Raw genomic sequence first — 72,089 nt, forward strand, 5'->3', positions numbered from 1 at the left:
GAAAACCCTAGCAGAACCCCAATCTACACTCCAGGCCAAGATGTCTTCCAAAAGAGGCGGAGCATCGCCGGCGGCGGACGCCGGAATCCTCTCCCGCGTTTCCTCCTCCTTTTCTCAGTCCCCAATCGTCTACCGTGGCAAGAAAGCGGCTTCCGACACCGCCTTCGTTGCAAAGAAACTCCTCAAGAGCACCGGAAAGGCCGCCTGGATCGCCGGAACCACCTTCCTCATCCTTGTCGTCCCTCTGATTATAGAAATGGACCGCGAGCAGCAGCTCAACGAGCTTGAGATGCAGCAGGCTAGCCTGCTTGGCGGCACCCCTGCCCCCAAGTAATTTTTCCTCTTAATTAAATCCGCCATCGTCGGTCAATTCTAGATTGATTTGAGGAACAGTCTGTTGCCTTTCCCTTTCAATACATTTATATTGTTACGAGTTTGAGCTATTGGTACCCTCTTGGCCGAATTGCTGAAGCGAAACTTTAGTAGAATTCAATTTGAATGTTTTGATTGTTCTAGCGTCGGAAATTTGGTTCTATGTGCTCTCTGATCGTTTTCTTCTCGCGCGATTCTGAAGTAGCGCGGGAAATGTTTCTTTAAATTTCTTTGATGTATTACCCTTCTGAAGATTTGATAATAAAGGTTAATATCTGATCAGCCTGCCATTAGATTGCTACACATTGCTCCCTTTAGCTTTCTCCATGGCTGTTTGATGGTACACAGATTATTGAAATAATGTTTTGGTTTAGTTATGCTAGTTTATATACGAACTATCTTTTGTTTCCCTCTTAATTGTTTGATTTTAGCTTTGAAGGCTCTTCGTGGTGAAAGCCATTTTCATGTGTCGATTATAGCAGATATTTTGAATTGAGGGCTTTATTATAATAGTGATAGTGTAATTGTGGTGTCATTGTTATGCCTTTGGATTCGTTTAGTATTTGCACCTCTCGAACTTGATATGAAATTCAATTTCTATTCTCTTTCTGCTTGAATCTTGATCATCTGTAACCTACTTGTGCCATTTTCACAATGCCATCTACCGCTCTGCTATCATTGTGTGTTTTCATATGTGAAATTATCGCCGATCTTTTGTATTGGGGGCCTTATTATAATAGTGATAGTGTAATTTTGGTGTCATTCTTATGTCTTTAGCTTCATTTAATATTTGCACCTCTTGAACTTGATATGAAATTCGAGTTCCATTCTCTTTGTGCTTGAATCTTGATCATCTGGAACCTGGCCATGCAATTTTCACCACACATCTATTACTTTGATATCATTGTATGTCTTCATATGGAAAATTATCGCAGGTCTTTTGAATTGGGGGCCTTATTATTTATAATAGTGATAGGGGAATTGTGGTGTCAATCTTATGCCTTTAGCTTCATTTAATGTTTGCACCTCTTGAACTTGATATGAAATTTGAGTTCCATTCACTTTGTGCTGAATCTTGATCATCCGTAACCTGCTTATGCAATTTCCATAATACCATCTACTGCTTTGCTATCATTGTATGTTGAGCCTGCACTCACATGTTTGGTTATTGGTTCTTGGTTTGTAAAACTGTTGTTGTTAGTGCTGCATACATAGATGAAGTAATGATGATGATTGATGCTCAATATGATTAGGTTCTTTCTTACTAACTAAAAAGGATTTTGTGTTTTGAATGGATAAATAGTTTGTGCTAAATTGCATAGCATGATTTGTCAGTGGGGCTGTGGATAGATGGCAACTTTAAATGGATGATGATGATTTCTGTTCAATATGATTAGTTTCTTTCTTACTAACTAAAAAATATAATGTGCTTTGAATGGATATGTAGTTTGTGCTAAATTGCATAATAATTTAATGATTAGTTAGTGGCTGTGTAAAAAGTATTTGGTTTAACCATAGCGAGTTCTAATATCTTACCATAATAATATCCAAAAGGTTCTGTTAAGGCCCGGTTTGCATCTTAGTACGTAGTATTGGAAGTGTAAACTCCTGCAACTGGAAGTTTGTTAAATACCTTTACGAATCATAACCTCGTGCGTGCTTAATGTGTACGCTTGTAAGGGTTCGTTTGAGATTGATGCTTGATATGATTAGGTTCTTTACTAACAAAAAAACGATGATGTGTTTTTAGTCGATAGATAGTTTGTGCTAAATTGCATAGTAAGTTTTTTTTATTAGTCTCTGGATGCGTAAAAAGCATTAGACTATTAGATTATACCCACAGAGAGTTTGAAAATCTTAGCATAACCACTATCAAAAGCTTGTGTTAAGACACACTTTATATCTTACTATGTGATCGAACTTATTTCTTCAGCACTATGTAGTGTGGTTCGTCGGAAGATTATACTCGTTTGCTCGTAAGTTTAATTTTTACCTTTGGGAATCTCATCCGTAATGTGTGTGCTTGAAAGGGTTCTCTTGAGATTTTGGTGTTTCGCGAACATGTCTGTTTTTTTTTTTATTGAAAAGGAGCTTAATAGGCATGTCTGAAGTAAACATTGGATGTTCATTCGTTCCTTCTCGGTTATCTACTTACATAATTCCGATTTTTATGTAAGATTTTGAGTTTTTCGCCTTTTCAACCTCAACAAGTTGCTACATTGTAGCATATATACTCGGGTCACCCTATCATTAAGTTAGGTGTGTTTGTTACTCCTGAAGGACTTGGGTTGCGGAGATACATTCTTTATTAGGGGTGTCCATTCGTGTTTTTGGGCTCTTCTTGATTAGGGGTGTGGCATTTTATATAGTCGTATTCGTGTTGTGTTAAGCTATTGTTATTTCAAAAAAAATTGCCAACTCGAACACAATCGGAATCCAATTTTCAATATGATATTTAAACCCGAATATGACATGAATTATTTTGTGTCTCATTCACGTCAATTTGGTTTTATTTCGGGTCACCTCGTAACACAAGCGAACCCCATCAACCCAAATATGAAATAGATCCGAAAGTACGAAAAAAAAAAAAAAATTGTTTGTAATAAATAATTTTATTATCTTATTTTAACAAATAATAATTAAATTTAATACTATTTTTCTACTCATTATATTACTTTGTATCAATTCTTTAATAAATTTTACTATATAATACTACATTCAATTTACTTTTAACTCAGCTGTATTTTTATATAAAAAATATATTATTATTTCTTAGTCTTTTATATCCAAACAAAATAACATAATTAACCCGGCGTTATAAATTAAAAAATATATATATATATATCACCAAGAAAAAGATGGAGATGAAAAAGAATATGACAATAGACAAGGAAATGGATACCATAAGTTTTAGTTCATATTTCTTTATTACAAAATTTAAATAACAATCTAATATTATATAAAAATTTTAATATTTTTATTAATATAATTTAATTTGAAATTAAGTAAAATTAATACTTATTATTATAAAATTAGATCGGGATCGGATCAATCATCTGATTTTTATATTTTAAGTTATTAAGTCAACTAAATATCCGAGATAATCCAATCCAATCTAATTTATTTTATTTTATTTTTTTCATTTCGAGAGTGCGGATCAATTTCTTAAAAAGCCAAAATATGCAAACTCAAGCCCGGAATTTTTTAGATAATCCAAAATACCAAACTCAAGCATAGAAATTTTCAAATTAAACAGATTCGTATCTTGAAAGCAGGTGTGTTCAATTTCAATACCCTTACTCATTAAGCAAATTTAGTATGAGAAGCAAGTGTTGATGAAGAAACTACGAGGGTTTTTGTTTGGTGAGATTGTTGAAAAAAAAATAAGAAAAAAGCCTATTTGTTTAAAGAGTCAAATATACACTTTTATATATAAATATTTTAAATTTTTTATTATTAATAATTTTTATAAAAATCACCGTTAAACACAGTTTTTAACATTAACTTTTAGTGTTTTTATTTTTATTTTTATTTTTAATTTCAATATTTTTGTTAAATAAAAATATTTCTATTTATTTATTTTGACACATGGACAAACTTTTTTCAACTATACTCTCTTGTCAAAATACTAGCAAAAGATTTTTTCTTGTTACAGACTGGTACATAGACAACAACTACATATTATAGACATATGTATGATTAAAGTGAGTCAAAATGTTGGCAAATTTACGGAGAAATATCCCATACCATTTTGGTACAATGAGTGAGTCTGCTTAACTAGCTTGATACAACATTGTGTATTACAATACACATTTGAGAGAGTGATTTTAGAGAGATAATTATTCGAGCTCTCAACTTTGTGACACTCATTCTTCATGTTATGAATTTGTTTCTATCATTCAAACTCGCGGGAGGAGTTATCGGAGAAAAGGATTTATGGGGATTCAATTGAAGTTGGCAACAAGCTCTTGAATTGCATTACTTTCGGCTAGTGGAAGACTGTTGATGTTGTTAAGATCTAATAACGACCAGCTATATGTACAGTGTTTGGTTTTAAATGCTATAATCAATATAGATTGTAGTGAATTTAGTCTTAGATTGATATCAGTGAACTTATTCTTAGATTGATATCCTCAAAATGTAAGTTGATTATAGTCGAATTTGGTCAATAAATTATTGTATAATTTATTGCTTTGGTGCGTTGACACTGTATTGCCATTACTACGAGTTTATCACGATATAACTGTCTTATTTTTTCAAATTTGGTTCATTACATTGTTGTCATTTGTTGTCATTTGACTCGGGAAATTAGCCACTCGAATAATTTTTCTACAATTTTTCTTTTAAAAAAATGTTATATTTATATGTAAATTATTATTCTCACAATCTATTTAGTCACAAGCGGGGTTACTATCAAATCCTTGGGTTTGTTTGCCAAATAATTTTTTTTAGGTAAACTATTTTATTAATCTCATAATTGGACCTCCTCAAACTAGTCCATAAGTGAAATTTTTTTGCTGTTTTAGTTCTTCGGCGCCGGAGACGCTCCCGTGGCTCGCCGGAGGCTACGTGTCCGCCAAGTTAGCGACACCCGGAAAACACGTAGATTTTATTATTATTTTTTTTCATTTTTTAAATAAATTTTATTTGTTTTTTTAATTTTTTTTTATTTGCTCCAATTGAAAAAAAAATTAAAAAAAATGTGTCCACCGGGTGTCGCTGACCTGGCGGGACACCGGGCGGACACGTGGCTTCCGACGAGCCACACAGGCGTCTCCGGCGCTAGAGAACTAAAACCACAAAAATTTCACTTATAAGACTAGTTTGCGACATATTCCACTTACAAGACTAAAATGATAAGGAGGTCTAGTTACGGGACTAAAAAAACAATTTATTTATTTATTTATTTTTTTTACTTGATTCTCAAAATATGTATAATAAATATTCTATGATTTCGTAAGAAGTTAATATTTAATATAAAATATTATTATTCTTAATTATCAATATGATTATCTATAACTCAAAAAAAAAAAATACCTCCAACCATAATATTAAACAAACAAACCTCTTGTTTAGAAAAATAAATTTAAAAATTCAACATTATTTATGACTTAAAAAAATTACATTATTGAAATCACTTTTTTTTTTTTAATAGTCGCGGATCACCACCCATCAGCCGGTGTTGATTCAATCTTAGTTGTACATCAAATTTTCATAGAGTAATTTTTACAACACCTTCATCTTGATCAACAAAGAATCTCTCTTGCAAACAAAGCTCGAACTAAATTCAAACAATGAAAAAGTTGCAAAAATCTTTAATAGCCTAAATGCCGTGGATGGATGGACAAAAGATTTTATGTTCTTTGAGCGATTGTTTGGGTATTTTAGAACTGCTTGCAAAAATTCTTTTTTCGGACCCACGATGGAATGCTGAATATTCAGTCGAGACACCTCTACATGTGAGATAACCGGGTATCCACAATTTTGTAGAATCTTTTCAATGTTTTACATGACAAATTAGCCTCTTGAGTTGAGTGAAAGTATATATAAACAATTTGACAAACATGAAATTTTTTTTATGAGTACAAGAAAACGTGTTGACGGACAGAGAAAAAATGAATTGTAATAGATTATTGAATGTAAATTGAATGTGAAATTTATATATATTTTCCTATTTGTACATTCAACAATTATTATCCTATTGTGTGTATATATATATACAAATTTTACTACAAAGAGTAAATTTGTTAATTTATAATTAAAAAATAATTAAAAAATATGTAAATATAATGATACAGAAAGTACGAAATTTATTGCGAATAGAATCGAAGTCAATAATGAATTGAATTATGTAAAATTATATTTAGATATTCTGTTACACTAATTATAACAAGTGAATATAATATCTTAGTATTGTAAATTATTAATTAAATATTTTATTTCATATATGTACATTTTAATTATAAAAGGTTAATATGCTAATGATAATAATAATAATATATTGTTGTTGATAAAAATAAATAATAACGGTATACACTATTATTGATATTTTGATATTTAAATATAAATATTTTTATTATAATTAAAATAAATATTTTTGAATAAAAAAGATGAATATAATTAAAAAGAAATTATAAATTGAATGGGAGGAATGATAGAAGTATTATTTTATACACTCAGCTCCCCCGACACTACTTTTATTGGATTTTCTAACCCAAAGGACGAACTCGATCAAATCGCCAAACTCTTCGTCTCTGCAGTGGACACCAATTTCTGTACCGTTTTTTATGGCGTTTCTGTTTAAAAAGTTTCAAGAGGTAATTCAATCTCTCTCTTGCTTGCTTACTATGAAAATAGGCTGTTGATTCCAAAGTTCTATCTGCCAGTATTCATTCAAGATTAGCGCCGCCATATATCTTTGGACTATATTTTCAATCAATGTTCGCGTATTTGCAATTTATTTGGACTATGTTGTGCATTTTAGGCGGTCCAAGTGCTTGCGAAAAGTCGTACATTTGCCAAGGATGGAAGGCACCTTCAGTTTGAAGCCGATATGAATCGTCTATTTCTTTTCACGAGGTAATTGCCATCGGTGTTTCGACGGGACATTTTAAGCCGTAGTTTGTTCTGCAATTTAGGTTGTGGAATTCCGTGATAATTTAGGTTTAAATTTCATTCCATGCTTGTGTATGAAGCTCTCTTGATTTGCTATCGATGGTTAGTAGGACTTTCTATCCGACGAAATTTGCCTAGTTTAGGGCTTCAAATCACTATTTTTCTAATTTTTGTATATATATATATTTTTTTGTCAATTATTCTATTTTCCAATCCTTAGTGTTTGTTTAGGCTTTGGATTTTGGATTTTGGGTTGGAGTTTTGAATACTTAAAAATTTGAATACAAATTTGATTCGATGCTTTTGGAGAAAAAAAAAGTTGTGAGTAGTTAAAGTTCTTTAGAAACCTTCAAACAAACACATGTATTAATATCGTTTTGTAAGTAGTTTTGGTTGAATAAAAAAAGACTTCGATCTTGATAGGAAATTACTCTCTTGTTCGACTATCTAGATTCGTGCATTAGGGTGGTGGCCAGGAATTTAAAGGACATAATTTGAATGAAAATGTGTCATTCATAAGCTGGTGTGGCCCTTATCCCCAGCGATCACAATGCTGTTTTCATGTTTATATTCCGAAAACATGCAATAAACAAAAGCTCAGTCTTAGACTCAAATATTTACATTACAATTCTTGAGTTTGTCTTGGATTATTCCAAGGTTAATTTTGTGTTGACTCAGAATAGAGGTGAATTATAACTTTTGGAAAGTGTTTATTGCTCGATCATTTAATTATCTGCTTTGTTCGTTTCGATCCTTTATACCTGTATTCCAAAATTCCCCACAATCTGTAACTGTGTCCCTACATAATATTGAAAGTTTGGAATTACTCTAGGTAAAAAATCTTGATGTGTGTACACTATGGTTCATTAATTAACAAAAACCATTGCTACTACTGTTATTGTTGTTGTTTATTTGCCTCGAGTATGTCTTTCCTAAGTTCACATTATCAGAATTGTAATATAATGCTTCATTGCTTGAATATAGATTCAGGTATGGATTTGTTAGATTTGAGAAATAAGTGAAATACACTTTGTGCCTTTCCTAGGTCCTTTACTTGTTTTCATTCTTTCGTTTGCCTTTTGATTCTCATCGCAGTATTGAGGTTCATTCCCTAAAACGCGCTCTGATTTCAGCTACTACCGTCTGGGAAAGAATGCTGATGAAGCAGATGCAGAGGAGATTATCGACATGGCTACTAAGGCCACTTTGGCGGAGCAGCAGAAGCAAGTTCAAGATAATATTCACGAACAAATAAATAACTTCTGTAAGCGTATGGATAGCATTCTTCTCCCAAATACAAAGACAGTTGATAGTGTCAACTCTTCTTCCGGGAAAATCAATGCTCCTCGGCATAGTGGTCTTGGTCTTGCTGTCGGAGGTCCTACTCATTTGCGCAATAGCCCTGGTCAGTAATAATTTTGATCAAGTGGTGCCTAATCAATATGCAAAATTGCGAACATTTATTAGAAGTATGCTGGAGATTCATGTTGTCTTATTTGATGGACACAATTCTTTGATGGGATTTTTATGAATCGATCTTATCTATGGTTTGATCTAGATTGTGTTCTAATTAGCATATACGTTCAGGCATATCTGTGGTGGAGACAAAGCCAGTGAAGCATTCGGAGGTGTCGCAGAAGCTGAAGGATCTCATTGGATACACTCTTGAAATTAAGCCATCTCAAATTCAGCACGAGGATGCTGGGAAAGGTTTATACTTGGATGGTGAAGCTAATGTTGGTGCTGTAATAGCCATATACCCTGGGGTGACATACTCTCCTGCATACTATCAATATATTCCTGGATATCCGAGAGTTGATTTGCAGAACCCTTACCTGATCACAAGATATGATGGAACCATAATAAATGCCAAGCCTTGGGGTTATGGAGGTGAGGCTCGTGAAATGTGGGACGGCTCAGGTGTTCGAGAATCTAGATTGAACAGTGAAGGCGAGCAAATCGGTTCAGATCGATTATGGAAGATGCTCAGCAAACCATTAGATGATAAACAAGTGAGGCGCCGTGGGGAACTCCTGGAATTGAGAAATCCGCTAGCTTTTGCTCATTTTGCAAACCATCCCGGGATAGATATGGCGCCAAATGTAATGGTTTGCTCCTATGATTTTCCTCTAACTGAGAAGGATATGCGAAGCTATATCCCGAATATCTCGTTTGGAAGTGAAGAAGTCGGGATGAAGAAATTCGGAAGCTTTTGGTTCAAGTCTTGGAGGTCTAGCAATGCAGCCATGGATGTTCCTCATCTCAAGAGCCTCGTTCTTGTGGCTACCAGGAATATCTGTAATGAAGAAGTTTTATTGAACTACAGATTGAGCAACCTGAAGCGCCGGCCCTCGTGGTATATTCCAGTCGACGAGGAAGAAGATAGAAGAAGATGGAGCTGAGCTAATTTAGCATCAATGGTCTATATCTAAATCCCTCATTTGGACATTTTGTTGTCGATTTTGACAATGGGAGCAGTAGTTTCTTCTCTCATTCTGAAATTTCCAAGAGTTTTTATGGTGGCTCCAAAGCAAGTCATTCTGAAGATGCCAACTGAATTCGAAGGCTAGTGTTGAATTATGATACATTTTCATTGAACTTTTGAAAATTCCATGGATGCCAGTTTGGGAAATGGATTTCTGTTGGTGGCTTCTTCTGCTAATTTCCTGATCTAGAAAAAATAGAAATATTATTCTTGTGCAGAACTGAAGAAGGCAGACATAATTGCACGTTTGTTCCTTACCCAAAGATGAAGGTACAAAACAGTTTCATATGATTGATTGAAAATATTGTTTTTTTTGGCTCATGTATGCAGAGAGGACTCGAAGACTATTATTAGGGTTAAGAAAGTTGAGCTGCAGCAGACTGGGACTGCCCATGCAGAAAAAGCATGCAACTGGTTCTCCCCATTGGTGTCTGCATCCAGTATACTTTCCCTATACTAGGCAGGAAAAAACAAATCGAATCGAACCGTCGAACTGTTAAATTGAATCGAATTTTTGGGTAATCGAGAAAATTCGATTCGAATACAAATACGTGCATATTTGATATTTGTTCGATTCAATTCGGTTTCGATTTTTGATATATTTTTTTTTTCATTTGATTAACCGAATCGAATATATTTATACGTTTATGTTATTATATTTTAAATTTTATATTAGTAATTATATTCGATTTAGTTTCGGTTCGGATATTTGAAATATTTGCAAATATTTTTATTTAATTAGTATTTAAATTATCTTTTAATGTATATGTATATTTTTTAATTTCGGTTCGGTTCGAATAATTTGCAAATATTGAAAATATTTTCGGGTAGAATACGGTTCACAATTTCGAATATTTGTTCGATTCGACTCGAATATTAAATATTTTTATATTTACAAACACCCGAACGGTGCCTACTTTAGGGATGACATACCGTATCATATCGAAAATATCATATCGATACCGTACCGAATTTTTCGGTATGACGAAAATATATATCGGTACTGTACTGAAAGTTTCAATATACTGAATTTCGGTATACCTAAATTTTCGGTACGGTACCGGTATATACTGTTTATACTGAAAATTTTAATTTCGGTACAATACCGGTATATACCGCTTATACAAAAAAAATTGAGTTCGGTAGATACTGGTATATACCGATTATACCGAAAATTTTGATTTCGGTAGATACTTGTATATACCGATTATACCGAAGATATAATTTTAAATTTCAAAATAATTTAAAAAATTAATAAATATCATTATTCTCCACCACAAAAATATTATGAAAAATCAATAAATTTTCTATAGTTTACATATTTTTTTTGTTATGATTTAAAAATATATTAATAATTATTATTTATATTAATAATTAAATTTTCTAATAAAATTAATATTAGTACGGTATCGTATCGAAATATCGAATTTTTCGAAAATTCATACCGATATTGTACCGAAATTTTTGATATTTTCGATACAATATGGTATGATAAGTCGGTATTTCGATATTTACGGTGAATTTATCTGTCCTGACCCACTTTACCAATCCCATCCCTATCCCTGTAGAGCTAATAAATTTCAAGAGAATCCATAGCCAGTACCAATTTGTGTGCAGCCCTTTTTCTGTTATTATATGGTTGATATGAATTCAATATTATTACCAATGCCTCATTTTGCAGGTGAAGGGTAAAAAAAAAGTTGAAAAAATTAGGGTTCTGCAAGGTGGTGCTGTAGCCATGGCAGCACAGCAGTAGCTATGTGTCCCAAATGATTGATTGATGGACAGTGCAACAATGGGGGCAGTAATAAAATGGCAGCTAGACCAAGACCTGTCTGTTGCTGTTCTGATTCTGCAACAAATCAATTCTGTACTGATTTCATCAGGGCACTAACACACACTTGTATGTCTCTACTGTCCCATTTTCTTTCTGATTTTGGTTATGTATATATGTGACATTTTTGGGACCAGTTTGGTTCTTACATTCGATGATGGCTAAAGATGAAGACTTTAAGCTCCTCAGAATCAAGGTACTGTTGTTTCCTTGCACAGCCCTCTACTTGTGTCCATGGTGTTTAGTTTTTGATTTTCTTGTTTTCTGCAGAAATATGTTCTGAGAGTGAACATACATTGTGATGGGTGCACTCATAAAGTGAAGAAACTTCTTCAGAGAATCGAAGGTACCCCCACCCCCCCCCCCCCCCTTTCATTATTTCTTGTAATTAAAAATTAAATTTGTAAAAATTCACAAAAACACTCTATCTTTTATTTATTGGGTGACATTCTTTGTGATAACTTAAAATTTGCACAAATTTGGTCTGTATTTTTTTTTATATATCCAATCAAATATTATTTTCATATTAAATTCAAACTAATTTTTTGTCAAATTCATCTAAAGAAACACACTATAAACAAAGACTTGAAGAACATAGACTTTACATGAGTTTTATACAAATAAAAGACAAATAAAATACGTAAAATATCTTAAATATTTTTTTTTACGAAATAAATAAATAACTGATCAATTATTTATTTTTATAATTTTTATAAAAATGGGACAATAATTTATCTTGAAAAACTATAAAATAAAATATTAATTAATATATATTTCTTTTATTCAAAAAAAAAATAATTATGATATTTTTATGTCTTTTGTTTATATAAAACTTAAATTATTGACTTCATATATTTTCTCCTTTTCATAACAAAATATTCAATTTTTTTATTTTAGTTCGTCCCATAATAAAATATCTATTTCTTTTTAGTATCTGTACTGTCTATCTAACATTACAAATACCTTTACAACTTACAATATATTACATAAATACCAGTACATTTATATCACATATAATACTAATATTTCTAAAACTACTTAAAAAAAATTAATGGATATTTACTTATGGGATAGAGGGAATATTTAATATCATCAAATATTAATTGTGGACGAAAAAGATGTCTTTGTGCAAGTTTTAAGTTGATACAGATTTTATGTATTAAATAAAACACGAAGTGCTTTATCATGTTTTTACTAGGGTGTGTTTGTTTGAAGGATTTTGGTGGATTTCCACTATTTATTCAATTTTTTCCCCCCAAAAATATCAAATCAAACACCTATTTTTCATTTTTTATATTATACTAAAAATCAATTTTACATTCAAAACATCACATCAAACCCTATTTATATCACATCATACAACTATTCAAATTCAAAATTTTTACTATTCCAATCCCAATTCAAAATCCAAACCCCCAAACAAACATGGGATGTTATATATCTTCTTCTTTTTTTTTTTTTTTTTTTTTTTTTTTTTTTTTTTTTCTGTAATTTGAACTCTAATGATGATAGGAGTGTTCCGAGTAAACATAGATTTGGAGCAGAAAAAGGTTGCTGTTTTAGCAAGTGTCGATTCTGAAACATTGATCGAGAGATTGATGAAGAATGGTAAGCACGCAGAGCTCTGGTCTGAAGAACCCAACCTCAAACAGAATCGAAAAGCCACTGGAAAGAACAAAAAGGGTTCGATCAAGTCCATCAATGGCGAGCAAAAATCAAGTTTAATTCCCGAGGAAGAAATCCAAGAATTGAATGGCGAGTGTGGTGACGAAGGGGAGGATATGCAGTTCATTAGGGATATGATTAATCAAATGGCTGTGATGGATCAAAGTGGAGACGAAGTGGCGTCCGCCATTAACGGGGGCAATAGCAGCAAGAACAGGAAGGACAAGAAGAAGAAGATGATGAGCAATGGCGGACAGAAAAAAGGGAATTTGAAGAAAGATGTTGATGATCTAATGGTGAATTGTGATGGAGAAAGATCATCAGACCTGAGTAGCATGATGAATCTTGCTGGTTTTAATGGGAATGGATTGAGCATACCTGATATGAACAATGTTCTTCTTCTTCATCACCATCACCATCATCAGCAGCAGCAGGGCTTCGATTCTGCGGCCCGACCCGTTAATCCTCCCGGGTACGGGTACGGGTATGGGTCTGCTCCTTATCGTCAAGTAGCTGGTGGTGGTAACTGATCATTTGTGTAACTATTTTAGGTCTAGAAAATTTTTGATATGCCATTGATTATCGTTTAGCGACGATTGGACTATCAATGTGGCATTGATTATCATTTAGCCAAGATTGGGCTATCAATATGACATTAATTATCGCTTAGCTAGGATTGGACTATTGATATGACATTAATTATTGTTTAGCCGAAATTGGGCTATTAATGTGGTATTGATTATCGTTTAGCCGGGATTGAACTATCGATACGGCATTGATTATCGTTTAGCTGATTTTGGACTATCATTGTAACGTTGATTATATGTTATAGCTGAGATTGAACTATGATTTTGAGATTGTTTATGTTATATATATATATATATATATGTGAATTGCTATGAATTAAGATGAGATGTATGGCTGAGAGTATTTCCCTGACTTTTGGGTTACGATTTGTTGCGCCTTTAGTTTACGTATTTATTTTCATACTCAACTAATGTTGCTGATGATATTATATTTTTTTTCTTACAGACTTCGTAACTGGATCCTCGGGTCAATGGTTGTCATAGCATTTGGGGAAAGTGTCTTTATGCATAACAACATACATGTTTTTGGCACTGTTTTGTAATATGTCCGTTTTACTGATTTGAAAAGTACTATGGACGCTGGTAATATATTTCTATGTTTTGAACTAAATGTTATTTGTGAAAAAAAAGAAAAAAAAAAGATGATTTGTGAAGTCTTAGTATTATAACATGGCTTGTTGGTATATGTTATTGATATATTTTTGGCATGTGACATACGCTAATTTTGGAGTGTAACACAAATAAGGTGAAAGAGAAAATAAAAATAGTGAACAAGTAAGGTGAGACGGATAGAGTATCATATTTGGGGACGAATGAGTTGGTATTCTCTATTTTTTTCTTTTTTAAAAAAAATTAGTTTTATGTGGGTCCACCCCAATATATATTATTATTATCAAATTTAATATAAATATTCATTATGTCTCAATTCAATTCAATGTGATCTCTTGGATTTTGTAGTAGATTGAAGAATAATAATAATATTTTATTTATTAGTGAAAATATGTAAGAATTTTTTGACATTTTTGTCCTTTGACTTTATAAATAAAATAATTGTATGTTTTTAATTTAAATAAAAGTTAAGAGTGTTTTTGTATTAATGTATAATTTTTTTTTTAAAATAAAAAATGAATACTTTGAAGTGAGATAGACAAAAATGATAAAAATATACTTTGAACAGGGACGAATGAACTATATATTTGTGTAATGGTTGGATAATTGCAAAATATATCACACACGTATACCCCCATTATCACTTTTGTCCTATATTTATCTCGCTGCAAAATATATCTCACATGTTTGCGAAAGTTGCTATTTTTATCCTTTGGCCACGCGTGGCTGCGCGTGATTGCGGCGTGTGGTGTGAATGTCACGTGCGGACAAATGACATAAATAGCGGCTTTTGTAAATATGTGGGATATATTTTGCCAGTGAAATAAATACAGGACAAAAGTGATAATGGAGTATATGTGTGGAATATTTTTTGCAATTTTATCTGTAATGTTTAAAAAAATTGAAAATTTAATTCAATATATTGAATGAGAGATGAGTCCTCTGAATAAACATATATATATAATTGGGTAAATTATATAATATCCCTTGTGTTTTAGTAAAATAGACAAACATCCTGTATTTTATTTATTGCATGAAACCCTTTGTGTTAATGCAGAGTTTGCATGAAATATCCTTCTTGTCCGAAACTGTTTGGTTCTAAATAAATACCTAAATTACGCAAGATTTATACAAATAAAAAGCGTAAAATATCTTAAATAAATTTTTTGAATAAAATAAATGAATAAATAATTGATCAAATCATTTATTTTTATATTTTTTTTATAAAAACTAGATAACAATTTATCTCTAAAAACTATAAAATGAAGAATTATCAATTATTTATTTACTTTATTAAAAAAAATTATTTAACATATTTTACATTTTTTATTTGTATAAAACTTACATAATTTAAGTCTTTATTTAGAACCAAATATCAGTTTTGGACAATGAGAGCATTTCATGCAAACTTTACATTAGCATAGAGGAATTTCACGCAATAATTAAAACACATGATTTTTTGTGCATTTTTACTAAAACACAAGGAGGCCTTATATAATTTACCCTATATAATTTAATATTGAAGAAAAAATATTATTGTATTTTAATTTATGAATAATTTGTAGTATAGTGAGACTGTAATCTATCATATGTATATATTTTTTCAAAATTAAAATTGTGAAAATATTAAAAATTTGAATAAAATAATAAAAATTATGAAGAGTCAATCAACCTAAATTTTAAAAATTATATTACACAATTACACATACTGTACATATTATAAAATTGGTTAATCCAATCAAAATCATGTTATGTACTTACCATGCATTATACTAGCTCCGTCCATTTGTGACGTATACAAATATTTAGATAGTATATATTAGTAAATTATTAATAATAATTTATAATATTATATTTTTATTTTTTTATATAATATTGTTGTTCATATTTTTAAAAAAAATGAATTAATATATATTATTAAAAAAAATTAGATTGTATTTAAATATTTATAGTATTATATCTTAATAAAAGATATAAAATATGAATATCAATTATAAAATAATAGAATTTTATATAATACAAATAAAAAATATTTATTTATTTATTTATAATTACAATAAACTAGTTTTATAAAAAAAAAAAAAGTAAGAGTTTTATTTATATAATAATATTTGTTTATATGAGAGAAATATAAATAAAAAATTTTTGAGTAAGTCAATGTGTAAAATCTTAAAAAGTTAATTAAATTAATATATATTTGTTAAGTATGTTTAAGATAAATATATTTAATAAAAATATAAATGGATCATTTGTATTGGGATGAACTAAAAAAAAAAATGAATTATTTGTCCTTAAAAGAGGTAGTATAAAATTTCCGGAAAAAATAATGGTCACCAAGAAATGAAAAGCAAATTATTACTCATATTTAAAAATAAAAAAAAAAAAAAACACTACAAGAAAAAATTATTTTTGTAACAAAATTTTTGTCTTTAAATCTACTTTTTCCATTACTAATGACATCATAGACGAAATTAGGAATGAAATTACGTTAGCTACGTGAACTTTAGGGACGGAATTCTGTTACAAATATATTATTATTATTATTATTATTTTTTTTTTGTAGCGGAAGAAGAAGAAGAAGAAGAAAAAATAGTAAAGCATTTGTAGAATATAAAATAATACTTCCTACATATAGAAAATTTACACTATAATTTTGATTGAACAAGGAGATTAAAAAATAATTATACTATAATATTGAAATGGACTATATGAAAATAAAGTAGGGTGTTACAAAAATTTTATTAATAAATATAGAAATAGAGACAAAATTATTAATATTTTTTAAAGTAGAAATAATAAAATAATGGGTGTGTTCATTTTGTGTTTTTATTTTTAATTTATTTTTTTATGTTAGGTATAATAAATTGCGCAAATAATTTTAAAATAATATTTTTTATTGAATTATTTACTTTTGACTTGATTAAATGTATATGTTATATATATTGTATTAATATGTATATAATGTATTTTTTAATACTCCTTTCGTTCTGTCAGAGATGAGTCATTTTGTTATGGACACCGTATTTAGATAGTTTAGATTAGTAAATTATTAATAATAAGTTATAATATTATTTTATTATTTTTTATGAATAGTGTTGTTGGTATTTTTAATATTTTTATGATTATATCTCAATAAAATATATGCGATATGGATATCATTTTATAAATAATAAAATTTTATATAATAAAATTAAATAAATATATATATTTATTTATAATTAACTTAAAATTAATTTTATAGAAAAATAAAAAGTTTTAAATATAGATAAAAGTATTTGTATATTAAGGAGAGAGATAAAAATAAAAAAAAAGGTTTAAGTAAGCCTTACCTGAAAGAAAAATTTAATTAAATTAATTTATATTTATTAAATAAGTTTAGAATAAATTTACTAAAAATAAAAATTGTCATTTTTATAGGACCAACAAAAACGAATAAGAGGTCATCGCAGAACAAAGTGAACAAACCCAATATTTACTATAAATAAAATGTTTATATGTTCAACTGGAAAAAAAAAAAAAAAAAAGACACCGACATAATTTTCACAGACGGATAAAATAATAATGTTTCTTTTATATAAAAAAAAAAAAAACAATAATTTTATGTGCGTGTTAAAAAAAAAAATTTATAGTGATTTTATTGGATTAGTATAACTTTATGATATTTCACACTGCATGCTAATTTATTAGAGATGTGTTTAATTTATATGTCAAACACAAATTAATGCTATTCAACACATATAGAGAAAACTATATTATTTTTTCTTATAAAATATTACATTAAAAGATAATTTAAATTAAAATAAAATTTAAAAAAAAATATACTCCTTCAATTCCTTAATAATTTATCCATTTTTTTTGGTTCGTCCCATAACAAAGTATTCATTTCTTTTTTTTTAAGTAATGGTACTATCTACCTAACATTACAAATACCTTTCCAATTTACAATATATTACACAAATGTCATTAATTTAGACTTTTTACCTTTATTTCTACTTTATCTCAATATAATACTAATATTTCTAAAACTCCGTGCAAACGCAAATAGATATATAAATATGGGACGGAAGGAGTATATATTTTTCCAATAAAAAACTAATAAACCAAAATCAAATTTAAAAAAGAAAAAAATTATTTTCAATCAAAATTAAACAAACCCTATTCTTAAAGGAAATAAAAGTAAATAATTGGGTGTGGTTGTTTGGAGTTTTGGATTTTGAGTTGGGATTTGAATAGTAAAAATTTTGAATTTAAATAGTTGTATGATGTGATATAAATAGGTGTTGATGTGATGTTTTGAATGTAATATTGATTTTTAGTATAATATAAAAAATGAAAAATAGGTGTTTGATTTGATGTTTGGGGGGGAATTGAATGAACAGTGGAAAAAAAATTCAATCCCTCAAACAAACACACCCTAAGATTAATTCTTTGATTTATTTTTTCAAATATAGTACATCAGGGCAAACTATTTTATCGATAAAATCTTAAAATGTAAAATCTCATTAAAATTGTGATTAATATAATTACTAAAAAGGTATGTCATTATTTACTTAAGATTAAAATCACGATTATTGTTGTTACTAAAAAAAATATAATTAATTACTTACGCACAAAATGAACCGACACCGCCTATATAAAGGTCGATGTTTCAATCATTCATACATCCACTAATACAATAATATATTTTTTTTTATGTTCATTACTTCGATTTTATTTTTCAAACAATGGATGCTGATAAGTTCTCGGCTACATTGTCATGCAATAGCAACTATGCCAAATGGTTCGATAATTGGTGAGTTATTTCAAATATCATGTATATTGTATAAATTTTTTTTTTCATTTATTAATTGTTTTTTATGCTATATATTTTCTCTCTTTTTTTTGTTTTTTTTTTAATAAATCTCAATTTTTTTGTAAAATAATGAGATTTTAGATTTTTATATCTCTACGAATATAAAAACTTCAAATTTTGTTTAAATTACTTAAAGAGTCATCGAAATTATCAAAATTTTGTGATCATAAGCCGTATTTTGTTAATTTCCGCACTAAATTAATTTTCGTTACTAATTAATAACTTGAAATCTAATTTAATTTTATTGTGATTGCAAATATTGTCCTTTTTTTTTTTTTTTTGTAAGAACATAATTTACAAAATCATTCCAAATATTAAAATTGTAAAAATTCACTTAATCAAATTTATTGTTAATATACTTTTTATAACTATAAATATATGTTCACCAAAACTCAATTACATCATCAAATTATATAAGTTTTGAATTTTTCTTACAACAATCCTCGTTTATTCATATTTTAAATTTTACTAGTTTTATTTTTTTTAATATTAAATGGCAGCCAGACGAACAAGAGGTCGTCAAATGATTCCCATCCAACAAATCGAGAACCAAAGCGATAGGTACGCTTCATTCTCGAAGCGTCGTCTGGGCCTTTACAATAAGGCGAGCGAGCTCAGCACCCTATGTGGTGCTGATATGGGGATAATGATCTTTTCCCCGACAGGACATCCATACTCATTCTTCAGCCCGAGTATAGATGTCCTAATGAGGAGATACAGATATCCCAACCAGCAGCCTGATCATATGACGCGGTACATTGAGAATCATCTCCGGAACCAAGTCCAGCAGCAGAATCAACAGCTGGACGAGGTTTTAGAGATGAAAGATGAAATAATAATAAGAGATAAAGAACTCAATGAGATCAAACAAACTCGAATAAAGGGATGGTGGGAACAGGTACCTGTTGAGAGCCTCAACCCAAGAGAGATCCTAGAGTGGATCGCCTGGTTCGAGACCCTTCAAGCCCGAGCCCACCGGATGATAGGGGAGATAAGGAACGGCGCCGGGACTAGTGGCGGTGCCGCTGTTGCAATTCAAGAACAACAAGTAATTTTGCAACAGCATACCATTCCGAATCTTCCCGCAAATCATGTCATTCCGACAACCTATAATCTGCGGGCAGGGCCATCGCTGTCTTCAAACCACTATAATGTCGTTCCACAGCCTTCGTCATCCATAACTCAACCTCAGCAAGAATCGATCATGGGAGATCAAAACACGGGCGGCGTTTCTAGTCCGTTTTATCATTTTTCAGGATCTTTTATTGATGAGGATTTATTTAGAATGGATGATGATATTGCGGCGTTGTCTGTCGGATCAAATTGGAGCTTCTTCCCGCTGGATCAAAACCCTGATGATGGCTCCAACAACGGCGGCGACAATAGTGGCAACAATGGTGGCGGCGACGAGGGTTCTAACTTGTGAACCTCTAATCAGAGGAAGGGGTTGCAATGGCAAAGGCGACGGCGGCTCTCTATTACTGGGTACCTGATCTTCCCATTAGTCCTTTGAGCGAGTTTGGTTGATCTCATCGAGTTCTTTATCTCTTTTTTTATTTCTATTTTTATTTAGTAAATTGTATATTTGGTTAGAATTTTGGTTAATTGTTTACCGAGTGATATCTAGATAAGGTAAAAAGGTTTGTTTGGTTGTATTTTGAAATATAAAAATTTGATTGTAATAAATATTTGATGTGATATAAATATATATTTTATTTAATATTTTGAATAAAAATAATTATATGTAACATATTAAATAAAATAAATATATAATATTATTTTGAAGAAAAAAAAAATTAAATTATTATATATGTATAGTATAAATACAAAAATAAAAATTCAACCAACTATCTCCAAAATACAGACAAATTACAAATAAAAAGTAAACTCTATTTCCCAAAGTATTTTTAAAAAAAATATATATATTAACTCAATTTATTTATTTATTTTTGCTATTATAGGTTTTAGAATATTTTCGAAGTAATATATGCGTTCAAACATATGCGTGAATGAAATATAAAATTTTCTATATTATATATTTTTCAAAAATTAAAAAAAAAATGCAATATAAATTTAATGATTAGTTAATTAATAAATTAAACACACCTTTTATAAAAACGTTAAGAACAACGTTATGTTACATTGAATTAAAAAAGTTAAATTGATTTAGACCGCCCGAAAGAAAAAAAATAAGTAAAGATATAAATAGGAGTGTGTGTACAAACCAATTAATTTTTGGACAAAATCAACAATCTATTCTTTTTAATTAATTTATTAAAATTAGAAATCAAATAATCCCTCGGTTGGTAAAAATAAAGGATAAATGATTTTTTTGCCCTTGTGAGTATATTAGTGTAAAAAGTAGTAGCAATTGTGTAATAATAATAAAAAGGTATGGATAAATTTACAGTGATATGATTATTTATAAAAATGAGACTATTGTTTTGGGACAGACAAAAATGGTAAACTATTGTAACGAGGGAGCATTTAATATTTAAAGATCCTTTCTTGATAGCCAATCAACAAGCACATATATATTAGGGCCGGCAAACATATTAGGTCGGATCGTGTTTGGGTTCGGGTCAGCTTAAACAGGTTACAAAATCCTTGACCTGAACCTGACCCATTTAATTAAATGGGTTGATATTTGCAACCTTAACCTGACCGTTTATTAATCGGGTCAACCTGAATCTAACTCGTATAACTCGTTTAATCTAAAAATTTTAAATTTTAATTTAAAATTAAAATTTATACTAACAAAATTTTTAAATGCATGATATATATACATATTAAAGCAAAAAATTATTTATTCATATCATGAAACCGATATTCAAGAATTGAATTAACAAACACTACGTAATAGTACACAACACAATCCTTTATTTTTTATTGTTTATTTTTATAAAATTGGCCATAAATATTGAATTGTATTGATAAAATTTTAAAAAAATATTTAAATTTAAAATAATAGTAATTAAACCAGTTAGACGGGTTATTTTCGGGTCGAACATGTAGACCTTAACCTGACCTATTTAATTAAATGGGTTAAACGAATTTGACCCAATTATTAATTTGGTCGAAAATCTCAACGCAAACCCAATTATTTCAGGTCAGGTTCGGGTCGAATTATCAGGTTGGATAAATTTTTGCCAGCCCTAATATATATGCTTAGAAGATGTAAACAGAAAATAATTATGTAGTTCAATATATAATACCTTCAAATTTATGTTATTAGTAGTCTTTTTATTTTAATAAATGCATATAAATATCTTTATTTATTTATTAAAAAAATTAAAATTAAACATAAGAAATTATAAATATAAAATTAATTTGAAATGAAATATTAGATTTGAGTTTTGTTTAGTTATTTGGATATAATATTTTATAAAAAAAAATAGCATATTTTTATTGAATATTTTGCTAAGTAAATAACATTTATTTGGATTATAGTGTTGGTTGCAATATTGTATAAGGGCATGTCCACCCATATCGAGTATTATTAATTTTATTCAAAAATATTATATATATACACAATATGCAATATACTCCTCTGTCCAGTTAGAAAGTATAGATATTTCTATTTTGGAACGTCCAATTACAAAGTAAACATTTCATTAAATATCTCACTTTTTTTTCACAAATACTCTTACTTTACATCACATCATTACTTTTACACAAAAAATAAAAGGCAAAAATGTCATTTTACTACTTTTAACTACACACTATAATTAAAATACTATTATTTTTTAAACGCCGCGTCAAAAGTAAATGTTTACTTTGTGTGTGGACGGAGGAAGTATATTATATACATTTATAAAATGTCATTTTACTACTTTTAACTACACACTATAATTAAAATACTATTATTTTTTAAACGCCGCGTCAAAAGTAAATGTTTACTTTGTGTGTGGACGGAGGAAGTATATTATATACATTTATAAAAAATTAATAATTTAATATAAAATATTATTTTATATTACCGATATATTTTATTTTTTTTTCATATTTCATGTAATAATCAATTTAACTAAAAATACCTAACAAATATATCTTAAAGTTTTGTCAAAATTCCGAAATTTGGGTTTGCTTGGTTTTTATTTGAAATTTAGGCGGTAATTTGAATCTTGGTTAAAATAGTATTTTAACGTAATATTTTGTGGACGAAAAATAAATTTTTTTCTTTAAAAAAGACACAATCATTATTGGAAATTTATATGCAGGATCTTTTAGGTTTATCGAATAATACCTCATTTAAAAAATATAAAATATTAATGGAAGCAAATTAGAATTATTTTATTTTTGGAGTACATAAATAAGAATTTGAGTCACATTACTCTTATATTTTCTTTGTATACTGAAATAATTTTGTAGTATATAAAATTGAAAATGACTATTAAAAAGTCAAAATGTAAATTAAATAAAAAGTAAGAAATGCAATGTTTTTTAAAATTAAAAATTGATTGAACTTTAATTATTTCTGGAATTAAATACCTCTAACTTAAAAAATAATACTTTTTATTATTACTATTATGCTTATATTATTTTCAATAATGTTCCCATATTTTATAATAAAATAGTATATTATATTCTCTATGTCCCTCTGTTTCTATTTTTTTTGTCCGTCCCACATAATTTGTCATTTAATTTTTTTAAAATATATTATAAATTTTAATTGCATTTTAAATTTTATAATTTTTTAATCTTAATTAAACTATTTAGTTATCTTAATTTATAATTATTTTTACTATACAATAATTATTGTTACTAATTTTTTAATTACTTACTAATTATACTTTATCTATATTCACATATCTACATTAACGCGTTTATATTACATAGAACGGATAAAGTAATTTTTAACAAAATATTAAAAATTACGATAATCAAACAAGATCATTAGTTTTCTAAAAAGAAATTACAATTTTTAATAACTTCATAACAAAAATTTAATAAATCATAAAAAAAAAAAAGAAAAAAACGAAACCCACTAAGCATTTTTTAAGTTTAATATTATATTTAATAGAAACAATATATTTTTTCTATAAATAATCACAGATATATTACATAATAAAAAATTAAAATCAAAATTAAAAAAAAAATACTTCCTCCGTCCCACCCACATACCATGTTCATGTTGCTGTTTCTGTCCGTCTCACATACCATATTATTTTATTTTTTGAAAAATAATTATATACTTTAATCTCATTTTAATTTTTTTAATTTTTTTTTAAATTTTAATTAAACTAATTAGTTATTTTAACTTTAATGATAATTATTTTTACTAATACATTCTTAATTATCTATTAATTACACTCCTTCTAAAATACTGTATAGCAGACACGGTACGTGGACGAGGGTACTAATAAAAAGAGGTCGACAGGCAATTTGTGGCCCAATTTGAAATGATATCATAGTACGCGGCCATATACGTAAGCATGCATGTAATGTGAATCGATGGATAAATGAAACACGTATTAATTAATTAATTAATTAATTAATTAATAGCTGGCATTATCGAAATCCAACCTGTAATCATTTGGTGTTACTAAAACAGAGTCGCGTCCCGTCACGCGCTTGCCTATTCCCATTCTCCAAATCCAGGCGGGATTATAACTAAATTTAATTTAATTACTTAATTAATTAATTAATTATTACATTAATTAACCGTATTATGTTGGCAGCCAACTCATCTTACAATTTTATTTTATTTATTTATTTATTTTATTTTCACGTTTTTAGACTATTGTTTTGAGATGAACAAAAATGGTAAATAGGACTATTGTATTGGGAATGAGGGAGTAGTATATTAGATTGTTGTTTAAAATTAATTTAAATGGAGTGTTTGTTTGAATTTTTGATTAAATATAGTATTATTTGTTAAAATATATTTAGAAGCAATATATTATATTTATGGTATTTGTTTTATTTAAAATATTATTTAAACGATTTGTATATCATTATAAATACGTGTTTATTGTTATTATTGCAATAGAAAATTTCAATTTCATATTCTAACACTATTTAATGTAACATTTTGTAAAATTAAATAATATGTTTTTATTGAAAATTGTATCAAATAAATAATGTTGATTTTTATTTAAAATGTAAACCAACTCTTAGTTTAGACAAAGATTTATGAAATTTAAAAAAAAAAAAAACATTAAAAATAGCAAAATTTTAATATAATATTTTATTAAAAAAATAAATATTTGATGTAATTTCTTTTTCTAAAAAAAAACAAAAAAAAAAAAAAAACTACTTAATGATCAATAATATCAAAATTTTTGAAAATAAATATATAAATATAACTTATTTTTCAAAAAATACTTATTCCATCTCACATTTCATATTTATATTGTCATTTTAGTCACTCTCACATCTCTTGTATAAATTTTTTTTTAAAAAAAAAATTATTTTAATCACATTTTAATCCATAATTTATAATTGTTTAATTTTAATTAAATTAATTTATTATATTAATTTTAATTAAACTAAATAATTATTTAAATAATAATATATTTTGAAATGAAAACAAAAATTGCATTATAAATTAAATTTCACGAAAAATCATAATTCAACACAGTTTTTTTTTTAAAATAAAAATAAAAATATTTATATATAATATATACTTCATTCTTCCTATTTTATTTTAAATAATATATTTGATTAGAGATACGATTTTTAAAGTGATGATATTTAATTAATTAATAATAATAATAATATATAATATTATATTTTTTATTTTTTTTATAACGAGTATATTTAATAATTTTAAAATAAACAATAACAATGCTTGGTTAAAAAAATTATAATAATGTGTATTTAAATATTTTTATAATTATATCTTAATAAATATATAAAATATAGATATTATTTTGTAAAGTATATAATTTTATATAATACAAATAAATTAAATATATTCATTTATTTATTTATAATTAATATAAATTAATTTTATAAAAAAATTAAATATAAATTAAAATATTTATTTATTGAGAACAAAAATTCAAATGAATCGAATACGAATAATATATTTTTATTTGTTCTTAAATTTGTTGGTATAAAAAAAAACAAATAATATAAAAAAAAGTATTGTAACATATAAGAATTAGTAAATTAAATAATAAATATCGCAGAAAAAATTGAGAAAAAGGCAAGCGTTCATAAAATACTTTGGTAATGAGAATAATACCGCCGTAGTTAGGGGTGAGCATTCAGATTTTCGGTTTTGCCAAATTCGAATCGATCCAAAAATCTAAATTTTTTTAAAAAAACAATCCGAACCGAACCGAAATAACCGAAATTCAAAATCCGAAAATCCTTAATCCTAACTAAAAAATTCGAATCAAACCGAAAAATCCGAAATTCTAAATATTTTTATTGTTATTTTTAAAATTTTTAAATTTCTTTTAAATTTTATTATTATTTTATAATATTAAATATATATAATATATAAAAATTAAATATATTAAAATATAATTAATAAATTTAAGTTTTTTATATTAAAATATAATATTTTCTAATAAAATATTAAATATATATAATAAAAAAATATATTAAAAGATTATATTTCGGATTTCGGATTGATTCGAATTTTAAGTATATCGATCCGATCCGATCCGAAAATCCAAAATTTGTTAAAATTTCAATCCGAATAATCCGAACCAAATTTTAAATTTCGATTAGATTCGAATTGAATTTTCGGATTTCGGATATTTTGGTCACCCTAGCCGTATAATAATAATAATAATAATAATAATAATAATAATAATAATAATATAATATATAATAATAGCAAATAAAAATAAACAATGTTAATAAGAAGAAACGCCCGTTGAAAAGCAGCGTAATACCTCTTTCTCCTCTTTTCATCATTCTTCTTCCTTCTCCGCTTCAATTACCGGCCGACTGCGCCATGGCCACGCCGGTAGACCTCTCCGCCGCCGCCCTAACGGTTATTGGAGATGTTTCTCGGATCTCCGCCGCCGGATTCTCTGGGTTTTTCAAAAAGGATTGCGCGGATTTGGCAAGGAAACTCTCTCTTTTGTCGCATTTGGTCGAAGAGATCAAAAACTCGGGTAAATTTTCAGTGGATTATGACTTCCGAACCGATTCATCTTCTCTATTGGCCTCTGGATTTTCTGATCTAAATCTAGTTCTTCACGCCGCCAAAGAACTCCTTTCCGCGGCTAATAACTTCGATGATTCCGAACTCTCTGGGGTAATAATGGTATGGCAATACATACCAATGCACTTGTTGTGTATCAATTTTCTTTGTGCCTAGGGTTAATTCTCAATTTATCTGTAATTGATAGTCCAAATGCTTTGTATTGTATGCTTTATTTTATAGATGAATTGTGCGAAATCTCTCTTTCAATCTGGTGCTCTTGAATTTGATTGATTCATTGTTATAGGGAAATATAGTTTGATATTTAGCAGTGCCTTTGTTTTCTTCACGTTCTGATATGTGAAACATTAAAATTCAGTATATATCTAAGAATTGCTTGTGTCCAATTTTGAGGATGAAGATGAAAATGCTTTATCTATGGGTTTTGAATCTCTCTTTGTGTAATGTTTGGAGGATCATCTTTTAGATCAAAATTTTATCTAGGAGATGCTTTAGCTTTCGACATTCTAACTGAATAATTTGGTAAAATATAGTATAAACTCACCATGGTTGTCCATTCCTCGGAATCTAAGTTTGGAAACAAAAAAGAAAAGTGCATTAGGTGAAAGGAATCTGTGAATGTTTGTCTTGATTACCTTCCCATAGATGCGGAGATGCTCGAATATTTGTTTCCGAATGTAGCCGCCAATAGTTATTACTATATATATATGTACACGTATATATATTTGACCACGCGCTAATATTTCGAGCGTGGGCGCGTGCGCTTCAAATACCTTTGGTGAGTATACATTACTCAAGTTAATTCTTTCGAATGTTATATCACTAATCCACCAAGAGTCACTGCTGTTCCTTTAGGAGTCGACTCTCAGAATACTGCAGGAAGAGTTTCGAGTTTCGTTCTTGAGATTTGGACATTTTAACTATTGAGCTTCGATCCACATTGTTGGTCTTTTAATGAACAAGGATAAACGATGTTTTTCTACACAAACATTTATTGGTATTTTTTTGATAATGTGATCCTTGATTTTGGGGAAATGGTGATGTGAATGATGTTTCCTCAGTAAATACGATCCGAGCTAATCTTTTTAGCTTTCGTTGTGTTCTTTGTTGGAAGGACGGGCGCACGAAGAAAATTTTCTTCCAGTTTCAATGTGTGACAGGGAATTTGGAGAAAGCTCTAGCGAACATACCTTACGACTGTTTTGGTATATCGGAAGAAGTTGTGGAACAGGTTAGTGTAAATCGTGGTCTTACTGTCGTTACTGATGCTAGATTCTTGACGTATTCCCTTTTCCAGGTTGATTTAATTCGGGCGCAGTTAAGGCGATCCGTTGAAAGATATGGAGGCGCTCTAGATTCGATTAGGGCTTCGGATCAGCTTCAAGACAAAGAGAATAATCCATCTCTGTCTGGTAAGAAGCTTTTTGAGAATTTACATCTGAGAAACATAGTCTATATAAATGCGATCATCTTGGCAGGGGGCTGTGGGATCACATTTCGTTCTTCGGACGAGGTTACGAATTTGGAAAAGCTGCAGAACTTGTCGACTTCATCTGATGTTAATGTCGCAAAGGATTCTCCTAGTAAGGATTCTCTTGTGATTCCTGATGAGTTTCGTTGCCCGATATCTCTCGAGATTATGAGGGATCCGGTTATCGTGGCGACAGGGCAGGTAAAATTTTCGAAGAAAATTCGACATTTTAACGATTTCTGCGAATTGGCTAGCTCTTATATCATTTCTTTTTTTTCGATTCAGACGTATGAGCGAGTTTATATACAGAGATGGGTCGACGGCGGGAACACAACATGCCCGAAAACGCAGCAGAAGCTTAAGAATCTAACCCTCACTCCGAATTTCGTCTTGAGAAACCTGATTTCGCAGTGGTGCGAGGAGCATAAAATCGAGCATCCGATGCCGTTAGTGAACGGGAGGATAAAACAGAGCGACGGGACGTTTCGGGACGTGACGGCGGATATAATAGCCATCGGCGATCTGGTTCGTAAGCTCTCGAGCTTATCGATCGAGGAACGTCGAGCTGCCGTCGCCGAAATCCGGTCACTCTCCAAACGAAGTACAGACAACCGGATCTTGCTCGCGGAGGCGGGCGCTGTCCCGATCCTCGTCAAGCTTCTTATGTTCAACGACAGGCAGATTCGAGACAACGCCGTAACGTGTCTCCTCAACCTCTCGATTTACGGCAACAACAAGGGGCTGATCATGCTCGCCGACGCCGTCCCGTCGCTCGTGGAAGTCGTCGCGTCGGGAAGCGCAGAGGCAAAAGCCAATGCCGCCGCTACACTCTTCAGCTTGTCATTGGTTGACGAAAACAAGATCATCATCGGCGGCGAATTGGGGGCGATACCCGCGTTGGTCGATTTGCTGCGGGACGGGAACCCGGAAGGGAAGCGGGACGCGGCGACGGCGCTGTTCAATCTGTGTATGTATCAGGGGAACAAAGGGAGGGCTGTTAGGGCTGGGATCATAGGTGCATTGATGAAGATGCTTACTGATTCCATGGAAGACGAAGCTCTGACGATTCTGTCGATTCTCGTCGGCCACCACGACGCGAAGGCAGCAATCGGGAAAACGAGCATGATTCCGGCGCTGGTCGATCGGTTACGGCGGGGAGGATTGCCGCGGAACCAAGAGAACGCGGCTGCGATTTTGCTGTCGTTGTGCAAACGGGATGAGGGGAATCGGGAGTTTCTGATTAGGCTCGGCGCAGTGGTGCCGCTGTCGGAGATTGCGGATTCGGGGACGGAGAGGGGGCGGCGGAAGGCGGCGGCGCTGTTGGAAGTTCTCCGGCAGGTACGGCGGCGTTAAGGTGGTTTGTTTTTTTACCGGGAAGTTTGAGGTTTGCACAAATTTTACAGTGTGCAAAATTCGGGAATGGAGGGAGGGAAGTTTTATATAGATAAGTTACCGTGGGTTTTTAGGTGTATTTATTTATTTATTTTCTTCATTCTTGGGTTACCGTGGTAAAGAAATTGGATTATGTCTTCTTTTTTTTTTTTTTTTTTAATATAGATATAGAGAGAAAAATAAATATTGGTTTTTTTTTTTGCCATAAGAAATTAAAGTAGAAAAGTTGGTCGGTTTGGGGCAATGGTTTGATTTGTGTTAAGTTTGTTTCGGACTGAATTTTTAAAATGGGTAGAATCATTTAATTTTAATTTGATATTATTATTGTATTGGGCTTATATTCATTCGTATATGTAATTGGATTGAAATAATAAATTTAAGGGGGTGTATTCAATATAAATTTTGTAGGATTTTATTGGACTTCAATCAGATTTTTAAAATTTTTTTAAAATCCTAAGATATTCAACTCAACAATTATTATTATTATTATTATTATTATTATTATTGTTGTATATATGATCAATAATATGATAATATTTATTACTATTATTATAATTTTTAATAAAAATAATAATTTAAAACTAAAATATATTAGCAAATTATTATGATTTTTTTTAAAAATATATATTTTTATATTATAAATATAATTTTAAAAAATATTACTCGCTCCGTCCCAAAAGATTTGTCTTGTTTTTTCATTTTCGTCCGTCCCAAAACAAATGTCTTGTTTTCTTATTTAGTAGTAGTGTGGTCTCCACTTTATAAAAAAAAATTTCTTACTTTTTCATACTACCCATAATTATTACTCTAACATACTCTTTAAACAAGGGCATTTTAGTCATTTACATTCTATTTTATACCAACTTTCAATTAAATACTATTATTCTTTAATTCATGTGCCAACTGTCATCTTTTCTTTTACATTATATTATCATTACCGATAACGGTGAAATAAATATTTAAATATATATTTTTTGTTGAACGGTTAATTTATTTTTATTTATTTATTTTAATATTTTTTTCAAAACTCATAAATTATTTATTTATTTATTTTAATATAACCATTTTACATAAAAAGTAAATACATATATATTATTTATTAATACTTATATATTATTTATTAATATTAAATATTTTCTTATTAATAATTATTTATTATATTTATAAAATTTCTTATTTGATATAAATTTATATAATTAATATATATGCAAAAAAAATTATTTTAAAATCCTACAAAATCCAATAAATGCATAAAGAATTCAATCAAATCCGTAGAAATATCTAAATCAATTAGTAAAATCCATCAAACTCAACGTATACTCTGTGGATTTTCTAAATCCATGTAAATCCATAAACTTTTTAAAAATTCAAAAAAATCCATTAAAATCCCAATTGAATACACTTCCCTAAAACTCAATTATTTTGCAATGAATTTGTATTGAATTATTGTATCATGTTAAGTTAAAATTATTTTATGTATAAAAATAAGTTAATTAATTAATATTAATAGTAATATATAACCAAGTTGTGTATCGAGTTCAAATTGAGGATCTCAACTCTAATCCGATATATTCTCAATTATTTTATATTGGATTCGTGTCGGATTAATTTTTATTAATTCTAGGCACTTAGGCAGAATATACAAAATTTATAATATTAGTGTGGCTTTGTTCTTTTTCACGATTTTTTCGCACGTTCTTCCAAAAAATTTAATACACTTTGATAAATTTATTATTTTTATATTTTTTACACAATTTTATATACTTTCACATAAAAAAATTTCTTTTTTCAATAATCTTACAAAACAAACACCCATAAAATTACATGCAGTTTCCAAACAATAAAATTATATCACTTAAAAAAATAAAACTAAAAAATTATATATCACTTTTTATAAAATAAAATTATACTCCCTCCGTCCTATAACAAAGTATCCATTTTTTCATTTTAGTCCGTCCATAACAAAGTATCTATTTTCTTTTTCAGTAACTGTACTTTATACCTAACGTTACAAATACCCTTACAACTTACAATATATTACACAAATGTCATTACCTTTATATCACACGTACTAATAAGGGTATTTTAGTCATTTCTACTTTATTCCTACTATATCTCAATATAATACTAATATTTATAAAACTACGTGTAAAAAGCAAATGAATACTTAGTTTCGGGACGAAGAGAGTATATTATTTTCCTAAAAACCAAAATCACATAAAATATCTCTTTCAAAAAATGGAGTGAGCTGCGGAATTGGGTTTAGCCCAACTCAAATTTAACACAATCCACTAGTGGGTTGAAGTTGCTCTAAATTTATTTAAAAATTATACTCTTTGTGTCCCGTAAGATAATTTTCTTTATTAGGAACATGGTATTTTAGATATGATATATTATGATTTTATTTTTTTATTTTTTTATGTTAAAATATTATTGATATTTTAAAAATATGAATTAATATATGATTAAAAAAATTAGAATATATTTTAAAATATTTTTAGCATTATATGTCACTAATAAATATACAATATGCATCTTATTTTATAATAATAAAATTTTATATAATATAAATAAAAATTATACTCCGTCCGTCCCATTGAAAGGTTACCATTTTTCATTTTCGTCCGTCCCAAAAAAAGTTACTATTTTCTAATTTAGTAATTGTATTACATACTTCACATAATAAATACCCTTTCAACTTACAATATATTACACAAATGTCATTACTTTTATATTACATCATACTAATATGGGTATTTTTTTTTTTTACTACAATCCAATATAATACTAATATTAAAAAATCTACGTGTAAAAAGCAAACATCGCCCTTGTTACGGGACGGAGGGAGTATATCTATTTATAATTAACTTAAAACTAATTCAATAAAAATAAATTTTTTAATATATAGATAAAAAAAAATATTTGTTTACTATGAAGAAATAAAAAATAATAAAAAAAAAAGTATTGAACAAATCCGTAAAAAATTAAAAATTTAATTAAATTAATTCATATTTATTAAATATATTTAAAATAAATAAATTTAATAAAAAAAATAAAAGTAGGACATCTTTCGTCCAACCAAACGTTAACAATAATAATAATAATAATAATAATTCGGAGAGAGTGCTTGTCAATATTGGAGCATTCTGTACAAATAATAATAATACTCCCTCCTACCACGGATAAAGTATACATTTATTTTTGGCGCGGAGTTTAAGAAATAATAGTATTTTAGTTATAGTGGGTAAGTAAAAGTAATGCAATGATATTTTTGTCCTTGTTTTTTGATATAAAAGTAATGATGTGATGTAAAGTAAGGGTATTTGTGGAAAAAAGTGAAGTATTTAATGAAATGATTACTTTGTAATTGGACGTCCCAAAATAGAAATATGTATACTTTGTAGCTGGACGGAGGGAGTAATAATAATCGGTGGTGTAGGGGTTGGACCTGTGATCGTGAGGTCATGGGTTTAAACCCCCGACACCTCAGGTTATCTAATATACATGGTTCGCATAGTGTGATTTTTCCGTCGGGCCTGATTTACAGAGTATTAGGTTCGATCGAGGATAGTACGCACTTTTAGGTAGCGGCTGCGGGTTCTTATGCGTCCAAAAATAATAATAATAATAATAATTGGTAGATAAACAGCAGCACAAAATTTAAATTAAATTAAGGAAAGTGTTGACTGGGCAAAGAACAGACAGAAGAATGGGTCATTTGACAACAAGCAAGCAGACCTGCCTACTAGCTATTTCATTTCTAAATGGATCGGATCCGCATTTAATTTGTCTATATTTTTTATTTTTATCCGTGATGCACAATTTGCTCTTTTTTTTTCTTTAGAAATATAATTATGCATTTTAATCGCATTTTAAATTTTATAATTTTAATTAAATTATTTAGTTATCTTAATTTTAATCATTAATTATTTTTATTATACAATAATTATTTTTACTTAATACACTTCTTAATTACTTATTAATTATACTTTACCTAAATTTATGTATCTACAATAATACATTTCAAATTACATAGAACGGACAGAGTAATAATTAGATTACATTTATTTCTACTTTATTACAATGTAATACTAATATTTCTAAAACTCCGTGCAAAAACAAATTGATATATAGATATGGGACGAAAGGAGTATATTATATCTTTATTTTTACATATATTTGTTAATATATTTACAAAATTATTTATTTAAAAATATATTTAACTTATTAAATTGGGCTGGCACGACCCAACTTTAAAAGGTTTAGACCCGGCCAAGTTCATTGTAGCGTCGAGCTGGCATGACCTAAAACATTTTCAAACTTATTTTTCTAGATCAAAGTACGATTTTTTTTTTTTGTGTCGAATTTGAATCTAATTTTTTAAGTGCGTCTATTTTTGTCGGCTCTAATTATATGAAATTGTATATTATGTGCAATTAGTGCATATATTGTATTTATATTATGTTAATATAAATAATAATTAGTACTATATATATTACATAAGCATTATGTTAATGAAAATCATATAGGAGTATTATTTGTTTTATAGCGAATTTAGTATATATTATGTAGGGTAAACTGTTTTTTTACTCCGGTAACTAGACCCCCTTATCATTTTAGTCCCGTAAGTGGAGCCTGTCGCAAACTAGTCTCATAAGTGAAATTTTTTCGATATTTTAGTCTTTCGGTGCTGGAGATGCCCGCGTAGCTCGTTGGACTTTGACCTGGCGGACACGTGAATTTTTTTTTTTCATTTTTTTTAAAACTTATTTTTAATTTATTTTAAATTTTATTTGTATTTTTTTAATTTTTTTTATTTGGTCCAATTAAAAATAAAAAATAAAAAAAATAAAAAAATGAAAAAAAAATAAATCCATGTGTCCGCCAGTTGTCGCTGACCTGGCGGGACACTTGGCGGACACGTCACCTCCGGCAAGCCACGCGGGCGTCTCCGGCATCGGAGGACTAAAACAACGAAAATTTTCACTTATGGAACTAGTTTGCGACAAGCTCCACTTACAGGATTAAAATGATAAAGGGATCCAGTTACGAGATTAATAAAACAGTTTACCCTATTATGTATATGACTAATGTACAAAACAATTAGTTTTTCGCCTCCAATAAAGTGCTCAAATTAGTAAATACAAGAATCTAAAAAGATTAAAATTAGTAAATACCCTCATTTAAGAATAATATTAGTAAATATTATTATAGTATAATATAAATAACTATAAATTAAAATTAAAATAAATAAATAATTTAACTAAGATTAAAAATTATAAATTATGAAATTGATTAAAAAGTATAAATATTATTTTTTAAAAAAATAAATAAATGATGTGAAATAGACCGAAATAAAAATAGTGAATATTTTACATAGGGCGAGTAGAATTTAAAAGAAGCAATTAGTTAATATAATAAAATTGATAAATTAAATGATATTTAAAAAAATAAAAATTGTTCAAAATTCTACTAAATTCCAAGCATATTTAGAATGTTGATTGAGTTTATCAAATCTATACTAATTAGTCCATATCAATACATAAAAATCATGCAAATGACATATAAAACTAAAAGAAACAATACATATTTTGTATAAAATATTATAATCTAATATATATATATATACAAAATATTATAATCTAATATATATATATATATATATATATTTAGGCTTGATTTTGTGTTGTCACGTGTCCTGACAAGAACTTTTTTATTATTTTTTAAAAATTTTATTTGTGGAGCCCACTTAAAATTAATAATAATAAAATAAAATAAAGATAGACCAGGTGCGACTGTTAAAGAATATTACTACTAATATACATTGTTAGTAAGTAATAAAAAATATATTAAAGAAAATAATTATAAATTAAAATAATTAAATAGATTAATTAAGATTAAAAAATTCTAAATTATGAAAAAAATTGTGGAATGAAAAGAGTATTATTTGTATAATTTTTACATAATAAATAAATAAATAATACTAAAAATTGATAGTGTAAAATAATTTAATTTATTCAAATAATTTTCATATTAAAAATAATTTAATTATTCTATAACAACAATTAATTTTAACAATTCAATAAAATTTATAACTATTCCATGCATAGCACGGGCTCCACTCTAGTACGCTTATATTCTATTTTATGTGTGTTGATACCAGAGTCGTCCTTGGTCCGGGCGAAAGGGCGCCCGCCTAGGGGCTCAATCTAAATTGGGGTTCATTATTTATTTATGTTATATATAAATTATATATATATAAATTATTTGACATTAATGTATTAATATAAGAGCATGACTTGCAGTTAAGTTCTATCTACATTATTTTTAAGGATTTGAGTTCAAAATCCAAGGACCTTCAAAATTTAAAAATATTTTTTTATACATTTAAAAAGAATTAGACAATGTTAATATTAATAGAATTATTGATATTTTGCTTATAAAAATATTAGAAAATTTATTTTATTTAATTATTTATATTTTATTATAGATAAAAAATATATTATTTATACATATTTAGGGGCTCCTAATTTTTGTTTTAAGATTGTTAATATTAATACTATTATTGATATTTTATCTAAAAATTCTAAAAAAAAACTATTTTATTTAATAATTTATATTCTATTATAGGTAAAAAAAAATCAGAGTAGATCATTTATATATATTTAGGGGTCTTTTATTTTTGTTTTAATTATTCTTTTTGCACTAAAAAGATATTAAATATTAGACAAAATTGTTATTATTATTATTAGACAAAATTATCAATAACTCTTTTATAATTTCGAAACTCAGTATAAATCCTCTATATATTTTAAAAATGATATGAACCTCCCTTATACTTTAAAAAACGTTCTATGAAACTCATTTTGATACTTTTTTTTTGTGATGAGAAAATGATTTTTCATCTATATTTTTTGCATGACGGGGGTTTCATGTACGTTTGTTAAAATATAAGGGAGTGTTACATAATTTTTAAAGTTTATGAAAAAAGTTTCGAAACAAAATTTATGCTAAAAAAAATATTTTTTTTTTATTTATATTTTATTATAGACAAAAAATATTATATATATATATATATATATTTAAGGGCCGCCTCGGGCCCTTCGAAAGTCAAGAACGACCTTCGTTGATACTAATTGTAACTTACTACTACTGTTATATGTTGTCAATACAATAACAACCACCACACTTTCGGATAGCGGCTACGGATTCCCGTCATAAAAAAAAAATAATAATAACAACCACCATATAGAGATATATATATATATATATCTACTCATTTTTGGGTTTTAAATTTAAATCTCATTATTTACTACTTTCTCCGTCCGGTTAGGAAGTACATATTTATTTTTGGCGTGAAATTTAAAAAATAATGATATTTTAGTTATAGTGTGTAGTTAAAAGTAATGTAATGATATTTTTGCTCTTTTTTTTTATATATAAAAATAATGATGTATGTAAAGTAATGATATTTGTGAAAAAAAATTTTTAGGTATTTAATAAAATTGTTAGTTTGTAATTAGATGTCTCAAAATATAAATATATAGACTTTGTAGCTGGACGAAAAAAAAAAAAGTATTTTTTATAAACATCAAATTAAATATTAATTTTATTTTTTTATATTATATTAAAAATTGGTTTTATATTTCATATATCCGTATCAATACTTATCTTTTTTATATATATATATTATCAAATTATTGTTCAAATTTAAAATTTTACAATTTAAAATCTGCAGTCACTTCGAAACGGCTGGTCAAAGTCCGATCCACGTCCACATGCATGCAATGTGAACGTAGAATTAACTCAGCTACCCTATTGAATTTTGGCATATTAATTTTAGTATTAATCCTATTAGCACCGTGATTAGCGAAACTCACTTTCATTCTATTATTATTATTATTATTATTATTATTATTATTATTATTATTATTGTTGCTGATGTCATGGTCATTGTGGAAGTAGCTTGTGGAATTGTCTAACCGGTTTCGATCTTTCATGATCACATTTCAATTTTAATATAATTCAAACCGCTACCAGAAAATAAATTCGGCATCGAAAATTATTTCGGAAGATTGTGAAAATATATATACTTCCTCCGTCCCACGTAATTTGTCTCTATTTTTTATTTTTGTCCGTCCCACATAACTTGTCCTTTCTATTTTTGGAAATATAATTATGCACTTTAATCGCATTTTAAATTTTATAATTTTTTTAATTTTAATTAAACTATTTACTTATTTTAATCTTAATCTATAATTATTTTTATTAAATAATAATTATTTTTACTAATACATTTTCGTGTCTACAGTAATACACCCATATTAAATGGGATGGAGGGAGTAATATATATATATATTAAATCAACTAATTGTTTTGGTCTCGAATAGTTAAAATAATTTCGAAATTTTCGAGGTCATATTATATATGTAAATATTTTATCATATTAAATAGTCTCGAAAATTTCGAGGTCACAGGAAATGAGCCTCTTCCTTCTCCGGCGGCCCCTCTTCTTATTTCTTCTTTTTTCCGGCAATGGCGGGAGACGGTAGAGCCTCCGATGCTCCTCCTCCTCTGTTTTCTTCTCTGGCCCTGGCGACGAATGTCCATCTTCTTTCTTCTTCTTCTTTTTCGGCGGCAGGGCGGCCGGTGTGGCACTCAATGTATATTTATTTTTTTAAAAGAAAAAATTAATAATTGCTTCAAAAATTTCGAGGCTATATGAAATAAATTATTTGCAAGTGGGCTACCTAATTCCAAATTTGCTTCGGTATTTTCTAACTTATTTTAAAAAGCTTTAAAATTTTCCGAAGTTTTTTTACTATCCTCGAACAGTCCGAAGTGCCTGAAATGACGACAACTTTTACTTTTCAGGAACCATTCCGATGCAACATCTAAGCTTAAAAAATTATTGTTTCGAAATCAGTTGAAAGTCCGAAAAAATTTCCGAGGTCTTTTCCAAAAATTCTGGTAGTGAACCGTAAATTATCGATTTTTTGTTCAAATCGGTAGTTAATTTTTTTTTTTGGTAAAAATTTAGAAGTTCGTAAAAAAAAGCAAGTCAATTTATTTATTTATTTTTTTTCTATACTACTTCAATCATATTTTTTCCCATTTCTCCATTTGGGTGATTAAAAAAAAAACAATAATAATAATAATACAAGACGACCCTTGTAATAGTATTAGAGGCTAGAGAGTGAAAAAATTGTAATTTTCATTTGTACAATAATATATAATAATAAGTATTATATATTGATATAAAAATTAAAATAAAAAATATTGTCAAAATATATAACAAATTTAAATTTGAAATTTGAGTAGGTGCAAAATAAGATATTCATATAAACTTTATTTAAAAATAAAAAATAAAAATAAAAATAAAAAAATTGTGGGGCTGGGGGGCCAATGTCCCTGCAAACCTCATATAGGTCCTTCGATGGTCATCATCGTCATTATTATCACAACCACACCATAATTATATTTAATAGAGAGAATATATAATAATAATAATAATAATAATAATAATAATAATAATAATAATATATTTCTTGCATTTGTTTTTAAGCTTTTCCACAATTTTATTTTGATTAATTTTTAGCTTTTCCGTGTGGTATATATGGTAATTTAATTTTGATTCCAATTTTTACTTATTTCTCTAATTTTTAATTGATTGATTAGAGTTGGCAAAAACTGATCCGATACGACAATTCGACACAAAATAATTGGGTTTGGGTCAAAGATTTTAACCCGATTATGTATACTGGTTGACACGAATCCGACACGATAGTAAACGGATTGGGTTAGGGTTGAGGCTCTCAACTCAAACCCGACACGACAATCCGATTATAATATATTAATAGTGATTAATATATTTATTATATATGTAAATAATCATAATTTAATAATTTTCTCGTAAATTAATTTAAACTAAGTTCAATTTTAAATAATTCAACCTAATTTCCGCTCAAACCAATAAAAACTAACATAACACGAGAAAACAAAAAAAAATATTTAATTTGAATCAAGAAATTCGACTTAATTATGTATACGGGTCAACACAAGTCAACCCAATCCCGACACGATAATAAACGGGTCAACACAAACCCGGCACGATAATAAACATATCGGGTTAGAATTGAGTAATTTAACCGTTTAAAGTATTCAACCCGACACGAATCGATCAATTGTCAGCTCTATAATTTATGCTGACTAATATATCTCGTGTCTTTCGTATTATTCAACCCATATGCATAGAAATTTACATTTTTGACATTTTGATTGACCCTAATCATGCTAACTGTCCGAAAGACAACTTTTTGTGATAAATTTCACTGTATTGTTTTAATATTATTTTTTAATTGCGATCCTAAAAGAGTAATACTAAAAAATACAATATTTTTTTTTATAAAAATCAAAAAGTAAAAAAAATTCAAATACTTATTAAAAAAATAAAAAAAATTAAATATTCAGTTTAAATTAATATATTTTATATTTTTGATATAATTTTTTATACTACATACAAAAAATTAATTTATCTAAATATCCAACGTGAACAGACCATTGTGATTTGGTATTTTTTGAGCTATGGATCAAACTTAAAGTATGGATGGGGCGAATTGAGAATGGTAATGGTGAAACTCTGAAAGTGTTTTTGTTTTAAAGATTTTGGTAAAGATGACAATGGATTCGGATAGACCTGAGATTCGATTCGGATCCGACCAATTTATTTGGAGTCACGTCCAATTATTCGGGTATCGGATCTGGGTCGGGCAATATATACCCTTATGGAGTCCGGGTCGGTCTCGGGTCCAAGGGTTGACTCTATCCGGACCCAAATCTAATACATTAATTATATATTTTAAAAAAAATTTCATTTTTAATAATATAAATTATATTAAAAATATATTTTTAGTTTTATTTATTTATTTATTATTTTATTATAATATTTTTTGAATAAAATATATAAATTTTAATATATATGGGGTGCGAGTTCAGGTATGTTTAATTTTAAGTTAAATTTTAAGAATTGTAAAAAAAATATATATATTAACTTTTGTTAATTTTGAATTATATATGTCTAATTTTTGTTAATTTTTTATACATTTTGTTATTTTTATTACATTGGTAATTTTTTTTTCTTTTTATATTGTTAATGTTAATATATTAACTTTCCATGTGATTGAAAACTAGTATATACCAAAAAATTAGTTCGATGTTCCAAAAAAATCAATATGATGTAATAGTATTTTTATAGCGTAACTTTCGATATGCCGAAATATAACATACGCAAAATCAAAGACATTTTTCCAAACTAGTAAAATTTTTACAGTATTAATTTTTCCTTTGTCACCGAGAGGATCAAACACAACCCATAACAATTTAACATTTTGAATCTTATAAGAACTTCGAAGTTAAGTATACTTGTTTGAGGTTTGAATTTTAAGTTGGAATTTAAATGGTAAAAAATTTGAATTTGAATAGTTGTATGATGTGATATAAATAGGTGTTGATGTGATGTTTTAAATATAAAACTGATTTTTAGTATAATATAAAAAATAAAAAATAGATGTTTGATTTGATATTTTTTGGAGAAAAAAATTGGATAAATAGTGTATTTGGGGAAAAACCATCCAAACAAACACACCCTCAGCAAAAATAATGCTAAAATCGATGATTTTTGATAAATCCTTGTGTCGTGGGAACAAAAAAACGGTTAATTCTCTTAAAATTTCTATTTCGCAAATTGTTTTCTTTGTCAGTCATCGCTTGTATATTTGTTCATTTTAACTCCCTATTTATTTCTCACAACTCTCAATTTATAATTTTACGCTCTTTCACTTATAAATTTCTAATTTTGCCGACAAAATAATATTTAATTTATAATTTATATACCAATGTAACTTAAAACTCTTAATTTGTGTAACCAATGATCAATTTTATTATTTCATTTTTCGCAAAATGACGAGGAACGACGGAATATTCGAAGTACATGTTCATTAACTTATTTATATTTTATTCAATCAAAGATTAATATTCTTTATAAATATTTTGTATTAAAATTTAATAGTTGTGAATATTTAAATATATATAATTTACTTGTAAGTATTTATATATATAATTAATCTGCTTATTGTTTAACAGTATTTGTAAAATTAATTATCAAATACATTGATATTTTCTATAAATATTTTGTATTATTATTTAAGGGTTGCAAATATATATATATTTTATAATTATTTGTTTTTCATATTGTTATTTATCTACTTATTTGTTTATTTTTAATGGTAAAAAGTGAAATTATATGGTAGAAATTAAGGATTATATTAAAAAAAAAAAAATATTGTAAAAATTTTAAGTGAATAGGGAGTAAAGAATTTAGTGTATAGAGAGTAAATAAATTATTAAAAATAAAAAATAAATAAAAAAAATTTAGTGTATAAAGAGTAAATAAAAAATTGAATTTAAAATTAGGAAATTTAACGGAATTTACCCAAAAAAAAAAAATATAAAAAATAGTTTATGGGCCTTTCTTGGCAATAAATTGTCGTAAAAGCGTAGTTGACTTCCTCAATTCAGACAACTTTTGTCAAAGGGCACTATTAACAGTAGGAGGAATACTTCCTCAGTCTACAGATTACAGATTACGTGCTTATTTGACTTGAAAATATATTTTAATATATACTCCTTTCGTCCCACGTAATACGGGTGTATTACCGTAAACACGAGAATTTAGGTAAAGTATAATTAGTAAGTAATTAAGAAATGTATTAGTAAAAATAATTATTATTTAGTAAAAATAATTATAGATTAAGATTAAGATAAGTAAATAGTTTAATTAAAATTAAGAAAATTATAAAATTTAAAATTTAAAATGCGATTAAAATGCATAATTATATTTCCAAAAATAGAAAGAACAAGACGGAAATAGAAAATAGGGACAAATTATGTGGGACGGATGAAGTATAATTTTGTATTAATACATTTTGAAATAATATAAAAAATTTTTGGAAGGCTGCAGTTAAGGTATTGACTTGGTCATGTTGTTTTGATTAGTTTACTACACTAATTTGAAATAATTAATATTTTATTACAAGGTAAATAGTATATATTATGTTATATAGAAATATATGTTGTATGAATTATATATTATGCTATGCATATAATTTATTTATCGTATTAAAATTATTATATATTGTACTATATTACATTATATAATGTGTTATCCTATATATTGTATTAATATTTATTATATGTGTTATATATTATGTTGTGTTGTATAATTCGTTTCTTAGTTGAAATCACGATATATTGTGTTACGCGTAATTATTTACTCCCTCCGTCCTTAATCAAAAGGGTCATTTGGAGTTTCGTATTAAAAAATAATAATATTTTATTAATTAGTAGAAACGTGTAAAATTTTTTTGATATTTTTGTCTTTTGACTTTATGTATAAAATAATTGTATGTGTAATGGTATATTTGTTAATTAAATAAAAGTTAAGGATATTTTTACATTAATATATTTTTTTTCTAAAATAAAAAAGAATATTTTGAAGTGTGATAGACGAAAATGGTAGAAATATTACTTTGAATTAGACGAAGGGAGTAATATACCATCCAACCCCCCAAACACACTCCCTTCGTTACCATTGTTGTTGCTCTAAACCTCAAATAGACAAACTCCACCCTTACAACCACGCCATGAGATCCGGGGCCCCTTTAGCACCTCTCTGAGCTAAATCATCCGCAAAACTAAATTTTTTTTTTTTTTTTCTTCTAATAGTGCGGCAATATGAAAAATACTGCAATGAGACATAAAGGCAAAAATTACCTGAATATTATCATCTAATCTCCAAGGGAATTGAGCACTCATTTTCAACCACGCCCCGACCGTAGAAGAATCACTCTCAAAGATTACCTTCGGTAATGGAAAACTTATTGCATATCGAATTTCCTTGAGCACACATCTATCAGCCTCCAACTCCGCCTCCACCGGCAACGCTACCCCAGTATATCTTGACATCATCGTTATGATCAACGCTTTCTCATCTCTCACTACTGCTCCAATCTCTGCCTCTTCCGGACTTCCTCTCGCAGAACTATCCACATTGATTTTCCACCAACCCCCCGGACGGAGGGATCCACACATTATTAGTACACCTTGCCACCCTCTTTTCCTTTCGGAAACAACATAATTGCTCCAAACTTCCATTAAATAGTATTGTGTTGTTATCTACTCCAGGATGGGAGGCGTTAAACCATTTACATACGATCCATTTAACCCTCTCGACTAACTCAACTTCAGAAAATTATTTTATTTGAAAAATAATCTCATTCCTTGATCTTCAAATAGACCAGATAATTGCAAAACAAAGCAGATCCCAAATAAAATTACATGTTAATTGTCTATTAAATTTATTCAGGATTTGTCTATAATAAATAATTTTATTAATTTTATTTTAACAAATACAAAATAATTAATTTACTATTCCCTCTGTCCCGCCACAAATGTCCTCATTTCCCTTTTTGTTCGTTCCATAAAAGATGGCACATGTTTATTTTATAGTAAATTTATTATTTTAAACATACTTAACAAATAAATTAATTTAATTAAATTTCTTTCTTACGCTATGTTCAACTCAAAACCCATTTATTTCTATCACTCTTCTAAATAAATAAATATTTTTATCTGTATTTAGAACTTGTCAATTTATAAAATTGGTTTTAAATTAATTATAAATAAATAAATATATTTTTTTATTATTTGTATTATATAAAATTTTATTATCTACATCTATTTTTTTGAGATATATTCCTAAAAATATTTAAAATACCAACAAAATACTACTGATATAAAAAATAATATAATAATATAATAACTCATTATTAATAACTTACTAATCTACCCTACCATAATAACTCATTATTAATAATTTACTAATATACCATACTTAAATAACCGTGTTCCTAACAAAATGTTCATCTTTTGTGGGACGGAGGGAGTAATATTTTTTCTACATATTTTATCACTTTTTAGTAATTTTTTTAAAATAATAGAAAATAGTTACGGTGTTGATTTAGAAAATTCAACACCGTATTTATTTTCCAAATTAGCATCCATAGTATATACAAACAACACATATTCTTATATTGTGTGTAATAAATACATGTAGTATATTTTTTTATATATAATTACATATGTATTGTATTATATTAATATATACAATATATTATTAATTCATATATTGTACTGTATTTATATTATATTTGATATATACAATGCGAGCGGCCAAATGTACTGATCAGCACAGTACTAAATTGAGGCACCGGTATAAAAACATCATTATTTCTTAACTAACATATAATTCTCCTCACCATGAGAGTATTAGATAAGGATGGATGACCCGTCCAGTAAGAGATGGACCTGTGACGTAAGGGTTGGACAAACCCCGTAATTTATGATACATATTTCGCCTAGTGTAAAAAAAAAAAAAAAAAAAAAAAAAAAGAAAAGAAAAGAAAGAAAGAAAGAAAGAAAGTAAGAAAGAAAGAAGAAGAAGAAGGATGGATGACCCCAATTTTCAAATTTTGAAAAATATTCGGGCCCATTTCCTTGATTGATTAATTAATTACACAGAAAAAAAAATATATATATATATATATCACAACCCCTAACAAACTCCAACCCCAATTCTCCAATTTCATTTATTATCAAAATGGGGAATAGTTTAGGAGTGAGAATGAAGATGAAGAGCACTGCAAAAGTGATGAAGATCACCGGGGAGACCTTCAAACTCAAGACTCCGGTTCGGGCCGGTTCGGTTCTCCTCAACCACCCGGGTCACGTCCTCCTCGACTCCGAAGCCGTCAAGCATTACGGCTTGCGAGCCAAGCCGCTCGACCCGCTCCACGACCTCAGGCCCAGCCGCCTCTATTTCCTCGTCGACTTGCCCCAGTTGCCAGCCGCCGCCGACGACAAGCCGCGCAGGGTCCGGTCCACTATCCAAATGACCGCCAAGGACCGGCTCGAGAGTCTCCTCCTCGCCCGCCGGTCCGCCTCCGACTTGTCCATTTTGAACCCGCCGCCGCCGCCGAAGACGGCGGCGGAGGAGCAGAAGAAAGGCGGCGTGAGAGTGAGGATAAGGCTGCCCAAGGCGGAGTTGGAGAGGCTGATGGCTGAGAGCAGAGACGGAGCGGAGGCGGCGGAGAAAATCGTCGGACTTTACATGGCTAACGGAAACGGAATCCATTCGGCGGCGGCGGGCGGTGGCGGAGATATAATTAAACTACCACAAGGAGCTGCCATAAAGGTCAATTCCTCTCTCAACTAATTTTCTCTTTTAACTTAATTATTTATTTAGAAATTTTAGTGGTTGATAGTTGATAGTTGTTACTTAAAAATATATATATATATATACAGTATTATTTTAAATGTATTTACCTTAAATGAATTATACTCTTTTTACATGTGTTTTCTAAGGGTGTTCCTTTTTAGCAAAAATATTTAATATATTTTTTCAAAAAAATTAATATATCAGGTATTTTAATTATTTTTATATTATTTACACAATTTTTTATCCGAAAAAATAATTTCTCTTTCAAACCAAAACTCAAAATTAACAAACCCTAATTTATTTTTATATCCTCTCTATTTTTCAAAATAAATATATATATATATATATATATTCAAAACTATTTTTATTTAAAATGTGTTTTTTATTCAAAATTTTGCTTTCAACCTAAATCAAGCACCCTATCACATCAAGGGTTTGTTTATTTTGTATTTTTTCATAATGTTTTTTTTTTTTTTGTTAGTTATGAAAATTTGTATTGATAATATAAAAAATAACTAACATGTTTTATTAAATTATTAATTTTTATGAATATATAAAGTATATATAATATGTATTGTGTTAATCTGTATATATTATATTTTTTTTAATAATATTTATAGAGGATCCTAATGCTTAAACAAAATATGAAGCGAACAAATCCTGATGATTTTGATAACAAAAATGAGTCGCTTGTACATCGATCGTGCATATACAATAATATTAGCGAATAAAATTGTAGACAAATTATGGATTTTGCATAAATTGATTTGAAATTGAACTAATTTTGTATAAAATTACTAACTTTGGATACAAAAAATATGCTCAAAATTTTTGTACACAAAAATTAAGTAATATAATACTTTAATATTACATTTTTTATTATTTTTATAAAGATAAAATTAATTTTTTTATGATTAGTACTGTAATTTTTTTAATTAAAATAGATTGAATACAAAATATTTGGATCCATTAATAATACTTCTTCCGTCCCACCTAATTTGTTCATATTTTCTATTTTCGTCTGTCTCACATAACTTATCCTTTTTAATTTTGGAAATATAATTATGCACTTTAATCGCATTTTAAATTTTAGATTTTTATAATTTTTTAATTTTAATTAAACTATTTACTTATCTTAATCTTAATCTATAATTATTTTTACTAATACACTTTTTAATTACTTACTAATTATACTCTACCTAAATTTCCGTATTTATAGTAATAATTTCATATTTTGTGTGACGGAGGGAGTAATTGTGTAAAAGGCAAATAAATCTTTTACTATTTTCATCCCCATTTAAAAAGCAATTCTTTTATAAAAGTAATTACTATATATTTTTTTAATTCAAATTAATTAAAAGTAATTTTGATACTATTTTTATGGCTCATTCAATTTTTTTTTTATTATAATAAAGTTAATAACAAATTAATATTAAAATACTTTTAGGGTTTGTTTGTTTGGGAAATTGGATTGGATTTACGCTATTCATCTAATTTTTTTCCCAAAAAAAAAATCAATTCAAACATCAATTTTTTATTTTTTATATTATATTAAAAATCAATTTTACATTCAAAACATCACATTAACACCTGTTTTATATCACATAATACAACTATTCAAATTCAAAATTTTTACTATTCAAATCCCAACTCAAAATCCAAACCCCCAAACAAACATACCCTTAATTTATACATAATATTCAAAAGAATAGATATTTATATTAACCAATAAAAGAATAAGATGAATAAAACGAATGGAATACTATTCATTAATATTAACTTTTAAAAAAATACTATATCAAATATATATTTATCAAATATTTAATTTTATTTATAATTTTTCAAAAATTTCAATTATATACTCCATTCCCCACGTAACAAAGTATTATTCATTTTCTTTTTTAAATAATTGTACTATCTACCTAATATTACAAATATTCTTACAACTTATAATATATTACACAAATGTCATTACTTTTATATCATACAATACTCATAAAGTTATTTTAGTCATTTTTACTTTATTCCTATTATATTTCAATATAATACTAATATTTCTAAAATTATGTACAAAAAGTAAATAAATATTTCTTTATTTGACGGAGGGAGTATATATATATATATATATATATATGTGTGCGCGTGTTTGCTGTGGCTAAGACTGAGTGAGTGTATTGATTATTTGCAGAAGAAGCGTGTCGGATTCTTACCGTTGCCCATAAATGAAGGCGAGGGAGAAACAGAATTTGGAGATCACATCCCCCTTGCTCTAAATTAAATTTATTATTTTATTAATTACTTATTTAGGAATTACTATCACTTAATATTTTATTTTTCTACCTTTTGTAGTTTATAATAAAGACCCACGACTTCAAATTAAAAATAAAAAATCATTACCTAGAGTTTGATATTTTTATTTATTTTTTCCTTAATACACTGTATACAATTTTTTTTTTTTATCTTCTCTACATATTTTTTTATACTTCACATCAAAAAAAAATAAAAAATAAAAAATTATTAAATTCATTTATAGAGATAAATGAATTGAATTTTAGTTTGAAAATTATTATTGTTATAAACGAATAGAACTCAAACTCACCTTATAGACAACTTGATTGAATTCGTTAATAATAAGAGTATATTTGTATTGTTTTATATATTAGAAATAATTTAATTTTATATTTTGAATAAACTTTTAAATAAAAATATTTTTTAGATTTAGTATATTTGTACGGTACGATACGATACGCATGAATATTCTAGCTATCATTCTTTGTTGATAAATTAAAATAGTACTACATCCGTCCCACATTGGATGTATTGGTTAATGTAGATACGAAAATTTAAAATAAATATAATTAGTAAATAACTAATAATATATTAATAAAAATAATTAATCTATAATATAAAAGTTAATTAAAATTTAAAAAAAAATAAATTTAAAAATTTAAAATAAAATTAAAATACTTAATCATTAAAAAAAAAAAAAAAAAAAAGAGAGTGACAGAAACGACATACAGACAACGTAGTAACTACCAATACCACCACCTAAAGATTCTTCCGAGTCGTTACACTTACCACTCTATCTATATATTCTTTTACATCCTTATTTTATTTCTTCATATCTTTTAGACCAACAAATTTTCATAACAAAACATAAACAAACATACATCTTCATTACATTTTTTCCATTAATCCAACTGATCTGGGACTGTAAGAAAGTATGCTGTCATCGCCTTCCTGAACCTTTTCTTGTACTGTTTCGGCGAAACGATCGTCGGCGACGCGTTCTTCGGCCCTCCGAGAATCCCCGACGCCTTCACCCACGTCTCGAGCTGTTTGTCCCACGTATACTGTCGCATGTAATCGATAATCCCGACCACCAATTCCTTCCTCTCAACATCCTCGCCCACCAGCAACGAGTAATCCATTACATCCACCGCCTGATTGACGCAACGATCGAATTATTACAACAGATATTGATTTATCGACAAAGAATGTAATGATTTGGCTTACTGCTAAGAACGACGTATCGTTCCATATGGCCCTCTCGAGCCTTCGTTTCGCTTTGCTCCCGAGAAAGATTGGATTTTTTTGCAGTGTTTGTAAGAGATTTGCGTCGAGCAGAACTTTGTTCGCCCCCGTTGTGTCTGAATTGTAACGGGATCGCGCCGAGCCTTTCAGATCGTAAACTTTCGATATACTTCTCTTGAAGAAGAGATTCTCCATAACCATTAAATCCATCCTCACTTCCTTCCCCCCACTTTTCATGCTTTTCACATTAACCTAATAAATACGCCAGCAAAACGTTAAATCGACGCCGCAAGAACGGAATTGATTAGAATTTCGAATTTGTACCTGATATACGCCGAGGATTTTGGCGAGGCACGTCGGACTGCCGGAGCTAAGAGCCTCTGTCAAATACTTGAAGTATTCCGGAGCGAATTCTTCGAACGAATCCAATTCCGTCTTTGTCAGCTGTTTAATTATGAACCGATCGTCGAAAGATTTCGCAAAATAGACGTTGCTTTTCCCGCCTTGAGCAATCCACCTCTTGCATCGGCTCAAGGAATGTATAAATTCCATTACGCTCGGGCAACATCGCTTCTGGAGATCATCGAATTGCTTCGCAAAGTAACAAGTGACCGAGAACTTCGTCTTTCCGCCGCCGCCGCAAGACGATTCGTCGTCGAAAGAGACCCGGAGATGAGGGGTGTTGCCTTGCTCTGCAGCAAGGAAACTTTTCGTCGGGAAAGTATCTTCTGAGCTATAACTTCCGAAGTTGACGTGGCTTAAATCCAACGAACCGAATGATGTGAAAGCTGAAAGATCAGAAGCTAGTGAATTCATCTTGTCGGGAAACCCGACGCTCGATCCTCTTTCGAGCCCATTCGGCGTATCTGAGACCCAGTCGTCGTACTCTCTCGAACAAAGGGCATATGCGATTACGCTGGTCGGCTCGTTATCGTAGACGATAAGAGCGATATCGTCTTGGCCATTTTGCGAAACGATCAACCTCGCACCTTCCGGAACAAGAGGCGTAGAGGAAATTAAGGAAGAACCCGAAGAACCGATCAACTTGTCGGCATCATAAGTCGAAAATTGGGAGCAAGATCGATGTAGATTCGAAAGAGGATCCCGGAGCATGTTCCGATAGCTTCCAGGAGGTAGTCCTCTCGTTATTCTCTCTTGAAGCGTCTGAGCAGAATCGAAAGAATAAACTCTAGCCGGCGCCCTTAATTTTCGAAAAGTTGGACTGTGTCTTCTGGCATCGATTTCTTGCCCATCACGCCGGTCAGCTTCGGGTGGTGCCTGATCAGCGCCAGACCACGCAGAATCGATATGTTCCGGAAGGATTGATGCAGCTGAAGAATGCCGACATAAAGATCCAACATTTCCATCATTCTCGGGAATTTCATATTCTCCGTCGTTATTTCTGTGTCGAGGCGGCGAACACTGTTCTTGAAAACCAGGCTCATTCCTTACTACGCTACCGATGTCTCCTCGAGCATCAGAATCTTTCAAATCAGTAGCGTTTGGAAGAGAAGTTCGTTTAATGAGCGAGCCAAGTGAATATAGGCGCCGTTCCCAAACTTGAGAATCCATTAGAAGTGAATGTCGCAGATGATTTATTTCAAAGATGTCGAGAGCAGCATGGTCCTGTTCTTGGCTCTCTTCATCAGCTGAATGAAGCAAATCCTAACGAAGAGAGACAAAAATCAGACCATCCCGGTTTTCACAAGTTCGACAAAAAGTTGCATAGAATTCAAAATATCAAATGATAACAAGCTAGAAATACGACAGAACTTACTTTGTAATATCTCCATTTTTCAGAAAGTGTATCAATTAGCTCCAAGACATGATTGTGCAATTTGGTCGAATCAGAAAAATCGTCCTTAGAAGTTACAGTCTTCAGTTTGAATTTCTCGAGCATCCCTGATATTTCATCGTATAAGGCTTTGGCTTGGCGCAAAACCTGAAAGACAAGAAACAAGAAATGGAATAACGGCGGATATTAACTAAGTAAGATATATTCCCTTTAAAAAGAATTCGAAAGGCCTTTAAAAGTTTGCAATTGCAAGAACCTCAAGTGCTTCTTTCGCTATCCATCTTTGTTCTTGAGGACCGCTTGATTCGAGAACAGAAGGGGGCAAATGAACAGACAAGACGCTAATTGGAGAATACCGAAAGAGAGCAACCATACTGCCGAACCTGTCGAACAGTAAATAACATGATTACAATCAAGGTTCAGTTAGTCTTGAAAGTCACATAGCAAAACAAGAACATAATTTCTGAATTGATTCGACTAATTGTTGCGCACCCGTAAAATCTAAGGCAGTCCCTCTGCAACGAATGACCGCAGCTTGCAACACGGTTTCCTGTCGCTTGATTTGAAAAGCCCAGTTCAAGAAACTTACCGAAAGAAAGCCCCCAGGCAGCATTCGACATAACCACTCTCTGAGTGGCTGGTGGAACTCCTTCAACATGTGCACATCGGAGGCATCTGTGCCACATCCATATTTTGCCGTCATGTTCCCCAGGAAGCTTAACAGTAGGCAGGTGCCGAACATTAATCGTAAGATTTCCATGCTGATGAGTATAACATAAGACGTGGGCTTCAGCTGATTCCTTGCAGGATAGACACAAGAACGACTGGCAATACGAATAATTTCAATTAGATTTAAGTATATTGAGAAACAAGAAAGCTATTCGGATATGGGATTACGATGACAAACTTACCCGATCAAACAGATCACGGAGGTATCTTCCTAGTGGTTTATCGGAAGTGCCGTAAAACTTCAACCGAAGGAGGCGGGATCGTTCACATGAAGTTCCATTCACCATATGGTGGCTGGTGAAAGAAACTAATATGCTCTGACGACTGTCGTTAGACGGCATGGATTCACTGGGGGATTCAGGATTATCAAACTTTACGGTATTCGTATCTAATTCAGCCCGTATCTCCGTTTCGATGCTTGCACAAGTTTTCTTCATTTCATCAAGCATCAAATCCGATGCCAAATTTTCATCACAAGCCTCAGACAGGACATCTCTGTATCTGAACTTATCAGTCAAAGTAACATGATCATAATTATCGTCGCCAGGCTCAGACAGAGATTCCTGCAATCCGAGCTCCAAACTACGATCAGTTGGTATAATCTCAATATCAGATATTTGAATTTCTTCCTTGCAATGGGAAATTACTTCAGAATTGGGGATTATGGTGATGGACTTTTCGGGGACCATCTTCTCTGTAAAGACAAACGGAAATTTTGCAGCTGGCATTGGAAGACTAGCACCCTCGTCTGCCAGAAAAGAGGTCTCTAGCAACAAGTGATATGCAGCGAAGACAGCATATTGAGCTACATGTTTGACCTTCTTAAGTTCTTCGCGATTACAGCCTCGCAATACAATCTACAAAACAAGCAACGAATGGAATTAAATCCTACATTAGTTCAGAATGACTGCATACATCAGAAACAATATTAATTAAACACATATGAGAGTATAAGTTGAAAAAGAGATAAGAAATTAAGACATAGGCCTTATAAAATACGATATGCATATAACATATATTTCTATAGACGTAGGTAGAGGTACTACCGTACAACCAAGGCGCCGAGGACACCCCTCGAAGAACATCAAGGTTTTCGATGGCTTTTTATTGAACTGATTAACCGGTTCATGCTCTTCGGAAAATTTCTCGAGGTGAAAGAGCTCGCAGTACCCCAACCTAGTCGTGGATATGTGATCGGTCGAAAGAGCTATAGTAGCACCACTACATTGAGCTATTCTTTCCAAAAGTGGTCTCTTAACATTTAAAACTAAAGAGATCTCTTTTTCTAAGAGAAGCTCCAAAGCAAATGAGGATACGCTTTTTTCCACGAGCAGAACATTCGGACGATGAGCCTCTATCTTTGAAACAATAGTCTTAAGATGATCATTTTCCTGATTCACAAAGCATATCCATAAACCGTGAGACATTAATGTCACGATTATGGGAAATTACAAGAGATGAAATACAAGAATCAGGATGAACCTGTTGAAGTAATGTTTCGAAAGATGACAGCTTATTGGAAACTCTTTGGTGCTCGAGGGCTCCTCCTAATAGAAGCAGCCGAGCATTTTTGTATTGCGACGTCATGCGCTTATGTTTTATGTTCTTTGTACAAACAATTCCTTTGATAAATGAGCTGCACAGAGAAACAATAAACTTGCACTCTTAGTTACAACTTTGGAATGAAGAACTAATGATCATACACTGACAAACAACGAAAATCCTATTTTGTGGTAACATGCATATTAGAATATTATCGAAGTAAAAAATTGTCTGTACTATTTCACAAATGATAACTCTGTATAGTGCAACATCACTATGTTTTGTATTTGGACTATAATGGAAACTTGATTTTTTATTTTTCATTCTTCTTTTTGTAAATTTAGTATCATATGCTGCTAAAATTAGGAGAAGTTCTTCAACTACCAACCGTAGCGTTTAGAGAAAGAGGCAAATAGCATGAGCAATAATGATACTGGTAATACGACCAGAAATATACCATTGCTCAAGGAAAAACATGTACAAATTTTGTAAAACAAAAGGTTATGTTCACAAAGTGAAGTATAATTTGAGAAAAACCACAAATAGAAATACAAAAATGCCATTGTTTAAAGCTATGTCTACATGTATGGAATGATTGATTAAAGAAAATTCGCATTTAGACTCAATAAATTGCTTCAAAAATTCATGCATAGAGAAAACCAGTATAGACTAACAATATACTATTCATAAACAATTCAACAATTATCCCAAGTATTTAGTGACGACAATTTCTGTTCTAGTCATCCTGAGTTTAACAAGGTTCCTTAAGTCCTAGTTGGGTAAAATTTTGTCAAGAAAGTCATTGAGGATACACAACAACCACAGAGTGCTGCCTTTGCCGATGACTAAGAACTATTCTCAATGAGGTTATTAGAGTGTGTGGAGGTGAAAAGTCGTAAATTGGCAGGAATTTACCTCTCGCTAGATTGTCCTGAAGCTACACATTTGATTTTTAAATAGTCACATGGATCCATGCTGCTGCCTTTGCTTCTATCCGGCTTTATGTAATTTACAGCTTGCCATGCCAAAGCTGTTATTATGTCAAGCCAGTTTTCGGTGCAGTTACCTTCAGCAGCAATTAAGCCGTGCCCTTCAAAAAGCTGCGAAACAAGAGCTCTAAAATGTCCCTCTACCATAGTTTTCCATACTTCCCGGGAATTGAAGTGCTCTTGTTTGGATAAGAATACATTATCAAGAGAAGAAGGGCAAAACATGAGGCTAGAATCCCCAATTTCATCATCTTCGTCATCATAGGTGAATATGCTCTTCTCCACTTCATTGTGCACATCACTTGGTGGAGGGGGTAACCAAATAAGACCATTCCTTTCGAAATCCAATAGTTTCGGGAAGTTTCCATGCTTATGTTGATGTTCGGACCAGTTGTTAGTATTATCTGCACTGCAAGTCTCTTTAGCAGGCCTTTCTAAAACAGCTTGCTCTTGGTCACAGGGACTATCATTTTGAGACCGTTCGGTTCCCACTTCCTTTACCTGTACATAATGCCCAGCTCTAATGGATTCATCGAGCCTAGAGGGGCTGTTCGACAGGCTTGACCCTACAGACATGAAACTACTACAGAATTCATGGTCAGCACTAGCACTACATGAATCTACATCAAAAGAACTGTTAAGGCATTCGCCTTGTGCAATGAAGAAGTGACCGGAGGCATCCTCTTCCTCATCTCTACTGCTCCTGCATTAGAAAAAAATTATCATCGCGTTACTATCAAATTTTATGTACGATGTGGCTCAGGTAGTCCCAATAAGTGATTTAAACAGGGTACTACAGATGCACAAAATCTCAGTCATTAATAATAAGCTTATCAACAATAACTTTCCATAAATCCAGATTGGAAAGTGGCAAAGAAAATCTACTATAAAGATCTCACATTTAAACGAAATAATTCTGAACATTTCAAAGGAAATGAAAATCTATTGTAACCAAATAAAGCAAATTTTGTAGGAGAGTGGTGTGAACACATTACCTGGTTGGCGAACAATGTACAGATGGCGGAGAAGAAGGGTTCGATACCGATACATCACTATTTCTGGTACATTCATGCTGAGAATGAGCACCAAATCTCTCACCACTAATATTTGGTGATGGTGACTCAGATAATTGTCTTGGCGAATCCGAGGGATGAACCTTACCACTTTTACTCAATGGACTGAGTTCAAAACAGAGATTGCACGATTTAATGCTAGTAGCCGCCATGTTAGTCTCCATTAAAGCGGATTCAACTCCAACAAACTGCGCAAGTCCTTGAATACAGCTCCCACACATCAGCTTTCCGCAGCTTTGACACTCATATTTGAGACAATATTTTAATAGGCTCTTCTTGCAACTGCAACACACACTGCAATTGCCATCCACCATCTCAAATCGAAAGAATGGAGAAGATGAATCGAAATTTCCCCAAGACAAACAAGATCTCAATGCCTGCAGCAAAGAACTATCGTGCATTCCCGCAGACAAGAAAAATACCACAATACATTAAAGCCGGAAATATAGCTGCTGCTCTTCCCTCTTCTTCTATTCCAATTTCCAACAAAGAACAATTCTCAATTTCGAAAGACTGATTTAAGCTGAAACTATCAAAACCCACAACAAAAACAGTGGGCTCTTTATCCTTTTTTTTTTCTTTTTTTTTTCCTTTAAATCCTCTATAAAATCAAAGTGGATTTTACCAGCAAAGGAAACAACATCAAAGCTGCCCCTAGATTCATACAAGGGGAAGGAAAATTCGAAAATATACACCTCAGGCTGTATAACTATACAAGAGAAAATGCAATAATACAACAACAGCAAATCTAAAGGGTATTATGAATCCCCAAACTCTCGAAATAGAGTTTAACCTATCCTAGAATCATCATCATCAACAATTCGATTCCTAAACTGATCATTTAATCAAAAGCTACTCAAGATCCAGAGCTCAGACCAACAAAAAAACCAGAAACCCTAAATCAAATTAGCTGTCCCCGATCAAACAGTAAAAAAGCAAAAGCACATCCACCAACTCAGTACAATCCGGAAAGTTCTAGAACTCAGCAATTCAATGCAATTATTAGGTAAATTAGATTCAATGGATAAAAAGATGTGAGCAAGTTTCATCTACGTGTGTTTAGAAATCTCCGTCAGGTGGAAAAGAAACCTAATCGGAGCAGGGGAATTAAAGGATGAAGAGCAGAAGAATAAGAAGCAGGAAAAGGAAGATGATGGAGAAGGTCACTTTTCTAGCTCCTGCTGCTGCAGAAATGGCGATGGCTCGCGTCTCCATGTTCAAATTTGATTTTCGCTGCCTGCCTTGCTTCTTCACCAAGAACAGCAGCCCTCTCTCCCTCTCTCTATGATTCTGTTTCTCTCTCTACCCCTAACCAGCCTTCTTCACTTTCTCTCTACAGCTACATTAAAATATTCAGATATATACCGCCATTATTGCATTACGTAATTCTCCACATGAGTTCTGTAGCCAACCCAACTTTTTAGACTCTTTGCATACATTTTATTTTAGGTTGTGTTTGGTTGAGTTTTTATTAAATTTTATTAAATTTTTTATATAATTTTAAAAATTATGAAATTGAATTTTTATTTTTTATTATAATAAAATACTACAATTTTAGATATAAAATATCACTAATCAAAATCTATGTATATTTTATTGAATAATAATTTAATATTTTAATATTTAAAATTCAAATTCAAATTTAGAATTTCAACCAAACACATTATTAGGATTTGATTTTTCTTACTATTATGTTAAATACAATTTTCGCCATGTTTAATAATAATACAAATTATTTTTCTAAATAACACATTAAAAATACTATTTAAACAAAAAATTTAAATTTAATGTTTTATTTTAAATTAATTTTAATTTTAGTTGTATTTTGAATTTTTATTTAAGTTATTTTAAATAATATTTTGATATGATATTTTATATTTTATTTCCGTCCAATTTTATAATAGATTAAAAAATAATAATAATATTTTATTAATTAATATAAATATATTTATATAAAAATTAAAAATTATTTTAATATTAAAAAACTATTTGTACTGTAATAAAATTAAATACTTTAGAGTATAATATCCATAAAACCAAATATTTTCAATTAGAACAAGAGAAACAAAATAATATTTCCTAATAAGTTTACATTTACTTTTTTGCGTTATTGTACTTAATATTAAAAATATTTTTATTGATAACTCGAAATGTGTGAGTTTGCTATGTTTATCACAAATCCACAGGGAATTTATATTAAAAAATCAGTGAGTGGAAGTTTATATAAAAGCGATCAGATATAGTAATTTTGTGGTTGTAGACCCTGAGTTTCCAGGTCGAACAGAAGGATTTTAAGTCATGAATTTCACAGATAAAAATCTTAAGAAAGCGACGAAAATGCATGAGGGGATCCGCTTGCAGCGGATTCAAAATTTTAATCTATTGAAAACAGTAAATAAAGCGGTAAAAAAAAAGATGAGCGGGGGCGAGCGAAGCGAGGGCGGAATATGAAGTGCCAGCGGTAGCCAGATGATCGGGACATGAGCGGAAGTGGGGACCAGATGAGCGGGACATTGATGAATAGCGGAGACCGAGTGAACGGGACATGAGCGAGCGGCACATTATATATATATATATGTATATGTATATAGATGAGCGACAGAGAGTGAATGAGAGGTGTTGTGTCTGATTTGTGCGTTACTAAATGGATATATTTCCCTGGATGAAATGAGCGAGCGATGTAAATGTGTTATCGGAACTATATGTATAGTACGGAAATGGTTAGAAGGGGATGGTGTAATTATATAAACTGAAATATAAAGAACTCACAACACTGGAATCTTGACCTTGGGATTTACAACAAGACTTCAATGACACCCAGAATCATGATATTATAAGAACGAAACCCTACTGTCACTAAGAATCTCTGCGACCTAATAGACCACCGCCTATGTCCCGTTAATTATCCCAACTTCTGCCTCATTAGTGGCTTTACCCTTCTGTTACCTCTTTTTAATCAAAATTGAATTCAGGACAATAGTTAAGCAGGTCGACAAGGCTCTCGCGTACTTAACTACATTGAACTACCTTGAGACCGCTTCTGGCGCATAACAAGGCTTAGATAATCAATTCTTCTCATGCCCTAAACCAGTGAAGTGAAATTCTTTAAATTCAAACTTTATATAAGTATGTAAAAAATGTGGAAGAAATGAGGATGAATAACTGAAGATATTTCATTATTTACTATGAAAGCAGGGAAAGACTAGAACTACAAAGCTGTAAACGAAAACAGTAATCTAATCTAAGAAAGCTGTAAAGACTCGGCCAAGGGAGGAAGGGAACTCCTACTCCCGTTGCCATTCCTGTGGAGAACTCCCTTACAGGGTTGGAACTCTCGGAGACAGAAAGACGACTGGAATGCAAAAAGTAATTGCTAAGAGAATCTAAATCGAAGTATCGATTCCTTTTACATAAAGATATCTGGCCCTATTTATAGCAGGTTAAATGGGACGGTTGCAATCAGTTGCTGGCGGTTCCAACCGCTAGGCAATCAGGCAGTTACTGGTAGTTATTCTGTTGAAATAGTTGTTGGCCGTAACTCCCAGGGCGCTTCCTTTGATCGCATTGAATTGCAAGAGCTCAGATCTTCCTCGCTTGCTGGAAGGCTGGAGGGCATCAGCGCAGCTAGGCTCGCTTGTGCTGGCTGGAAATGAAATGGCTTTACCGCTGCAGTTGAAACACTTAGTTGGAATCTAGTGATAATCCGCAGTGGTGGGATTCTGGACTGTCGCTTGCAAGCGGGAGAGGTTGTCGCTTGCGGGCGGTGAAAGCTACCGCTTGCCTCTCATGCCTTAGTCTTTTCCAGGAAGTATCTTGGGCGCTTGCGAGCAGAGGTGGCTGCCGCTTGTGGCGCATGCCTTAACTTTTCTGGTACCAGACTATCACTTAAAAAGGGCAAAAATCGTTAATAATCTCAACAACGAAATCTGGATCATGCTAAGCGATATAGATCAATAATATATGCCATTTACAAGTTATTATGATGGTTTTTACACATAAATTTAAGTAATACACATTTTTGTCAAGCTAAGAATATGCTCATATTTGAAGTCATCATTTATATTTGTATAATTTTTTTTATAAACGTTATTCTATTAGTAACGTTACAAATATCCTTACAACTTACAATATATTACACAAATGTCATTACTTTTATATTACATATACTAATAAGGTTATTGTTATGAGAAAACGAAAAAAAGAAAACAAATAAAAAACACAGAGGTTTTACGTGATTTGGTGACGGTGTGTCAACCTACGTCCACGGGCAGGAACCGGAGAGATTTTATTATGTTGACTCAGAGATTTACAATTATTTCATCCAACTAAGAACCATAGCTATCTATTTATAAGCACCCCAAAATACCCTAAACCCTAAGCCTATTTGTTAATAATTAGGATAAGCCCAAAACGAACCCTGTCAATTGAAACAGCCCTTTCGCTTTGGTTTTGGGTTGGGTAGACCATTAAATCCAAGTCACGTTTCAACAATCTCCACATTGACTTGGAGTTTCTCCAACCACCAAAGGTTCATCAGTATCTCTCAGTCGTCTCATTCCTGCCAGATGCCCCGAGAGAGCTTTACCTCATGCGAATATTCACCAAGTTCAAGCAGTGCTCAAACATCTCTGTCGATAGCGCCTTTGTCAACATATCAACTGGATTGTGTTATGTAGCTATTTTTTGAATAGAAAACTTGTCTTCCTCCAAAACATCACGGATAAAATTCAATCTTACATAAATATGTTTGGTTCTCTCATGATATACTGGATTTTTAGCCAAACTCAAAGCACTTTGACTATCACAGAATAACACCGGTTTCTCCACCTTCAGACCCAAACTCTGCACCAGACCATGTAACCAGATACCCTCCTTAATACCTTCAGTCATTGACATGTATTCTGCCTCAGTCGTTGACAGTGCAACCGTAGGTTGTAAAGTAGACTTCCAACTTACTGTACATCCAAACAGAGTGAAGATAAAACAAGTCAGTGATCTTCATTTCACCAAGTCACCCCTGTAATCAGAGTTTGCATAGCAAACAAGACCATCACCATGGCCTTTATCATCGTATACCAGACAAATATCATACGTTCCTTTCAAATATCACAAGATCCACTTTACAGCTCCCCAGTGAGCTTTACCCGGATTAGCCATAAACCTGCTCACCACACTAACCGCATAAAGCGAGATCCGGTCTCATACATACCATCGCATACATAAGACTTCCAACTGCACTTGAATATGGAACCGTCTTCATGTAACTAACTTCTTCATCTGTAGCCGGTATAGTGCTTCGATTAAGTTTAAAGTGTGCCGCCAAAGGGGTACTTACCGGTTTGGACTGATCAACAGATGCCTGCAAAACTTTCTCAATATACTTTTCTTGAAAAACAAATAGCCGTCTTGCTTTTCTATCACGCCAGATCTCCATACAGAGTATTTTCTTTGCCGCACCCAAATCCTTCATCTCAAACTCACCCTTTAGTAGATCCTCCAAGTCATTAATTACAGCCATGTTTTTAGCTGCAATTAACATATCATCCACATACAACATCAGATACATAAAGGAATCAGTAGAAACTTTATTCAGTTATCAAACTGATTACGAGTATAACCATTAGACACCATGAATGAGTCAAATCTCTTGTTCCATTGCTTCGGAGACTACTTCAAGCCATACAGAGATTTCTTTAACAAGTATACCTGGTCCCCTTTAGAACTGTAGAACCCCTCTGGTTGAGATATGTAAATCTGTTCTTCTAGATTACCATGAAGGAATGTTGTTTTTACATCAAGCTGCTCCAGCTCCAGATCAAAAGCACCCGAATGGTTTTGTGTTTCACCACAGGAGAAAAGACTTTATGGTAATCAATTACTTCCTTCTATGAAAACCCTTTTGCTACGAGTCTCGCCTTGAACATAGCAGGTTCAACACCAGAAATTCCCTCATTTCTTTTAAAGACCCACTTGCATCCCACTGGCTTCACCCCTTTTGGTAGTGCAACAAGATCCCAAGTCTTGTTTTTTTTCAAGAAACTGCATCTCTTCATTCATTGCCATAATCCAGGTTTCTGCATCTTTACTCGCCACAGCTTCTTTATATGTCTTTGGCTTATCAGAGCCAAGATTATCATCAACCGCCAGTGCATAAGCCACAGAATTCATGTCACATGTATTGACACATCCTGCAAACCTAGCTAGTTTCTGAATATTTCTCTTTCCCTTTCTTGTTGCTATAAAATCTTCAACCCCAGTACCAGCGTCATCAGCTTCCCCCTCAACCGGGTTTCCTTGAGGTTTTGACTGATCTGGTTGATCGGATTGATCAATAGTATTATCCTGCTCTTCCTCTAACACAACTCTGTCAGGAGTCTCAAACTCCACCCTCTGGTCAGCACCACAATCTTTTGTACCTGCAATACTTTCACAACCTTTACTCTGATCAAGCATAGCAGATTCATCAAAGGTTACATATCTGCTAATAAGAAATTTAATAGGATTTTTACCTTCTGTACACCACAGTCGATAACCTTTTACTCCTGTTGCATACCCTAGAAATATGCATTTTACCGCCCTCGGCTCTAGCTTACCATCATTCACATGAGCGTATGCAGGGCATCCAAATATTCTTATATTAGAGTAATCAGAGGGTTTACCGGACCATACTTCTTGAGGAGTCTTTAAGTCAATTGTAGTTTATGGAGATCTATTAACCAGATAGCTAGCAGTGTTAACTGCTTCAACCCAGAATTGCTTAGATAAGCCAGCAAATATGCGCATACACCTAGCATGCGCCATGAGGGTTTGGTTCATTCGCTCTGCAACTTCATTTTGCTGTGGTGTATGTCGTACAGTGCGTGCCTCACTATACCTTCTTTCTTGCAAAAATCATCAAATGGAGCGTTGCAGAACTCCAACTCATTATCAGTTCTTAGAGTCTTGACCTGTTTACCCGTCCGTTTTTCAACCATGGTCTTCCACTCCTTGAACTTCCCAAACACCTCATCTTTAGTCTTCAGAAAGTACAACCAGACTTTTCTCGAATAATCATCTACGAAAGTGACAAAGTAAGAACACCCGCCCTGCGATTTCACCGGAGAAGGACCCCATAGATCTGAATGAACATACTCCAGAATTTCTTTTAAAGTGTGATGACCGGTACTAAACCTCACCCTGCGTTGCTTCCCTTTTACACAAGCCTCACATAATTGAATTTTACCTATCACATCCCCACCAAATAAACTCAGCTTGCTCAACACAGACAACCCTAGCTCACTCATGTGACCTAATCGACAGTGCCACAAATTTGTCCTGTCATCATGTTTATCCAAAGATTGGGATACCGCCTCCGTTCTCATCATTGAATTGCCATGTAGAAAATAAATTACATGCTGCAGTTTTCCCTTCATCATTACCAGAGCACCTTTCGGGACTTTCACCCACTCACCTTCACCATGATATTTTAAACCATTCTTGGCTAAGGTACCAAGAGAAATCAAATTCTTTCTGAGTTCAGGAACATACCAACAGTCAAATTTCCTGACAGTACCGTCATGCAATTTTATCTGCACCATCCCGCTCTCTTTTATGGCTAGAACCCTATCATCACCTAACTTCATTGTTCCATTCCACTTCTTAAAAGAAGTGAGTAGATCACGAGAGAACGTCATATGGTAAGAAACACCGGTATCCATAATCCAGGAATCAGCAGTACTAGCACTACACGCTGTCAGAACTTCACCAAAGTCCCCATCATCAGAATTGTCTTGTACTACAGCAGCACTGCTGCCACTGTTACTAGAATCAACTTTTGTATTTCCCTTCTTCTGTGGACAATCCCTTTTAACGTGCACATTCTTCTTGCAAAGATAACACTTAAATTTGCTAGAGGATTTTGATTTTGAACGCGACCTCCCATTCCCGTTACATCTCTCCTGCAGTCTTTCTCTACCTGCAAATAGACCTGAACCAGAACCCTCTTCCAGAGAAACCTTTCTTTTCAATTCTTTGGACATAAAGGCATCTTTCACATTATTAACATAAATTGTAGTTTTACCATATAGTATAGTATCTACCAAATTCTCATATGAACCAGGTAGTGAACACAGTAAAATTAGGGCTTGATCTTCATTATCTACATTAACCTCAACCCCTTGAAGATCAAGAATGATACGGTTAAAAGTATCAAAATGATCCTTTACCTGAGTACTTTCGGACCTCCGAAGAGTATAAAGACGTTGCTTCTGATATAGCCTATCCGTGAGAGAGTTACTTTGGTATTTCTCACACAGTTTATACCATAACCCAAAAGCCGTTGTCTGATCTACAACCTCCCGTAACACCTCATCAGTAACTGACAGCAAGATTGCGGAATGAGCCCTTGCCAAAATCTCTTTATTTACCTCCTCATTCGTGTCTTTATGAAACTTGTCTTCTCCCTCCAATGCAGCCGCACATATGAGAAAGAAGGCAAATAAAGAACACAAAGGTTTTACGTGGTTCGGTGATGGTGTGTCAACCTACGTCCACGGGCAGGAACCGGAGAGATTTTATTATACTAATTCAGAGATTTACAATTATTTCATCCGACTAAAAACCATAGCTATCTATTTATAAGCACCCCAAAATACATTAAACTTTAAATCTATTTTTTATTAATTAGGATAAACCCAAAAGGAACCCTGTCAATTGAAACAACTCTTTCGCTTTGGTTTTGGCTCGGGTAGACAGTTAAATCCAAGCCACGTTTCAACAGTTATTTTAGTCATTTCTATTTTATTCCTACTACATCTCAATATAATGCTAATATTTTTAAAACTACGTGCAAAAAACAAATGAATATCTAATTATGAGACGGAGAAAATATAAGATACTAATGGAAATATTTTGGAGAAAGTATATGATACTAGTAAAAATATTTTTGTCATTTTTTTTTTTTGTTTTTTAAATTTGTACTACTATAATTAATATTAAAAGATCCAACATGCAAAAGTATAGCTTTAAAACAAAACAAAAGCAAATATAGCTTTAAATTTTCTTTTGCAACCATAATACTAGTAATAATAAATATTGGATTTGTACATGCATCTATACATTGGCTCGGCTGTCATTTTCCTGAATGGCATCGCGATCCACTCACTCTTCTTTGTTGGAATGTCAGCATGTAATAAAATAAAATAAAAATAAAAACAAACGGATTATATAATATATATATATATATATATATATTGTTCGAAGAATTGTTTAATGATGGAGAGATGTGGCGGGTGGGCTCTGCCTTTGTCTCTGCCCTAAATTAAATCATGTTGTAGTGACAAATATAATATTGTTTGCTTTTGATTTATTAAGTTAACACAAATTCATTCACAATTCGTTTGATTATCGGTTGGATTATTGAGTCGAGAGTCCTTTTATTTATTTAATATTTAATTTAAGATATTTCATTTGTCACGTAATTGGGTATACATTTATTTTTTTAGAAAGTTTTATGTATATTAGTATTATATTGAGATGTAATAAAAATAAAATAAAAATGACTAAAATAATTTTATTAATATTGTATAATATAAATATAATGATATTTGTGTAATATATTGTAAATTGAATTTATAATGTTATTTAGACAATATAATTACTAAAAAAAATTATATTGTAAGTTGAATTTATAATGTTATTTAGACAGTATAATTACTAAAAAAAAAAAAAAGAGTAGATACAAAAGATCAAAATGTGAAAATAGTATAATATACATAAGATTAAAAAATTGAAAAGATATGTTAAATTATTTTAATAATTATATTTTAATAAAACATATGAAATATAAATATTATTTTATAGAGAATAAAATTTTATATAACAAATAAATAAAAAAATATAAATTTTATTATGATTAACATAAATTAATCTGCAAATAAATAAGAAATTTTGAATTAATATAAATATATTTATTTATTAGAAAGAGTGATAAAAATAAAAATTTCAAACAAATTTTTAATAGATCTCTTATGATATACTCTCTCCGTCCCAATACAATAGTCTTGTTTACTATTTTTGTCCGTCCTAGAACAATAGTCTTGTTTCCATAAATAGTCATATCACCATAAAATTACCCCTATTTTTTTATTTTTATTACACAATTGTCGCTACTTTTTACACTAATACACTCACAAGAGCAAAAATATTTTTTATCCATACTTTTTACCAACTACTAATATAATATCAATATTTTTTAAATTTTGTATTCAATCCAATTAAAACTATATTTATAAGACAGAGAGAGTAATATATATATATTTTTTAAAGTTAAGAGCATAGTATCAATCTGGTCCGGGAAGTCAACCAAACACACTCTTCCACAAGAGTTTTTTGTTTTTATTTCTTTTTTCTAAAGAGCTTATATATATATATATATATATTATACTCCCTCCGTCCTATATATCGTGTCTGCTACACTGTAGATATGGTATTTTAGGAGAAGTGTAGTTAGTAGATAATTAAGAATGTATTAGTGAAAATAATTATTCTATAATAAAAATAATTATAAATTAATATTAAGATAACTAATTAGTTTAATTAAAATTAAAAATTTAAAATGAGATTAAATTGTGTAATCATTTTCCAAAAAAAAGTGACATGAAATGTGAGACGGATAGAAACAACAATATGGACATGGTATGTGCAGCGGAGGGAGTATTTAATTTTTGGACTTAGGACTTGAGTTTTTTGTTTTTCCCAAAAAAAATCACTCTTTCAAAGGTAAATTGCTAACTGAGCTGCTTTTCTAATTGTTGGGACAAATCGTCCATTCGACTATTACAAGGGGTGTGCTTATTTGTGAGTTTAGATTTGAAGTTTCAATTTTTGAATAGTAACATTTTAATTTTAATTTTAATTTTAAATAATTGTTTAATATGATATAAATAAATGTTAATGTGACATTTTAAATGTAAAATTAATTTTTAATATAATATGTATAAATAAATAATTATTTAATTCAATATTTTTAAAGGTGTGTTTCTTTTGGTTGAGTTTGGAAAAATTTGTTTTGGGTTTTATATTAAAATAATGTTTGAAAAATGTACTTCCTTCGTTTCATAACAAAGTATTTATTTTTTCATTTTAATCCGTCTCATAACAAATAACAAAGTATCGGTTTCTTTTTTTAGTAACTGTATTATCTACCTAACATTATAAATACCCTTACAACTTACAATATATTACACAAATGTCATTACATTTATATCACACATACTAATAAGGTTATTTTAGTCATTTCTACTTTATTCCTACTAAAACTATGAGCAAAAAATAAATGAATATTTAACTATGGGACAGAGGAACTATTTTTTTTTTTTTTTAAAACACAAAGTTCAAATAGTAAAATTTGAAATTCGCAGAATAACCGAATAATTAAAAAGTTTGAGAAATTCGCAAAATAACAGAGCTGAAGAGAAGAGTTTTGAACAACCAACTCAATCTAGTCCCAACTAACTCATTAATAATTTATAGGAATTGAATTTGATAGTTATGTTTGAATTTAAATTATAAAAAATTTAATAATGTGTTTGTTCGGGGGATTGGATTTTAAATCCATTATTGATCCAATTTTTTTTTTCCCAAAAACATCGAATCAAACACCTATTTTTTTTATTTTTTATATTATACTAAAAATCAATTTTATATTCAAAATATCACATCAACGTCTATTTATATCACATCATGCAACTATTCAAATCTCAATACAAAATTCAAACTTCCAAATAAACACACAATTGATGTAAATAAATAAACGTTGTCATTAAATATTAATTATCCAATAAAATGAATGATTTATTGATTTGTTTAGAAACAGCTGTGACTGACTCGTCGTTGTGTCACTCCGTCCGCTTCAGCCATTGGTCAGCATTGTCACCTCTATCTATCTACCTATCTATCTATCTGTGGATCGGTTTTAGGGTGGTTTTGGTATAGAAAATGATATTGGTGAAAAATGATACTCCCTCCGTCCCAATGCAATAGTCTTCTATATTATTTTTGTTCGTCTCAAAATAATAGTTTTATTTTCATAAATAACCATATCACTATAAAATTACCATTACTTTTTCATTATTATTACACAGTTGCCACTACTTTTTACACTAATACACTCGCAAGGGTAAAAAAGTATTTTACCCGTACATTTTACCAACTACTAATATAATATCAATATTTCTTAAATTACGTGCCAAACACAAATATAATAGCATATATTGCTAGTTGAAAAAAAATACATTGATTATTAGAAAATGATAAATTATATAAGAAAAATACTATTGTATTTTTTCGTTATATTTTTAGTTTGATAATTTATTTTACTAATAATTTAGATATAATATTAAATCGTAAAAATTAAATATAATATAATAAAATAAAATAAAATAAATAAATATATAAACACACTCTTTTAATTTCATTTTTCTTCCTTTCTCGTATATAGAAATGAAACTAGAGAATAGAAAATTATTTCTCAATCTTAAATTCTTTGTCTAAACCAAACCAAAAAAATGGGGACATTTCCATTTCTCTGTATCAGTCAAACGTCCCTTAGGATAAATACTCCCATCGTCCCAAATATCTCGTGAGGTTTTATAATAGATTAAAAATAATAATTTCTTCGTCTTTTGACAAATTATCTATTTTTTCATTTTGATGTATTATCTACCTAACGTTACAAATATATTTTAAATTTACAATATATTTTACATGTCATTACCTTTGTATCATACAATACTAATAAGCTTAGTTTGGTCCTTTTACCTTTATTTCTACTATATTTCGATATAAAACTCCTTTCGTCCCATCTATCGTATCCACATTGCCGTTTATGTCCGTCCGACGTCCCACGTCTCTTGTCATTTTCTTTTTTGAAAAATGCTTACACATTTTAATTTTATTTTGAAAATTTTAATTATACTATACTTATTTATATTATATTATAAGATAATTATTTTTACTAATACATTCTTAATTATTTAACAATTATATTTATCATAAATTTTCGTATCTACAGTAACCCGAACACGATAGCCGTGACAGAAAGAGTACTAATATTTCTAAAACTTCGTGCAAAAAGCAAACGGATAGATAAATATGAGACGAATGGAGTAGTATTTTATTGGTTAGTGGAAATTTACAAGAAATTTTGATATTTTTAGAGTTAATCTATAAAGTAATTGTATGTATTATGATCTGTTTGTAATTTAAGTAAAAATCAATCATATTATGGTTGATTACTTTTAATGAAATTGATATTTTGAATGTGACAAACGAAAAGTATAAAAAATACTTTGAATTTGGACAAAACGAATATTAAATATTTTCTCTCTCCACGGATCCTATTGTATTTATATTATCATTTTTGGTAAGTTTCACTTCTTATATCATACTTTTAAGAAAAAAAAAAAAAAAAAACTTGTATATTTTTAATTTTATTTCAAATTTTTTAATTTATATATTTTCTTAAAATTTGTATGAAACTAATTTTAATTTATAATTATTTTTAATTGATAATAATTATTTTAAAATATATTTTTAATGATTTATTAGTTATATCTTTTCTAAATTTCAATTAATAATAATGTGAATACTATAATTGAAAGGGCAAAAATAATTACACTGTTTTTAATTAATTAATTAATATTTAATACAATTAGGTAAGGATGCATTGCAATTTGCAGATACGGGTCAGAGTCAAACACACTACCTTGCAACTTGCCACTCCCATTCAATTTTATTTAACCACTCTATCCGTCTTATTTTTTATTTTTTCAATTTACTATTATTTTTAGTTTAGACTGTTAGTAATTTTTATTATTTTTATTTTAGTTTTCCAATATCATCTATAAAGATATATTTCTTTTTTAGTTTTCTAAACATCATTTATAAAGATATACTATTAAATAAAAAGTGGGGAATTTTTTTTTTTTTTTTTATCTCAAAATTATATTACGTTAAAAAAAAAAAACACTAAACCAGGGAAAATGCAAAACAAGGATTTGTTAATTTTGTATTTTTTTACCATACAATTTATCATAAATATTATACTCTCCCGTGCAATGTAAAAATATACATTTTATTATTTTTGTTTGTCACATAACAACGTATATATTTTCTTTTCTAGTAAATTATGGACTTCATATTGGGAACACACAAGGGAAAAAGGACCTACATTGACGATCCCAAAACAGGATAATTCACTAAAATATTTATTACAATTTTTGCACGGATAAAATTGTAAAACTCTCCTCACAACAACTTACAAAATCTCAATTTCACAATCTCTAATTACTAAGGAGAAAAAAAGTTTGTTGTCATGTTTTAAAATATGACACAAATGAGTCAATTTATAGGAGTCAATGTCCATACCTTTTTATCACACTTTCAATGTGGGACATGAGATGTTAGACAACAAATCCTCCATCTTCCTATAGTCTCACATATTTCGACCATGTTAGAAAAACGAACTTTCTTTTCGATTTTCTGATTCTTCATATCATTGCTACTCTCCACATATCCATCTAGATAATAGATGTTTTGTTTTTTCCTCCCTTGCATTTTGTTACCCTTGTACACTTTGCATAGATTTTTAGTGCCAACATATCTATGCCCATGTGAAGCCAACTCACCTAATGAAATAACATTAGCTCCAACGCTAGGTACATACCTCACATTAAAAAATGTTTTTGACATTACCATTGTGGAGCTCCAAGCGAACTCTTCCAATACCTTCAATTCGTTGTTTCATCTTATTCCCGACATTGATATAACAAAAATCTCTCTTTGTATGCAAAGTATCAAATAAAGCTTGATCTTTACATATATGGACATCGGAAGCAGAATCCATCACCTAATTAGAATTCTCAATAGGATTTGTATTTAAAAGAAGTAAATCACCTTTATAACTGGCCACGTTCGCGGAGTTCTCAACTTTCGACTTACCTTTCAAATTTCTCAAACTTCTCAAATCTTCTTTAAAAAGTCGACAGTGATTTTGAATATGACCAAGCTCTCCACAATAATGAAACTCAATAGAGCTGTAATCTCTCGGCCGAGATTGCGATCTTCCACCACGGTCACTCTTCATTTTCCTCACTTTTTCAAAACTCCTCACAGCTAGTAGTTGACTCTCCTTTGAAGCGTATTCATTTCTCATTATCTTGTCATTCTCCTTCAAAATCGTTATCGTCTCATTCAATTTCAATGTAGTTTTTCCAACTAACATTGTTTGCACCAACGGCTTGTAAGATTTGGACAATGAAGCTAACAAGAGCAACGCTTGCTCTTCCTCTTTAATTTCCTCTCCTACATTCAACAGTCGACAATACTAGCTCATTAAACTTGTTAATATGATCAATTATATTACATCCTTCCTCCATCTTCAAAGAGTATATATCCATCTTCATAATAAGACGGTTAGTCAACGTCTTCGTGGCAAATTTACTCTCTAAAGTATCTCACAACCTCTTCGGCGATGTTTCCGTCAACACAGTAACCTTTATCTGCGGGGTGAGTGCCAATCGAATCGTGCTAACAGCTTTTTTTCGAATCATACTCCAATCACCTTCTTTCATACATTCTGGGTTTGCATCTTCCAAGGTAACATTAATACCTTACTGCACCAACTAGTCTTGAATTGTGCAATGCCACATAGTAAAATCACTTTTTCCATCGAAGAGAGGAACCTTATATTTCAAAGTGGTGGACATAGTGCTTAATAACTATCCAATAAACAAACACTTTCAACAATCAAATAAACTGAGGCTAAAAAATAAAGTCATGAACTCAAATTAGGCAGAACTGACCTTTCTGGTAGAAGTCTGGTGTGTTGCCGAAACCCGTTGCGGAACTGCAATCTGACTGCTGGCGTGCCGTAAACTTCTCTCGAAACACCTCTTGCTCATTTTCTCCTCCCTTTGCCAAGACCTCGCTAATACATGACTCTGCTCTGATACCACTTGTTGGGAACACACAAGGGAAGAGAGAAAAAACAAAACAGACCTACATCCAAGATCCCAAAACGGGATAATCCACTAAAATATTTATT

The 72,089-nt window shown here is 30.1% G+C and overlaps 7 protein-coding genes across 10 annotated transcripts in view; 6 read left to right on the forward strand and 1 right to left on the reverse strand.

Moving 5' to 3' along the window:
* The window catches only part of LOC127261784 (mitochondrial import receptor subunit TOM9-2-like), an 804-nt gene extending 15 nt beyond the window's left edge, over positions 1-789 (forward strand). Inside the window, exon 1 of the mRNA XM_051290184.1 lies at positions 1-789. This exon is cut by the window's left edge and continues 15 nt beyond it. Within this exon, the coding sequence (XP_051146141.1) occupies positions 41-334 (294 nt within the window). The 5' untranslated portion in view covers positions 1-40 and the 3' untranslated portion in view covers positions 335-789.
* A 5,765-nt stretch (positions 790-6,554) lies between these two features.
* Positions 6,555-10,018, forward strand: LOC127261882 (uncharacterized). 2 transcript variants are annotated; one of them, XM_051290309.1, is made up of 4 exons: positions 6,555-6,689; positions 6,857-6,951; positions 8,121-8,392; positions 8,575-10,018. In XM_051290309.1, exons 1-4 carry the CDS (start codon positions 6,660-6,662, stop codon positions 9,387-9,389), a joined length of 1,212 nt encoding a protein of 403 aa, XP_051146266.1. In that variant the 5' UTR covers positions 6,555-6,659; the 3' UTR covers positions 9,390-10,018. The 2 variants fall into 2 exon arrangements, with proteins under 2 accessions (XP_051146266.1, XP_051146267.1); XM_051290310.1 differs by having other exon boundaries at positions 6,641-6,689; positions 8,083-8,392.
* A 1,348-nt stretch (positions 10,019-11,366) lies between these two features.
* Positions 11,367-13,779, forward strand: LOC127261883 (heavy metal-associated isoprenylated plant protein 37-like). The gene is made up of 3 exons (XM_051290311.1): positions 11,367-11,502; positions 11,577-11,652; positions 12,819-13,779. The coding sequence occupies exons 1-3, from the start codon at positions 11,461-11,463 to the stop codon at positions 13,499-13,501; spliced, it is 801 nt and encodes a 266-aa protein (XP_051146268.1). The 5' UTR covers positions 11,367-11,460; the 3' UTR covers positions 13,502-13,779.
* A 5,733-nt stretch (positions 13,780-19,512) lies between these two features.
* Positions 19,513-20,445, forward strand: LOC127261678 (agamous-like MADS-box protein AGL29). Its single transcript, XM_051289974.1, has one exon. It carries the CDS (start codon positions 19,513-19,515, stop codon positions 20,443-20,445), a length of 933 nt encoding a protein of 310 aa, XP_051145931.1.
* A 6,413-nt stretch (positions 20,446-26,858) lies between these two features.
* LOC127261928 (U-box domain-containing protein 10-like) lies at positions 26,859-30,150 on the forward strand. Of its 2 annotated transcripts, XM_051290370.1 has the most exons (5): positions 26,859-27,249; positions 28,262-28,378; positions 28,445-28,559; positions 28,626-28,819; positions 28,904-30,150. In XM_051290370.1, exons 1-5 carry the CDS (start codon positions 26,935-26,937, stop codon positions 29,969-29,971), a joined length of 1,809 nt encoding a protein of 602 aa, XP_051146327.1. In that variant the 5' UTR covers positions 26,859-26,934; the 3' UTR covers positions 29,972-30,150. The 2 variants fall into 2 exon arrangements, with proteins under 2 accessions (XP_051146327.1, XP_051146326.1); XM_051290369.1 differs by having other exon boundaries at positions 26,859-27,240; positions 28,445-28,819.
* A 15,454-nt stretch (positions 30,151-45,604) lies between these two features.
* LOC127261623 (uncharacterized protein At1g66480-like) lies at positions 45,605-48,745 on the forward strand. The gene is made up of 2 exons (XM_051289902.1): positions 45,605-46,319; positions 48,532-48,745. Exons 1-2 carry the CDS (start codon positions 45,726-45,728, stop codon positions 48,619-48,621), a joined length of 684 nt encoding a protein of 227 aa, XP_051145859.1. The 5' UTR covers positions 45,605-45,725; the 3' UTR covers positions 48,622-48,745.
* Positions 48,746-49,365: 620 nt separating this feature from the next.
* On the reverse strand, positions 49,366-57,377 carry LOC127261683 (putative 1-phosphatidylinositol-3-phosphate 5-kinase FAB1C). 2 transcript variants are annotated; one of them, XM_051289981.1, is made up of 12 exons: positions 57,173-57,376; positions 55,928-56,299; positions 54,859-55,635; positions 53,884-54,037; positions 53,448-53,792; positions 52,584-53,258; positions 52,165-52,496; positions 51,929-52,055; positions 51,655-51,819; positions 50,202-51,542; positions 49,860-50,129; positions 49,366-49,786 (listed from the first exon to the last, which is right to left on the reverse strand). In XM_051289981.1, exons 2-12 carry the CDS (start codon positions 56,224-56,226, stop codon positions 49,535-49,537), a joined length of 4,737 nt encoding a protein of 1,578 aa, XP_051145938.1. In that variant the 5' UTR covers positions 56,227-56,299; positions 57,173-57,376; the 3' UTR covers positions 49,366-49,534. The 2 variants fall into 2 exon arrangements, with proteins under 2 accessions (XP_051145938.1, XP_051145937.1); XM_051289980.1 differs by having other exon boundaries at positions 55,928-57,377.
* Between the last annotated feature and the right edge of the window lie 14,712 nt (positions 57,378-72,089).

This window comes from Andrographis paniculata, unplaced genomic scaffold (genome assembly GCF_009805555.1).
Source record: "Andrographis paniculata isolate CXL003 unplaced genomic scaffold, ASM980555v1 Contig64END, whole genome shotgun sequence".
NCBI classification, from domain to species: Eukaryota; Viridiplantae; Streptophyta; class Magnoliopsida; order Lamiales; family Acanthaceae; genus Andrographis; species Andrographis paniculata.

What these genes read in the sequence shown, in the direction of transcription:
- LOC127261883 (XM_051290311.1), top strand. Translation starts at nt 11,461, where the DNA reads ATGATGGCTAAAGATGAAGACTTTAAGCTCCTCAGAATCAAG. An exon ending in TTAAGCTCCTCAGAATCAAG is followed by an intron (nt 11,503 to 11,576) that starts GTACTGTTGTTT and finishes TGTTTTCTGCAG; the next exon opens with AAATATGTTCTGAGAGTGAA. An exon ending in ACTTCTTCAGAGAATCGAAG is followed by an intron (nt 11,653 to 12,818) that starts GTACCCCCACCC and finishes TAATGATGATAG; the next exon opens with GAGTGTTCCGAGTAAACATA.
- LOC127261683 (XM_051289980.1), bottom strand. Translation starts at nt 56,406, where the DNA reads ATGCACGATAGTTCTTTGCTGCAGGCATTGAGATCTTGTTTGTCTTGG. An exon ending in TCCGTGATCTGTTTGATCGG is followed by an intron (nt 52,497 to 52,583) that starts GTAAGTTTGTCA and finishes TCGTATTGCCAG; the next exon opens with TCGTTCTTGTGTCTATCCTG. An exon ending in GACTGCCTTAGATTTTACGG is followed by an intron (nt 52,056 to 52,164) that starts GTGCGCAACAAT and finishes ACTGTTCGACAG; the next exon opens with GTTCGGCAGTATGGTTGCTC.
- LOC127261678 (XM_051289974.1), top strand. Translation starts at nt 19,513, where the DNA reads ATGGCAGCCAGACGAACAAGAGGTCGTCAAATGATTCCCATCCAACAA.
- LOC127261928 (XM_051290369.1), top strand. Translation starts at nt 26,935, where the DNA reads ATGGCCACGCCGGTAGACCTCTCCGCCGCCGCCCTAACGGTTATTGGA. An exon ending in ATGATTCCGAACTCTCTGGG is followed by an intron (nt 27,241 to 28,261) that starts GTAATAATGGTA and finishes CTTTGTTGGAAG; the next exon opens with GACGGGCGCACGAAGAAAAT. An exon ending in CGGAAGAAGTTGTGGAACAG is followed by an intron (nt 28,379 to 28,444) that starts GTTAGTGTAAAT and finishes TCCCTTTTCCAG; the next exon opens with GTTGATTTAATTCGGGCGCA.
- LOC127261623 (XM_051289902.1), top strand. Translation starts at nt 45,726, where the DNA reads ATGGGGAATAGTTTAGGAGTGAGAATGAAGATGAAGAGCACTGCAAAA. An exon ending in CACAAGGAGCTGCCATAAAG is followed by an intron (nt 46,320 to 48,531) that starts GTCAATTCCTCT and finishes GATTATTTGCAG; the next exon opens with AAGAAGCGTGTCGGATTCTT.
- LOC127261882 (XM_051290309.1), top strand. Translation starts at nt 6,660, where the DNA reads ATGGCGTTTCTGTTTAAAAAGTTTCAAGAG. An exon ending in TGTTTAAAAAGTTTCAAGAG is followed by an intron (nt 6,690 to 6,856) that starts GTAATTCAATCT and finishes TGTGCATTTTAG; the next exon opens with GCGGTCCAAGTGCTTGCGAA. An exon ending in TCATTTGCGCAATAGCCCTG is followed by an intron (nt 8,393 to 8,574) that starts GTCAGTAATAAT and finishes ATATACGTTCAG; the next exon opens with GCATATCTGTGGTGGAGACA.